Here is a 51,635-nt window from a genome sequence, read left to right on the forward strand (position 1 = left end):
TATGGTCAATACTGTACTGCGTATTTGAAAGTTGCTAAAAGAGTAGATCATAAAAGTTCTCATCACAGGAAAAGATTTTAACCATGTGGTGATGGATGTTGACTAGACTTGGCAATATATATAAATATTGTGCCCCTAAAACAGGTCAATTATACCTTAGTTAAGAACTTTTTAAAATATTTATTTATATTTTGGGGGAGGGGGGGAGAGAATCCCAAGCAGGCTCCACACTGTCAGCACAGAGCCCCACTCCGGGCTCAATCTCATGAATCATGAGGTCCTGACCTAGGCCAGGACAAGAGTCAGACACTTAACTGACTGAACCACACAGGTGCCTCTGAAAGTTTTTTCAGGTGAAAAGCTGGTGCTTTTAGAAAATGAGTTCAGAAGGGCCTGGGTGGCTCAGGCAGTTGGGCATCCAATTCTTGGTTTCGGCTCAGGTGATGATCTCACAGTTCACGAGTTCCAGCCCCATGGCAGGCTCTGGGCTGACAGTACGGAGCCTGCTTGGGATTCTCTGTCCCTCTCTCTGCCCCTCCCCAACTCATGGAAGCTCTCTCTCAAAATACACTTAAAAAGGAAAGGAGTTCAGAAGCACAAGGCTAAAGCCCTAGGAACCTCAGAGCTCACAGAAGGGAAGGCTGGCAATAGATACATAATGATCCCAGAGGTACCACCCGAACTACTAAAATATTTCTTCTATCTTTAGTGAAATTTCACTTTAATTTCCAAATTTCTAGAAATTATACCTAGGTATTAGCAAACTTTTTCTGTTAAGAATGTAAATACTTCTGAGAAGAGAATGTGGGTTAGCAATCATTAACTTCTTAGAAATAGCGTGGATTTTTTTTTCTTCCTACATCTTAAGTTCAGCTACTCTGAGAGTTAATTTCTGATGGAGAAAGTAAACATTAATTTGGGAATTGGAAGCACTTGTAGGGAAGAGGCCAGAGGCTTAGGTAATACGGTAGCACTGGCAGAATGTAAATAGAGGGGAAATCAAGGTTGGCAGACACCTTTCTCTCCGTAGCAAGATTGCTAGGGTCAGGGAAAACCTTTTTTTTTTGCACCAAACACTCCTTTAAAAAAAACCTTGTCACTCATCGTCAGAGAAATACAAATCAAAACTACAATTAGCTATCACCTCGCACCTGTCAGAATAGTTAAAATTAACAACTCAGGAAACAGCAGGTGCTGGTGAGGCTGTGGAGAAAGGAGTCCTCTTACACTGCTGGTGGGAATGCAGACCAGCACAGCCGCTCTGGAGAACAGGATGGAGGGTGCTCAACAAGAAAACAGAACTACCCACGACCTAGCAATTACACTACTAGGTATTTACCCAAAAGATAACAAAAATACGGATGTGAAGGGGCACATGCACCCTGATGTTTATAGCAGCACTATCAACAATAGCCAAATGTCAACTGTAGAACAGACAAAAATGGAAGGAGTGCCTGTGTGGTTAAGTGACTCTTGATTTCCACTCAGGTCATGATCTCATGGTTCATGAGATTGAGCCCAAGGTTGGACTCTGTACTGACAGTGCGGAGCCTGCTTGGGATTCCCTCCCTTTTCACCTCTCCCAGCTTGTGCCTGCACTCGTTCCAAGAAAGGAAAAAAAAGTTAGGGCACCTGGGTGGCTCAGTCAGTTGACAATCCGACTCCGTTTCAGCTCAGGTCAAGATCTCATATTTCGGGAGTTTGAGCCCCACATCAGACTCTAAGAGGATAGCACGGAGCCCCCCACCCCTACCCCCGCCCCAATCCCATTCGTGCCCTCTCAAAATGATAAACCTAAAAACGAAATGTAAAAAGTGTGTGTACACACAATTAACCATAAAAAAGAATAAAATCTTGCCATTTGCAACATGGATGGAGCCAAAGAGTATTATGCTGAAATATGTCAAAGGCAAATACCATACGTGGACTTTAAGAAACCAAACAAATGAACATAGGGGATAAAAAAAAAAAAAGGAAAACCAAGAAAGAGTCTTAACTATAGAGAATTAATGGATTACCTAGAGGGGAAGTGGGCGGGGGAGACAGGTTAAATAGGTGATGGGGATTAAGGAGTGGGCTTGATAAAAGTTTATTTTTGAGAGAGACAGAGCGTGAGGGAGGGGCAGAATTGGAAGCAGGCTCCAGGCTCTAATCTGTCAGCACAGAACCAAACACAAGGCTTGAACTCATGAACCATGAGATCATGACCTGAGCCGAAGTCAGACACAACCAGCTGAGCCACCCAGGCGCCCCTAAGGACTGCACTTGTGATGAGCATTAAGTATTGTTCAGTGTTGAGTCTAAATTCTATACCTGAAACTGTATTACACTGCATGGTAACAGGAATTTAAATAAAAGCTTGGGAGGAAAAAACACCCTTGTCACATAGAGTATAGTTCACCTATTTTATGGGGGTACATTTATTGCATCAGAAACATAAGCATTAATTGATGCAGTGATCCTATGGTAAAATTTCAGCTTTCTTAAATTTCTATTCAAATTTAGGAACGTAAGCCTTGTTACGCTGGCCAGTGCCACCTGTGAATGTCAAGAACCCAGCCTGGTTTTGCTGTTTGTCATACGAGAAAATTCCATGTGTTCTGTTTGATATACAGACAACTCAAATCTTAGTGTAACGCACTTATAAAATGGCAATACTTTTGACATAAATACCAACTTGTATCTGAATAGTCAATTATGGATTCTACAACAAAAAAGATTTCTACCTGGCCGTTCTTGTTACTTACTGTATATTAAGTAGCATTTACTATGTAGTTTCTTCCTCTTTAACGTTTTAGAGCGAGCGCCAGTGCAGACACTGGGGAGGGACAGACAGAAGGGGGGCCAGAGGATCCAGAGCCAGCGCGGCTGCCAGTGGAGCCTGATGCGGGCTCAAACACGTGAAGGATGCGATCAGGACCGCGTGGCCCGAGCCAAAGCTGGAACCTTAACCGAGCGAGCCACCCAGGCACCCCGACGTGTAGTTTCTAACATGACAACAGGCAACAGTGAGAAAAAACACCCACAGGCAAACAAAAACTATCATGTTAACCAACCAGTTACGGCCTGGGAATTTCTGCAGAGGCTTCTTCCCAACGTGTTTTCCAATCAAATCATTCTTTTGCTCCAATAAAGATGAACACAAATATAAATTGCTTAATAACCTTAATTCTCAAAGGCTGGGTGAAGTTTATTTACTTACTTCATTTGATATGGAAACTGATGCTAGACAATTTTAAGACTCCTCACGATTTGGTATTAAAAATTAATCGTCAGGCATCAGAATTCCTAGTTCTACATTTGTGACTTTCCACCTAGACTTTAATCTTAAATGAAGTGTGTATGTGCTCTTATCAAGCAACCTGTCATGACCGACAAACTGGGCGCCTTTCCATGAATGCTACCTCTCCCACTTACATCACCCAGGAGACAAAACACAATTCTTAAAATTTAATGAAATTCCAACAGTAAACATTTCCTATGGGTTTTGGTTTCCAATACCTGCCTATTTATGAGTTAATAATACTTATTACCTGTTCAACAATTACAGAAAAAACTTTTAAAGTTAAGAAAAGTTCTGAATTTGAGGTATATAAAGAATATTCATTAAGAATAAAGTAGTCAAGATTTCCTTTTACTCAAAAAAATCACTTCAAAGAGTTGACCTCCATGTACAAAAGACAGGATCAATCACATTTATCACTGGACACAAAGAATATTCCAAAGCTCTTTAAAAATGGAAATTAGTCTCAAAAAGAAAAATTAACCTTAACTTGTAGAGTTCATTCATTATCAAGACCATACTTGCTTAACAAGGTACTTATGCTACTGATACAAAACATACAGTATTTACACTTAACTGTACAAAATAATTTAATGTTTACAAAAATATTAGAATGTTTGGAGTTGACTGACACAGTCTTAAGTAATCTCTTCTAGAGAAGTATACAGTAGGACCACTGATACCCGTTTCATTTCTTTTTTAATAAGTCAAAGAAAGGATGCTGCAAGGCTTCATCCAAGGTAATTCTTTTCACTGGATCATATTCTAACATTCTTCGTACCAGGTCAAACAGTTTCTCGTGTTCTTCGTCATGAGAAAGCATAAATTCCTGGGGAAAGAGATATTTTTGCTTAAGGAAGAGATTTAAAAATAGTTTTTAAAAACTTTTTTTGACCTTTATAATCTTTTTTCTTTTACCTTTAGTGGTTTGCAGCGTCTCCTAACATATCTACCAGCAGAACTATGTTCATCCCAATCTAGCTGGTTATGGTGAAAATACTTGCGTTTTCTGTAAGAAAAAGTCCGAATCAGTAACAACAAAAGAGCCACGTGTGTCCTCTGATCTCACCGGGACAGATGGAACCATGAACGTAATCTATATCGGCACACACACACACGCACACAAGTTTTTAAAATTCCAGCACTGACAAACCGGATCAGACTTATTTGTAACCCATCTTCCTTAACCTTGCACCCTCTGAGGTTCCTGTGGCCCCACCTAAGTGGTTCATAAATACCACACATGGAACAGCGACAGCTTAGGAATCCGCTTTCATAAATTTGGATTTCTCTAGATCTGGAATGGCGTGACGCTACATTTGCCAACCACTCTAGTATCCTGTGCAAAGCACACGGCTAGCCAGCGATAGTATGGAAATACAAACGTAGACTGCTAGGACTCCAAAATCAGGCTTCATACTACTCTAAGTATTATGTTTATACCAAGTTAGGAAAACATTTCTGCAAAGTTTAAGTCAAGTGTAAAAAGACACTTTATTAGTAGTTCACAAAGTAAATACTGCATTACTTTTTTAAAATCTGACTTCATGGAGGAAAAAAAGTTCTAAATCTGAAGTCCTGGCACAAGCAATAACAACAAGGTTGGGTTTTCTGTAATTTGAACCCAAAAGGTCTTTAATCGTAGAGCATACCTTGTTTTCTGAATCATGTGTGTTGGTATGGGTCCTAATATTCGTTCCATCATTGCCAGGTGCTCTTTACTATCATGAGTCTAAAACACAAAGGAAAAAGAAATTTAGCACTGTCCCTTCCCCTACACCCACAATAAAGGAAAACACAAGAAAACAACGCTGACAGAAAGGACCAGATTAGACAGCTGCGTAGTCTGTACCACCCTCTGACTTCAGAGATGGAACAATACTGAATGAGGTCTATTAGCTGGTTAAACCAATAAAACTAAAGTCCGATATCAAACAGTAAGGTTCCGTATAGTAAGTGGATAGACAATTTAATGTGAAACTGAACAACTTCCGTATTTCCATTTCTTGCACTGTTTACTGAAGAACGACCAGAAAAATTCTCATTTAGTCAGTTGCTGACCCCAAACTGACTTCCATTCACCAATGAAGAGCCGTATGTTAACGTTTACTCTTCCTGGGCAATAAAAATCCTCACAACAATCCTGAGCTTGCTATGCGGGACATGAGTTTCAAAGGAGTTAAGAGACTAGCTCAAGGTCATACAGCTCATAAATGAGAAACGGTAAGCTATGGATCTAAGCCCAAACTCCTCTTCCTCAGTCATACAGAGCAGAGCTTTGGCTCAAGTGGAAGAGAGGAAACCGGCACGCTTACAGCTGGAACAGCAGGCTCCTAGATTAGCAGTTGGCCAATGTTTGTAAAGGTCTAAACGGCAAATATTTTAGGCCTGGCTGGTTATAAATGGTCTCTCTCATGTTATTTTGTTTGTTTAAAAACAGGCACCAGGCAGAGAGTATCATCTGCCAACTCCTCAATCTGAAGACCAGAGGTTTTTAAAATATCTATCAAACTACTACTGTTCCTGGCACATTGGTTCCAAAATGTTAAGTCCCTAATTCATGACAGGAGTAAGTAATACTGGCTCCACACTTTTTATTATTTTATTTTCCACACCAATACAGCTTTTATTCCATCTTTACAATACCACACGTAAAGGGGCGCCTAGGTGGCACATTCCGTTAAGCATCCAACTTCAGCTCAGGTCAGTCTCACAGTTCACGAGTTCAAGTCCTGAGTTGGGCTCTGGGCTGTCAGTGCAGTGCAGTGGGAGTGCCCCGCCCCCGCCCCTACCCTATTTGTGCTATGTCAAAATAAATAAATTTTTTAAAATATGTATCACAAAGAAGCCTGTAAAACCATGTAGCATCTTGCTATTCTGCAGCTGGACAACTTAGATCTTCTTCATAAGCCTGCTCAATCGTTCCTTTTTCAGAAACACAGATACCACCCAGAACTGTCCTGACATCCTTGTTTTTAACTGCTGTGGCTTGCCCAACCAAAGCAGCTGAGTTTGATACAAGTTCAATGGCATTTCCTTCAAGAACTCGTCTTTCTGGGGTTGAGAGATACCGAAGAAGCAACACCTGGCCTCCTCTGAACCCTGCAGATCTATTTCTCACCTGAGAAATTTTGGATTTCAACGAGAAACCATTCTCCTGTGTAACAATGACGGGAGAATGAGCACACACAGACCTCATCTTCTAATGGAAGCCGGCGTAATGCCCTTGATCATGGTCTGTACAGACAGAAAAGAACTGGCTACTATTTGCACTGTTTCCACACCATTTGTCAACCTAGAGCCTCTTCCTTTTCTTTCCCAGGAGACGCAGTAGGTTGAGATGACAGATCCCCCTGCAGGGTTCCTCAGGCCGTTCACAGTAACAGTGCATCCCTCCAGAGCGATGTCGACATTTTCTGCAGTGTCAACGGTCTGACTGCCGAGAATGGCACTCATTCTCACAACAGATGCAGCCCAGAGCTAGCTCCACATTTTTAAGAAGTTCCTTAGTTGAGTATTTTGGAGGGCGGAATTCAAAACAGAAACCTTATCTCAAACCAATGTTAATAATCTGCACTCAAGACCTCAGAGTGATTTACAGTCACAGATCATGTGAGGTAACTATTTTGTGCGTCAGAATGAAGAAATCATGCACTCTGCTCAACTTTTTCTTGGCCCCCTGCTTACAACACCAGATGCCACCAAGCACTGAGTGGTCACCATGGTTCTAGGAATCAAACTTGTGTACGAACTCAAAGTACTTTTAACAGGATCCCTATGGATTAGAGCAGAAGTTTGGCGATGGGCCCCACAGGCAGTGAACATACATTCTACAACAGCCACCACCTACGTGACCCTCACTTGTCATAGCTTCCTCTCCACCCTGCACTGCCCCCAACTTCAAATCAGCCTCAAAAGCAGGAGCCAGAATCCACCACATTTGCACCCCTGACACCAGAACAAATCACAACTTTGACCACATTACAACCCTCCTTCAAGTTCTTTAATGGTCGCACAACTCAGATCTTCCAAGATGATTAGATGTCAGCTGTGAGGAGACTTATAAGGGAAAAAAGCAGAGACTTAAATAATGTTTCCTATTCTTTGTTTTGCCAAATAAAGACTTTAATTTTAAAAAGCTAACTACCAATAATTATTATCATCATTCCATAAAAAGGACATTTTAGGACCCAAAACAAAAAAGCTGAAGAGATCGTCTCTAAATAAAGGCCAGAATGACAAGCTTAGAAAACCATTTTCACTTTGGGTTAGTCCACATTCTGGAAATCATGAACTTTTGGGAAACAAGTGCCCTTCTATCCAAACAAGGCCATGATGAGTCAGTCCCTGCCTGCTGACCTCATTCCCCATTTACTCAAGACAGTCTGACAGCACTGTCTACTGTTCCCTGACTACAGAACGCTCTTCCATGCCTCTACACGCTTCCGGGTACACGACCTTCTTCCTGAGCTGGCCACCACACTCTCCAGTTTTCTGACAAACCTCTCATCTTCCTTCTGGCACTGGCTTAAATTCCATCCCTCCTCAGTGACCCCTTTTCTGAGGAAAGTTAACCGTCCATCTTTCCTGGGTTCCCACTACACTTTCTACATTGTTCCACGAGAGCAAAAACCGTATTACACTGTAAGCTTTCCTAAATCTGTCTCTTGCATGACTTCCTGGAGGACAGAGATGTTCTTTTTATCCTTATACACTTAGTGCCTTAAAATGTGCCTACAGTGTCACAGTAAAGTACAACTTATTGTTCCTAAATTATTTTACAAAAAGGACTGAGTGTTCATGGCTATGTTGATAGTCAATATAACTAGAACAGAATAATAACTGGCCACAGTAACACTAATATCAATTTATGTAAGAGCGCAACAAAAAAAATGAGAACACAAGACAATATAAGCCATGTGATAAAAACTCCAATCACATGCAGAATGGAATTATGACCCTTCACCAAGAGCAGTATTTCATCCAACTATGGTTTTAGAGAAGAATGACCATTCTGCATATAAAAGGGCTCCTTCTGTTTATTTCAGAGAGAACACGAGTGGGGGAGAGAAAGAGAGGGAGAATCCTAAACAGGTTCCACACTCAGCACAGAGCCCGACATGGGGCTCAATCCCACAACCCTGGGATCATGACCTAAGCCGAAATCAATAGTCAGATGCTCAACAAAGTGAGCCATTCAGCTGTCCCATTTTAAAGAAGTTTTAATCTTAACATTAGAGCAACTTTTCAAAACAGAGGCCCACATTTTAACATGCTTTTAATATTGAAAATTATTTATGAAATGGCATTTACTACATACCTGGAAGACTGTGAAACCAAGGTAATATTCGATAAGAATGCAGCCTATGCTCCAAACATCACAAGGTTGAGACCAACCTAAAGCTGTAAAGACAAAAACAAACACTTTTACATGCAACAATTCTTTACTGCCAACATACCGTATCCTTTCCCTACATGGGTGCTCTCTTTACACAAATAAGATGGTAAACTCAGGGTTTACATTTTAGTTTTATATAAAATGTTACTCAGCATGCTCTCACAATTCTCCATATTTTTATATCAAATTAGTGTTTTAATCCGGGGAAAGGGGATTTTATGTAAATAAAAGAAGGATTAAAAATATTTTCCAAGTATAACTACCAATTTGTTCAAATACTCCATATTCCCTGAGCTGTATGCAATGAAGAGCATTGTTATCCCCAGTTCATGATTGTTCTAGGAAAATTTACATTTTATTATAGCAAATACATGTTGACAATTAACCTCAGAATTTAATTACTAACCACTTCTCAATTTATCAGCTTAATGCCAGGGTTTACTTCTTGCATTAAAACAACAACAACTAAGGGGTGTGCCTGGGTGGCTCAGTGGGGTTAGGTATTAACTCGTAATTCTGGCTCAGGTCATGATCTCAGAGTGTGGTTCATGAGATCAAGCCCCACACTGGGCTCTGTGCTGACAGCATGGAGTCAGCTTAGGATTCTGTCTCCCTCTCTCTCAGCCACTCTCCCACTCATGCGCAGAAGTGCTCTCTCTCAAAAATGAAAAAAATAAAAATAAAGAAGAAGAAAAGGGTCATGATCTCATAGTCATGAGTTCAACCTTTCCTTTGGGCTCTGTGCTGGGCGTGGTGCCTGCTTAAGGTTCTCTCTCTCTCTCTCTCTCTCTCTCTCTGCCCCTCTCCAGCTCTCTCAAAAACACCCCAAAAAACCTATGGTTTTATATAAACTATATATAAGGATTATAAATGGGTATTATAAGCAAAATGAGCCATTAAGCTGAAAGAGAGGGATCTCCTTTTATCTGTACTTTTCAGGCTGTCTGTACAAGATTATATACAGTCTTAAGCCTGTACTCAATTGGAAAGGTGAAGAGTAAATCATAGTTGTTTTAATTTTTTAAAGGTCAAATATTTAGTAAAGGATAATACATAAATAAAATCTACTTTATCATAGTTTAAGAATTTATTTTGAGAGACAGAGACACACACGCACGTGCACGTGCAGGGCAGAGAGAGGGAGAATCCCAAGCAGCCTCTGTGCTGTCAGCAGGGAGCCAGACTCCGGGCTAGATTTTATGAACCGTGAGATAATGACCTGAAATTGAGAGTTGGGCTGCTGAACCAACAGAGCCGGCCACCCAAATGCCCCAATAAAACCTACTTTAAAAGACATTTTAATTACTTTCAGTAACATTGTGGAATTTAAAGAAAAAGGAATAAACAAAAATAAACAAAAGCCTTGACTATGATTTGGTTGTTTTATCTATTCACCTTATATTTTCCCCAGTCATGTTTGTTAACCCTCACAAGTGCCATCATGTGAACAAATGGGTAACTGAGCAGGAGTCTGCCTACAGTGACACAGGACCATATCGGTAACTGATAGATCCTGGACCTGAAATGAACATCTCTCTTCTCTAGCCATGCCTATCCAGCTTCCTCCCAGGTGACTGTCACCCTCTGCCACACATCATTCTACATCATCCCGTTCTCTGGTCCTCGTACTCTTTGGAATTCCCCATCGTTCACTTCTACCAACTCTCCCAACCTCATGTCTGTGCTACCAATACCCACGACATGAGACCCACCGCATGACCACATCTCCCTGTCCAACACAATTCTGCCTTGATCCTCAGGATGAGCACCCCACAAAAACACAAAGGACCCTTCCTAATCTCCCAATCTCTTTTCCTCAAGGCCAATAACCCCAGTTTTGGATTTATATGATTGATCTATCTAGCCTGGCCATACTTGGAACTGTGTTATTGTCATTACTAAGAAGTGCTATATTTTATCCAATCTAGGAAGCCAGTAAGATGCATGACTATTTTATGTGCCAATAACAAAGAAAAAATGTCAATTATTTTATGTTGTGCCCCATGTTAAAATGTGGGGGGAATCTACCTCTTAAAACTGACAACACACAAAGTTATGTCTTTTTAAACTCTGAAAATGCTTCTGTCCACAAACTCTTCCCACATTCCGTTCCTAAACTACTGAAACACAACAGCTCCTTTTGGCCCATACTAAGCAGAAATGCTATAATCCTTCATTTCAGAGACAAGCTCAAAACCTGTGCTGTCCAACATGGTAGCCACTGGCCACACATGAGGCTGTTTTACATCTAACATTTAAATTCACATCAAATTTAGAACTCAGTTCTCCTCAGTCACACTGGCCACACTGTAAGTACACAGAAGCCCACATGTGGCTAGTGGCTACCATACCAGACACTGCAGATATAGAAGGTTTCCATCATATGGAAAGTTCTACTGACAAGCATTGCCTAATCTCAATTTCCTTATGCCTTTACCAATCCTCCACCCTAGGTAAAAACTGTTAGTGTGCTCTCCTACTCTTATTCTGAACTACCAACTCCTATCGGCACATAAAAAGGTGAAAACTGGAAACTGATTCTATAAAATTTCGACTAGCCAACCTCAGCTGAACCTTACTTTTGGCTAATAAGCTTATTCCACGTACGTGTCTCCCAAGAGCACCTGATCTGAACTTCTCCCACTGTCTGCGAGCCCTAACCTCCTCTCCTCCACTCTATAAACAAGACCTAGTCTCTGACATTTTAAGACTTAAGATACACACTCCCTTACTGTGTTTCCTCTTATTTCCAAACTCTGCACCTTAAGTCATTTTCTTCTTTAGCTTTTCTCATCTCAGATTATTAAAGCTCTCCTCTTAAGCCCCTCTCCTTGACCCCCGCATAGCTCTTTACTCAGACGTCTGCAAACCATACCCTGAGCATTTCTGTAGTACCATGCATCTGTGACATGAAAATAGGTACTCACATCGCTTCAAAATCACATTGCTGTGACACACTTAGCCAACAGAACTTGCCCTTTTATTTCTTGTAAGATTAGTGTGTTTAAAAAATAACCGCCTGGGAATATCTTTACAAACAATATCACATTTTTCCCACTCAGGAAGAATATTTATAGCAATGTCCAATTTTTCTTATGATAGGTAATATTTTCTGTACACTGCGAAGATAATCCCAGCCATCACCTAAATAAAAGATGTGGGGGGGCGGAAATCTCATCTCTAATTACAGCATCAGGAAGGGTGGTGTCTACTGACCCAAAATAACCTCTGGAGCTCTGTAATGCCGGGTAGATACCAAAGTACTATGATGCTCATCATCGTATGTTGCACTTCCAAAGTCAACAACTTTGATATCTGTGTTTTTCAGTGTGCGTTCATCCCGTTTCTAGAGAAATGGAAGTCAGTCAAAATGAAGATCAGTAAAGACATGAAAAACTTTACACACTTCAAAAGGCTTACATATGAATAATCTTTTTGGTTTTTGATATTCAATACAACTCCAGGAGAAAGGTAAAGAAGGATGATCCTTTTAGGTTAAACTTCAGGATATAACCAGTCTTAGAAGTCAAAATTACTCATCCAAGGGTCACCAAGCTCGGTTCATGTTTAAAACCACCACCAAAATTAAAACAAGTCTTTAACTTACCATTTTAGAATTATATTTGACTACATAGTCAGACTTCACAAATAAAATATTTTCAGGCTTCAGATCTGTATGGGTTAATTTATTATGATGCAAAACTACAAGAGAACAAAAAGAAATTATTAGTCTCACGTACATATTTCATCTGTATCGGGAACAAGGAGGATCAGTAGTGGATACAGGGGTTTCATCTTTACCTGTAACGTGCACTTTTAGTGACAATGTTTTGAAATGTTGCTTGTATAATAAAAACTTTTAATTTTCTGGTGTTTAAAAATTTATCAAGTATACTTACAATTTATTGACTGGCAGATCTGATATGCCATCTGCCTGATGTGGTCAATTTGAAATGGCAGAAAGCTATTCTCTTTAATAAAATCATAGGTACTGAGTCCCAGCAGTTCAAACACAATACAAACATGACCGTGATGATCAAACCATTCTAGCATCTGGACACATCGGCTAAAACAAATCAAATAAAAACGTGTCAGTTCACAGAATCCTGATTATTTTAGGCAAGATGCTGGATCACAATTCAAGTTCATACTTACAAGACACTATTGGGATCAGTACTATTTAAATGCTCCAATACTTGGATTTCTGAACGAGCTGCTTCACGGTATCGACCTACATTTTTTACAATTTTCACTGCTACATGCATGCCATCCCTTAAAAACAAAATTAAGATGAAAAGATAGATGTAGAGGAGCAGGTTGAAAATATGTGTCCCCTTAAGCATCATCTGAGTATTAACTACTTTATGCTATTTTTCTAAAATAATCTTTCAGAGCATCTTATACCAGACTCCATGTAACATTTTTTCAAAATAGTCTGGCAAAACACACTTTCTATGGAGCAATAATTCCCTTAATATTGACAATTTTTAATGTTTGTTTCCAGAATTTTACATTTACCTAGCTTTTATGCCAAAAAAATAAATAAATAAGATAGGGTGCCTGGATGGCCCAGTTAAGCATCCGACTTCCTTGCAGTGTGAACCCCGCACTGGGCTGTGTTGACTGCTCAGAGCCTGGAGCCTGCTTCAGATTCTCTGTCTCCTCCACTCCGCTAACACTCAGGCTCTCTCTCTCAAAACTAAAGATTAAAATAAAACCTCAAACAGAACATGCTACTGCTGAAAGCATTTGCTCATTCACCAGGACAGACCTGTCTGGTGCCAGGTAGAGCACAGGTGTTAGTCAGGACGGGGACTGTTGCTAGGTACCCCACAGCCTAATGGGAAAGACAGACATGTGAACAACTTAGAAGGTCAGAAGTGCTTGGTATGAGCTACTACAAAGAGTTAGGAGGGCCTAACAATTAGGAGTTTGGGAGAAGCTTTAACTTAGCTGACACACTACTGTGCCCTGAAAGATAGCTCTCCGTCTATAAGATCTGGGAGGAAAAGAAAAATGTTCAGGTAAAGGAGACACCATCAGTAAGTCATGTAGTCAAGAAACTGATTATTAGCACATTCACGGATGCAAGTTGGTAGAAATAGCTAGTTTATAAGCTTTAGATTAGTTACCTATAATACATCCTAAAAAGGATCAAGCCAGAATAATTTTGAGTAAATGGATTTCTGAATAATCAAATTTCTTTGATCCTCTTTTCTTGAATTTTTAATGTTTTATTCATTTTTGAGAGAGAGGGAGAGAGAAAGAGAGAGAAAACACAAGTAAGGGAGGGGCAGAGAGAGAGGGAGAGAGAGAATCTGAAGTAGCTCCAGGCTCTGTCAGCACATAGGCCAAAGCAGGGCTCAAAGCCACCAACAGCGAGATCACAACCTGAGCTGAAGCCAGATGCTTAACTGACTTGACCCACCCAGGTACCCCATCCTCTTTTCTAAAGCTGATCTTCCTGAAGATGAACCAGCATTCAAGTCTCCCCCCTCCCTTTTTTTTTTTTACTATGGCCCTTCCACTTGATGCAAGAAAACCTCATAGATCCCTAATTAGTATATTAAGATATGTGCCCTATGCTGTTAAAAAAAATTGTTGTTTTTTTTTTTTTGAGGCAAACTAACTTTTCTAGTGGGTACATAGCAAACTTTTCTCCAAGTCCGGTGGTTTCCAATTTTCTTCTTTCAACCTCCTCCGACTCGATGAAGGTGATTTCACAGCCCAATGAAGTTGTGGGCTAATAAATCATTAAAACTTATTTTGATGACAATCTCCCTATGACGTTTGGCATATATCTCAAGGTTGCTATGAAATCTGTGCCAAAACTCCCTTCTCATCTCATTTTATTATATGCCCAAGATTTCATGGTGCTTATGGCTCTAGAAATGAAATATTAATAAAGGTGTTCGCTAACACCACTACAGTAATTATGCTGCAATTAATAGTTGTATACCTTACACAATGTGTAAGTAACTTACACAATGTTACATGTTACAGTTAACTGTATCTCAAAAAAAAAAATGGAAACACATTTAATGCTAAAGCACTTAAGACTTTATGAATACCTGTTCTCCTTTTTTTTTTTTTAAAGTCCCAACCAACCCAATAAAAGACGTATTTCCAATTAAATGTTATAGTTGGGTTCAATAAGTATCAAAATTTGCAAAAGATTTATACCTGATCAAGTGAATACTGGAATATCTCAAATACTCACTCTTGGAATCTCAAATTTTAAGAGGACATTAATAGGTCAATTGGTAAAAATCTGAGTAAGATCTGTAGATCGGCTGGCAAAATTTGAAAATATAACACATGTATGTATAGAGAGAATGATTAAAAAACTACTGTAAATGTTAACATGAGGAATCTGGGTAAAGGATATGTGGGAATTTTTTGTTATTCCAGAAAATTCTAGGAGTCTGAAAATATTTCAAAATTTCACTCCACAGGACGCCTGGGTTTGCTGGTTAAGCAACTCTTGGTTTTGGCTCAGGTCAGGATCCTGGCTTATGGGATCGGGTCCTCCATCGGGCTCTATGCAGACAGCACAGAGCCTGCTTGGCATCCTCTCTCCGCCCCTACCCTTGTCCATGTGCTTGCACGCTCTCAAAATAAAAAGTGACTTCACATTTTCATTGAAAAGAAGTGATAATTAAAAGATACTTAAGACAATATAATTTATGGAAAATGGACTGAAAATATGTTCATGAATAAAACATGTTTAAGCATTCAAGAGTTGGTTCATAAATAACAGTAGCTATCAAATTGCTATAAAAGATTCCCTCAAATATGTAGAAGAAAAGTTTTTAAATAAGCTGTAAATTACATCCTTCCCCAACTTATTTTAGGATGAAAAATTTTAGATGTCAATTTAGAAATCTGCAGTTGAAATAAACTGTTCAAAAAGAGGTTTACTTACTAAAAATTTGCAAACTACAGAACAGAGGTCCTGGAGGAAAATGTTAAAATGAGAGACAAGGTCAAAACCCAATTTTTAGTGAGTCATTGAAGAATCTAGACTTTATTCTGCAGGCTTTAAGTAACAGAATTTCTTTGTAGTTTAAGAAACTAACCCTAATATGCAAATATTATTCTTTGGGAATGAAGGTTTTTGTTTTAATTTGTTCCCGTAGAAATGTTTATTTCATGAAGTCTGAAGAAAGTGTACAAAATCTGCAGATACGCAGCACAGCTGAAAAACTGATATAATAAAATTCTTCTAGTAATATGCTAGAATTTTATAGCAGACTTCTTTTCCAGTGATAATCAGGATTATTCCAAAATAAAGCTAGAAGGTTTTTAAACCTTTTAAATGGAAGATGCTCCCTTCTACTCCCTTAGCTACATTCCAAGACAGACTATTTTTTACTAGGCCATTTCTTCCACTGTGCAATTTTTAGATCAGGCATAAATGTTTCTGACCAAGATTAGACCTGTTCTATTGCCTCTGCTATTCAAAACTAAAGCAAAGTACTCTCAATCTCCTAGAAGGGCTGAGGCCTAGTTCTGGGAAACTCCTTTACTTGAAGACTCACTTTAATTTCAACAAAAACCATAGGATAGAATGTCTTTTTTTTTTTTTTTTTTTAAATTTTTAAGTAATCTCTACACCCAACATGGGGCTCAAACTCACATCCCTGAATTCAAGAGTCACATTCTCCACTGATGGAGCCACTCAGGAACCCTACAATCCGTCAGCATTCTTGATCAAAATCCACACCCATGATAAATAACCAGACATAGTTCAAGAAATTCTGGGTGTTTACCACCCAGGAAAACAAGTGGCTACCTCTTAAGATACCATTTCATTTAAAATTATAGATCCTTCCCCACCAAAAATTTCAGACTGTTCCAAAAAGCAAAAAACTTACATGCCATGATCAATGCACTCTACGACTTTGCCAAAGGCCCCTTCACCCAAAGTGTCCACAATTTCATCTAAAGTAAGGGAGGAGAAAAGGGAGTAAGTACTTGAGTATAAATTATCTAGTTATTCAAACAATGAATACTTAAGTGTGGAATATTTTCAAATGATGTCTATCAAAGCATAACTAAGGTTTCAGCACTCAAATTATTTTATTTTCAGCTGCTACAAAAACAATTAGATAGAGCTATCTTTCTTGCACTAAGCTCAAATTCCATTGATTATTTTGGAACTTTAGAGTAGAAATATTTAAATTCTATAGAAAAGAAGAAATACAAAAGAACAAACAAACCCACAAAAAACAAAACAAAAAAGCAATGAAGAGTTCTTTAGCCCCCCGCTGACAACTATTCTTAAAAAGATTATTCTGTCTGCAAAGTTAAAAAAGTGTTGAAAAATATTCTATACATCTTGCTCTTAGAACGTCTCCACTTTGACAGATCAGGTGACCCTCCTCATCATCCTCTATACTCCTGGATCTTTTCCTTCGGTGGCTCTTCTGGAACGGCAAGTGGGCAGCACCAAGATCGTCCAGCCAATCAATATATCAGAGTGAATTCAGGGCAGAATACGCAATTCATTCAGCGGGGAGATATTCAGGCATTCAGATAAGCACCAGGCCACGAACAGTTGGCAGGAGCAATTTCAAATTCAGTCCCCAGAAATTCACAGGGCACAGTTTATGTTACAGAAGAAAAACATGGCAAGGAACAGATTTTCAGATAAGATACTTAAAGTGGCAATAGAAAAAAAACAACACAATTGTCTCTTTAAAATACTGATCTAATTGAAGTCTGAAATTTAAAGAATGCAATGTCATGATCTACTAATCTCTTGCTATAAAATAGCATATGCTGTGAATTGAGAGGTCTAGTTTGTCAGGAAAAGGTTTTAAAATGTTAAGATCAGTTGAAATTGTTTATTTAGCAATATTTTAAAATATACATAATTAATAGGGGAAATAAATTAACTAGTTAATTTCCATGTTCAATCTAATCAAAGAAAACTTGGGGGAAGGAAACAATTCATTCAAAGTTTACTGATTAAGCAGGTGAAGAAGTCTGAGTGTAAAAAAAGGCCAGACTTTTTGGATAATGCAATTTCCATTCAGCACCCATTTCAGAATTTCAATGGAACTAGCTGCGGACAGTGATGCACTGTGCTCTGGGACTATGCCATAAACAGTTACGTATCCAGCAGTGCAACATTCTAGAGTTGTTTCCAATCATCAGGAAAAGGGCTTCTTTTAAATAAAGTAAAAAAAAAAAAACATGTTTACAATAAAACAAAGGATGGGTGCTTCATATTTTCACAAGATTACATTACCAAACAAAAATATTTTTAATATTAAAATTTAATATTACAATTGAGAACTCATGATCTGGACTGCAGAAAATGAGTAAATATGGGCAAATGAAGGCTACCTATTAGCTATGAAAATTTGGATGTTTAAGGATTTAAGTAATATAAACATTTATAATATATCCAAATAACATTACATATATATAAAAAACTTTCTCAAACTTACTGGCTCATTAAGAGCTTTTACACACAAATAAGCATCTACCCAAAATAAAAACAGAATCAATCATACCGAACGAGACTGATGACTTGAACAGTGTCTATTACGCTTCCTTTTAGGACTGCTTCTCCTGCTTCGGACCGAAGATTTACTGCAGTGGATTCGATAACTGCTTTCAACGTCTCTGTGATAGTGTCTAGGAACATAGCCTTCGCAGTAGTCATTCCTATATTCATCAACGTATCTCCGGTCCCGATAATCTCTCTCATTCAAGGACCTCGCTTCTAAATAATGACTGCAAACACATTAAAGGATTTCAAATCATTCTCTTCATCCTGGTACAACTATGGTTCAGACAAAACATTCTCTCAAGAATTCCTGGTTTAAACAGCTAACTTGATAAAAAGAAAAAACCTAAAATTGATAAATTAGAATTTATACTTATCTCACAAACTTAAGACATAATTTTACTTTAACCAACAAGCAAGTGAGTTCATATTCTCCATCAGATAGACTTATCAAATACCCATATCAAGGAACAAAGTTTGAGTCAACTATTTTATGTTCAGGGTTTACTCGACTGAGTGTCCCTGTACCTTCTGGAGAAAGTTAACACTGAAAATTCATCAGTCTTATGATATATTCAACTGTAATTAAGCTTTCTTTTCTCACAGAGCCACACACAGAGGCAGGCAAAACAGGATTCCTTTCTCTTTTAATGTTAAGGGAATTTTAGATCTCCCTGGCACACACAGAATTCTTTCATGAAAGGTGTACTGGAGCCAGAAGTGCTCTTCCATGTATTCCAGACCTTTCATTTAGTCACAGATGACTAAATCAAGATCCCAAGAAGGACAATGATTTGTCATGGCTGTAGAGCACTCGAATTCTATTATAAGGGCCAATTTTATTACGCATGATCACCTATGCCACCTCCTCTCAGTATTCCTAGCTTTCTGTTATTCCTCTTTTGAGAAACAGACAACATAGCTTTTGAAGGCTTCCTCATGTGCCAAAGATATTAAACTGCATCCCCCACAAATGAGAAAAGGATCTTCCAATTGCTTGCCCAGGATTAGAACAGACCCACCCCCACCACCCCACTTCCCTTTGCATTTCTAACTTCCTGTCATTCCTGCTTGCAAAGTACTCAAAAATTCTACATGGGAAACCGCATCATCTAGTGCCACAGTGCTTATTAACTTCTGAATCCACAGATCCCTCTAAAAATCTGATGAAAGCTATGGACCCTCTTGCTTAAGAAATGCACAAATGCATAAACGAAACTTGGCGAGGAATTTCAGAGGTCAGGAAGTCAATGGATCCCAGTTAAGTATCCTTGATCTGATGGAAAGAAAAGGACACAAATTCAATTGGCCCAGTTTCCCGTCCCCCTCTCTACCTGGGATGGTGTCCTCTTCAACAGAGTGCGAAGCTTCAAGAGGGATGCACATGGAGCACTGAGGGAGAGAGGGGACACCTGCCCAGTCAGACAAATCGGCTAAAAGAATCCTGACAAGCAATGGAGTGACAGATGTTGACTAGTCTGCCCTCAACAACTTCATTCTCTCCCCAGAATATGCTGCTGTTCATTTCCCCAGGGGCTGGCTTAGGCAGAAATAAAGGGAAAGCATCTCTAAACTACTACCCAACAGGACTGGAAAACTATCCAGGCTGAGGAAATGCAGAAACCCCCTTCTCCCTTTTCCCAGTGTCAATCTTAAGTTCTAACCACTGGAGAAACAACTTGGGATATCAGGGTTAAGACTCTAAGTCAGGGATCTACGACTTGGCTTGGCCCTGTCAAGGGGAGAGCTGTAACACATCAGCCTAGCAATTCTCATACTCTCAAGGGCACCCTTTTCAATTCTGTAAGGCGTCCTTTCTATAAAAGTCCAAAATCTATCAGAAAAAAACTAATACTAATCATCTTTAGCTGGAACAGTGCACAACATTAGAGTTGCAGATAATTCATAAACAATCTACAGACTAACAAACATGAGGTGAAGCAAAGCCAGGAGGGTAAACTAGAAAGATGAGGGACCTCTTCAATCTGTAACAACCAAGCCTTGGAGATTACATAAACAAAGTCTACAGAATTATAAAGGCCATGTATGGACAGAGTGGACAAGATGAACAGATTGATTTAAATTTCAAAATATTCACTGAATATCCAGTGAATATTTTACTGTAGTCCTTCAAAATAGCCAAGACTAATGAGGCTACGGGCATTCGTTTTTATTTCCACACAGGTCCTGTGGAAGATAAAAAAATATATATAAGGCAAAATCCCTCCCAACAAATAATGAACAATTTGAGACCACTCACATAAAAACAAAACTCGACAATGCAGGAAATGCTGAAAGCCTGCAAGGTGCTTAGAATCAGAGGGGGAAAAAACTCAAACTGCTTAAAATGGTAAGGGATGACTTCATTAAAAAGCAAAGAGTTACATCTTAAAAGGAAGTCAAGATTTGGACAGGATGGGAAGTAGAAGAAATGTGAGGGAAGAATAGCATATGATCATCTCACACTTACAGATCACCGGCAGCCACAATGGCTTGGAGATGGGTGGTCTACATATTACCTGGGAAACAGTGTGTGGACAAATACAGCAAGACCGATTTTCACACAGGGGAATGAACAGAAGCAAATAAATAAGCTGGGAACAGAGCATGTAAAATCTTGCATGGCAGGCTAAGGTGTTTAAAATAATGTTTCTCAAAGGGTGGTCTGTTTATCAATCATATCAAAATATGGAATTATTAAAAATGAAGATCCCTCAGCCCCAGGTCAGACTAACTCCATCTATATATGGCAATATGCATTTTAAACATACCTTGGAGGCAATTCTCTTCATACTAAAGTTTGAGAATCATGGGTTTAAGACTTGATACTCTATGTTACATAAGACACTTAAGAACTATTATTACAATATATAATGGTGTTGTTTGAAGCCACATCAGTCTTCCTGATACAGAACTAGAATTAGTACAGAATTAATTAAGTCTGTAGCAAGGGAGACCAATTCACAGGCTATTGCCATAAGACAAATCAGAAAAGACACTCTGCAATACATATTTTTAAAAAAGGTTGAAAAATTGATACATATTAAGACCTCTTCTAAATCACTAAAATACTCCATAAGAGGATAAAACAGGTACTGGACAAACTAACTAAAAATTTTAAAATTCAAATTAAAACACTATTCTTAGCATTTCAATATGCAAAGGTAATAAGAGCAAGAAAGAGCATACTATACAATCCAGTACAAACTTTCTAGAAAAAGATATCAATATGCAGTGAGAGCTTTATAAGAGTTCACACCCTTTAATTTAAAAACGCCCCTTCTTAGAACCTATTTTCAGGAAATAATCTGAGTCAAAGACTCTTATAGAAAGATTTTTTAAGAATAAATAGAATAATGGGCGTCTAGCATCCTACCAAGGTTACCTTCTTTACAGTTTACAGCAGTTTACGGTTTTCTTCAATAATTTTGTACAAACACTATTGTAAAGTTTTTCATCTCCAAAAAGACTATTAGATATTAGCATTAGATACCTCTGGTGTCAGTGTCAGAGAAGATGTTGGCCTACTGTTTAACTGGACTGACAGTATCACGTTTACGTAGTTAATTATGAACAAGAACTGTTCATCACTCAAATCACTTCCTTCCTACATAATAAACCTATCTATCATTAGTACTATGATGTAAGACTTCACAGGATATTCTGTATTTATTAATAAGAGGGTACAGCTGTTTCTCTACAGTGCATTAATTAGCTCAGGTAATTGCAATCCTGGCGCAAACCCTCCCTCTTCCCCATGTAATAGTGTGTGATGAACAAAGATTAGTCTGTGGTGACTACCCACAAGCTCACTATTCTGCAGAACAAGTCTGTTTTAGCATGGAGAAGGAAAAAAAAATTACATACTGTTTTCTAAAGTAAGCCCAGCTGGCTAATTTAGAAAGCAATCTGGCAAAGAGTCTCAATGGAACATCTGTACAAAACAAGGAGAAAACATAAAACCAACAAAACAAATGAGAAAGGGAAGTTAATGGAAGACAGACTGAAAGAAATGCTACTCACCTAGCCTTTCTTTAATCATTTAGGAACTTTAAAAGTCCTTTAATTCTCTGTGAATATATTATCTCCACATTTTATACAACAAGAGTATAATTAAACAGGACACATGCTATTGAAAACTTTTTATTGAGGCCTCTTCCCTAAATTACTGGTTCTTACAATAACCAAGCTTCTAAAACTCCTACACGCTGCCACTGGCCTTATCTCAGGTATAACTCACAGAACAGTGTAAGCGACGAATCCGCCATGCACTTTACCATTCCCAAAGAGTTACATGCTGTTTTTCTCATTTGGCTGAACTCTCCCTACCCCTCATTATCTCTCATTTGTGGATCCTAAACAAGCACCCCAAAATGTGTATCTCCTCCTACATACAAGTTAAAGGCACATACTGGGCATCCTATCATCACTATGACTTAACTGCTGATGTGTCTCTCCACCCCAACTACATCACTGGCAGCTGGGACTCAACTACCTGCCACCACTCCCGAGAGATGGAGATAAATAAGGGTGTGAACTGCTCAGCTCACAGCTGTAGCCCTGGCACCTACACAGTGCCTAGCCTGTAACAGGAACTCAGTATTAGCATTATCTGAATATTTGTTGACTTAATTATAAAACAATCTGACAGAGTAAAGCTACATAAGCTAACAAGAAATCATTAAAACTACCAATGGTAAAGCATTACTAATGTAAGAGTGATTTACCAATCAGAATCTTTAAACTGGTGATGTGGTTTACAATGTCTGTTCTCTTGTGTACTACTGTGGGACCTCCTCTTCCGTTTGTGACTTCCACCGTAGCTTTCATGTCCCCAGCTTTCTCTGCTATCCCAATCAGGGCAGTGAGTTCTTTTGGAATGCCGCATCTGTTAATGCAAACAAAAAGTTGTGGAGGTTACAGATGGCTATGTTTACTAAATAAAATATTACACATTATTTAGACATAAACACTCAACACATGGGGTCATACATATTCTAAAATCTTTGTAGGTTTCCCAAGGCATGAGACACCATTCCATGGTGTGTCAGGTGACCGTAAGTGGCATACAGACCTACTACTAAATGATGCATAACACTGTGAGACTTTAATAATACATTCTCATTCAATTCTTCTGGATTAATTATCAGCTTAGTGTTTATCTTCAACTAAATCTTGCTAACTGCCATTGTAAAAACAGTAAAAGAGCCAGGATTCAGACTCAGAACCTCCAGTAGACAAAATTCTAGCTAGAAATAATTTGGGGGGTTTTAGCTGATTTTTATTATCTTAAAAAAAAAAGATTTTAAGTAATCTCTACATCCAACAGAGAGGCTCGAACTCAAAATCCAAAGATCAAGAGTGCACACTCCATGGGGAGCCTGAGTGGCTCAGTTGGTTAAGTGTCCAACTTCAGCTCATGTCATGATCTTGCAGTTTGTTGAGTTCGAGCCCCACATCGGGCTCTGTACTCAAGAGCCTGGAGCCTGCGGTCTCTCCCTCTCGCTCTGCCCCTACCCCACTAATGCTCTGTCTCTCAAAAATAAATAAATGCTTAAAAAAAATTTTTTTTTCTAAAAGTCACACACTCCAATGAGCTAGCTAGGCACCCCTTCCCTTCTTTGTATAATCAATGATCTCCTTTTAAGTTACTGATATGATTTCTTTAAAAAAATGTTCATTTTTAAAATATTTATTTATTTATTTATTTATTTAAAGAGAGAGAGAATGAGCAGGGGAGGGACAGAGAGAGGAGAGAGAGAATCCCAAGTAGGCTCCATGCTGTCAGTGCAGAGCCCACCTTGGGGCTTCATCTCACCAACCGTGAGATAATGACCTGAGCTGATATCAAGAGTGGACACATAAGCCCCCCCAAATAATCTTTTTAAAATATGAGCTATTTTACATGAGCCTGGGAGGCTCAGTAGGCTAAGCCTCTGGCTCAGGTCATAATCCCAAAAAATTCATGAGTTCTAGTCCTGCCTGGAATTCTTTTTCTCTCTGCCCCTCCCACACATGCTCTCTCAAAATAAACAAAAACTTTAAAAGATTGAAAAAAATATGAGCTATTTTAAAGAAAATATCATGGGGTGCCTGGGTGGCTTAGCTTGTTAAGCACCCAACTCCGGTCACACTCTCAGAAGTCCTGAGATGGAGTCCCTGTGTCTACAGGCTGCTTGAGATCCTTTCTCCCCCTGCCCCTTCTCCCCTGAAGTGCACACGCTCACAAAATATCGTTAAGTGTCATGCAACTTTGGCAAAATTCTGTACCACAAACAACTGAAGTCAGATAAACACTTAGGGATACTAAACAAAGGGGATGACGTTGTTTTAAAGGTAAAGAGCCAATAATGAAGCTTCTTTTTCTCAAACACTAGAGAGAGTTCCTTTTTCTAAATTTGAGGATGACTCCAAGCTTTGGGGGAAAAAAACTAGGAGGTGAGTGGAACACAGTATTCAAACAGAGAAACTGAAAAGCAAAACAAAGCTTATTTTATAAACTCATTTTCTCTATCCAACATGTTTATTTTCAGATCATCATGCAATTAGTCTTAAAATGAAAATGTATTTGTTGTAAATCCGGGGTGACTGAAAAAAACCAACCAACAAGGATGCACATGGTCAGTGAAATCGAATGATGACAGTGTCATTCTCTGACTTCCTGCCTCCATCTACAACCTCTAAAGCATAGGTTCCCTCTAGGCTCAGGATCTGTGTTCTAAAAATGTAATCCCTATCTGCTGCTCCCCATCTTGATTCCTTTACAAAGCTGTTTTTATCAGTGATATCCAAGCTGCTGGAAAGGGTGAGTTTCACAGATCAAGGAAAGAGTTGAAAAAAGGTAAAATGGAGCAAATACGGCTTAGTTAACTGCCTTTAGCTTGCCCAAATGGCTTAACAACAAGGAAACAAATTCAAGTAAAAATTTAAATAAGTCAAACAGATTAAAAAAAGACTTGAAATGAGGCAGCTGTGATTCTCCTGGGAAGTATTCCCCAAGAAAATATTTGTATCATACCTTTTGCTTAAAAAAAGGGGATGAGGACGCGCTGGTCAGGTAAATAAAAGAATCCTAAAAATAGTTAGGATTCTCACTGGAGGGGCACCTGGGTGGCTCAGTCAGTTGAGTGTCTGACTCCTCATTTCAGCCTCAGTCATAATCCCAGGGCTGTGGGATCCAGCTCTGCATCCACCCCATTTCTGGCTTGGCACTGTTTGTGGAGTTGGCTTAAGATTCTCTTTCTCTGTCAACCCCCCCCCCCCCCCCCCCCCCCCCCCCCCCCCCCCCCCCCCCCCCCCCCCCCCCCCCCCCGCTCCTTCCCAGCTTGCACACATTCTCTAGCTCTCTAAGTCAAAATTTTTTTTATCAACAACAGCCAAAGTATGGAAAGAGGCCAAATGTCCATCTATGGATGGATGGATCAAAAAGACTGGGGTGTGTGTGTGTGTGTACCATATATATATACACAATGGAGTATTACTCAGCAATCAGAAAGAATGAAATCTTGCCATTTGCAACTACATGGGTGGAACTAGAGTTCCATTATATTATTCGCTATTATGCTAAGCGAAATTAGAGAAAGACAAATATCATATGACTTCACTCATATGAGGACTTTAAGATACAAAACAGATGACCATAAGGGAAGTGAAGCAAAAATAATATAAAAACAGGGAGGGGGACAAAAACATAAGAGACTCTTGAACATGGAGAACAAACAGGATCACTGGAGGGGTTGTGGGAGGGGATGGGATAAACGGGTAAGGGGCATTAAGGAATCTATTCCTGAGATCACTGTTGCACTTTATGCTAACTCACTTGGATGTTAAAAAAAAAAAAATTTTTTTAATTAATGACATTTAAAAATTTTTGTAAAAGGAAATTATTCACTGGACATTATTAAGTGAGCATTCTGCTTTGATAATCACTTCAAAATGGGAACTGAAATGAAGGACGCTACAAACTAACTTGAGGCGAAGGCCACCACAAAAGCCATCCAAAATTGTATTTCTAGTAGAATTCTTCCAACCCCTCCTTCAGTTACCCCAACTGTATTTTAACCACATTAGTACCTCTTTAAAATAGACTGGGTAAGCATTCTTAAATCACAGCCAGCAAAATTACAACATCTGATGACTGAGGATTATTATTGTAACTATCCATTAGGCAGTTTTTGCAAAACTTGTGTCTGCTTTAGCTCTTTTTTTTCCCTTTCTGTCGGTCGGCCACAACCAGCTCACTTCTAACAAACAAGGCAGAATTCTCAAATAACCAAACTTATCAATGCTAAAAACGTTAAAATAAGAATGAGCATCTTGGCAGGGCCAATGATTTTTTTTTCTCTAGGTCAGTTCACTGCTTTAAATCTAATTCGGCTGTTTTATAAAGCTTTTCTCCCTACTAAACATGTTCGGAAATACTGCCTCACGAGGCAAAGAGAAGAATCCCAGACCCACATGTCGTAGATAAAGTTCCTTCACACCCACAAGAAAGCCCATCTAGAATTACGACACTACCTTTAATTAGAGAATAATCCTCCGTATCAGAATCCCCACGTATCTTTCATTAAAACATCGGACACAATCGATCCGTCTGCGTATGTCCGTCTTAGAAATCGGATTCTCTCCCTGCCCTTTCCTACCCGACAATTGTATGGTATGTACATGGCTTTAAAACAAATCGAAACCAGAAATAAATAAATAAGTCGAAACCGGTTAAAGCCACGATTACAGAGACGGCTCCAGAAGGACCGCACTTGACGGGTCACGGTAACTAGAGGCCAGCGGGTAGCGGGTGTGCACGGAGCACCGTCTTAAAGGGGCAGCTATGAAGCAAGCGCAGGGGGGTGGCCGGGCCGTCGGGCAGGCTACTTAGACAAGACAGGAAAACGCGACGCGAAAGTACCAAACGGCAGACGAGCGCCACAATGGTACGTTCCACTTCAGGGGGAAGAAGTGTGGCGCAAGGGACGAACGTCCCCGTTATCTCTACCTCTCCGGAACGCGAGCTCCGGGCCGCCACCTGGACGCGAGGAGACCTGCGGGTCCGCGGACGCCCGGTCCCCACCCTCCCCCACCCCGCCCCGGGGCACCGGGCCAGGGCCTTTGGCGCACTCACAGGGAGGGCCAGATGTTTGGACTCTGGAACCCCCCCTCCCCAGTGCTACAATCGGCAGAGAGCAGGCGATCAGGGGAGAACCTGATCTCAGACAACACAACCCCCAAGGACGGCTCTCGAAGGGTCCCCCGGACAGGTCCTCCTCACTCTCGCCGGCGCCACGAACCGGGGCCTCGGGAGCCGCGACGCGAGCGCCCAGGCCCTCAGGGAAGACTCAGCGGTAGAATCGGAGCCTGTCCGCCCCGGGACTTTAAATCTACCAAGGCTTCTGAGCGACTTTAGGTTCTGAAGGCCACCAGGCGAGCTGTGCTCCGAAGAAACCCCTGTCGCCGAGGCCCCGATCCGGGTCGCTTCTCCGACACCTGGCTTTGAGACTTAAAAGACTGGAAGCGGCCCAGCCCAGCCGACCCAAAACCTTACCTCCGCAAAAGCAAAAGGCCCTCTGGCCGAGAAACGTCGCCAAACCGCCGTCTTTCCTCTCCACCCGCTGCGACAAACACCCTACAAAATGGCGGCCGCGCCGTCTCCTTACAACCCCCCAGGCGGCCTCTAGCACCACCTACGCCGCGCGAACGCGCCTGCGTGACAGAGGCTTGCGCGCTCCCGCCTCACCGCGTAAGGGGCGGGGCTCTGTGTGCCGTCCGGCGAGGGCCCGGTCCTCCACACTGCGGCTGCGCGAGTGGGCAGGCCCCCGCCCTCCGAGGAAGGAGGAAGGGGCCCTTAAAGATGGTTGTTTTCGCGGGACAGTCAGGATGAAATCCGGAGGAAATACCTGTGCCCTGCCCTCACCCTGTGGCATGCGTCTGCTCTTTCAGATGGAGTTAGGTGCGGCACCCTTCGGCAGAGTCAGCCGGGGCCCTGTTTCCTGCTCTCCCGCTGAAGTGCATAGCACCATGGCCCTTGGGCGGCCGTCCCTTGGGTCCCTATGGGGACCTCGCCTCTAGAGAGTGCCAGCAAGCAAGAGCAAAGACCCCAAACCCACCGTGTGGCAGGTCCCGGGCTGGTTCTGGGGGCAGTTCAGTGAACAGGACACGTATAGTCTAGCCTACGTGGAGTTTCCGGTCTAAAATGGAGTGCGATAAAGAGGATGTCTCAGAAAACAAACTCGGGGTTACTTATCTTTTTAAGGCCTGTGTTTCTAATCAGAAGAACACAACCAAAAATTACGATGTTTCAACCGAGACTCCTTAACTGAGTTCTCCTGTGAGGGTTCTTCCTGAGCAGAGGGTAGCTGGAGATTTCCCTAACAAAGCTCCGGTTTTTTTGTCCACTATAGGTGGGTTTTATTAAACCGAGGCAGAGTGATGTCTGAGAGCTAGTGAGCATCTATTAAGAGGCTTGCTGATCTCAACTAAGGTATTTTGCAGTACCAGGAATCCCTAGACAGTTCTCCATTGAGAGTGTGTAGAGTGAGAAAAAGAGAACCAGTCTGAGCCTTAGGAAACACTTTTAAGGGACAGAAGAAAAGAACCTGAGAAAGAATGATCATATGAGGAGAACCAAGAGTATGATGTCAGAGAAAGGAAAGGGGAGAAGGGCTTAAAAGAAAGAAGAGCTGACAGTGCCAAATTAAGGGAAGGGGTCACATATCCTTAGTAGTGCAAGGGGTTAAGGCACCTGTGTGGCTCCTTCCGTTAAGTGTGTGACTCTTGGTTTGGGCTCAGGTCATGATCTCACAGTTCCTGAGTTCAAGCTCAGCATCAAGGCTCTGCACTGACACAAGGAGCCTGCTTGGGATTCTCTATCTCCTCTCTCTGCCCCTGTTAAACTTAACAACAACAAAAACCCTTAAAAAATAAGTGTTAAGGGGATTCTATATCCTGACAAAGATTCCCTGGATAAAAGGGAAAGCCAGAAATCAAATTTGGGAGGACAGGGTTGGATGGTTATGAACATAAACCCAATAGCAGGGGGATGACCTGAACTCTTGTATACTGTTAGGTGAAAGGAAGTCACTATAGTTTAGTGATCTGACATCCCTGCAAACTTGTGCCACCTACTTTGGATAAATTGAATTGTCGTGAGGATTGCGCCACACTTCAAGAACCGAAGAAGTGAGGTCGAAAAGATAATTGGAAAATTGGAAGTGAAAATTCTTTATGCTATAGAATGAAATAGACAATATTCTCATGTGAAATAGCCAACATTTCTCTATCTACAAATTTAAATTGTGCCCATCCTACCAGGTCCATCTCTAAGATGCTGTTCCTCACTGTATCAGTTCCCAGCCATGACCCTGCTCTTGACTTCTCCCATTAGAGATGCAGTCCTGAAACAGGTGGCCAAGGCATACTGTTGTGCCTGGGGCCACCAAGATACATCAATCAGTTGTGCCCAATAAGTGAAGCTGATGGGGTCTGCAATGGATTACACACACTGTTTCGGGGACGTCCGATGGAATGTTGCACCGAGGGGATTGGGATCTCTTGCAACGTGAAGTGAGGCTCAGCTTGATACGGAGATAGAGGCATAAACAAGCCATGCGACGTTAAAAGGCAGCCAAGTGTAAAGGCCACCTACGGAGGCATTTGTAGCGGTTACAGAATAGTGTCACCCAATAGCAGGGTCTGCCTTGGAGTTCCCGCTGTTGTGTTTTAGTGGCATTTTGGGTATTATGCCTCTGTGTGCCACACTAAGGGGACCAATACTTGAAATTGTGTAGTGATCAGAAGAAGATTGAGACTATGACTCGTGTCTCTATTACATGTAGCATAGTACTTTGGTGTTCCCAATTGCTCTCTCTGGCTTACATGCTTTGACACTGGAGACAAGGACCTGATTTATATGGTCTTTGGTATCTCAGTGCCCCAAACCTAGAACTTATTTGTAGGTTTTTTTATTTTGGCTATTTTGCTCTGTTGCTTTAAGTAGGATTAAATAAAAGAAATTTATTCCCAGAATCTTTATACCAGTTAGTGTAACAATCTTACATGGCACCTCAACCCCTTCTATTAAGTAAGTTGCTATTAAGTCAGTTACATGGAAAATTAACACCTTTGGTCAGAAGATTTAATGAAGAAGTCTATCTAAATTTCTTTTTTTAAATGTTTATATATTTTTGAGAAAGAGAGAGAGTGAAGGGCAGCGAGAGAGACACACACACAGAGAATCCAAAGCAGGCTCCCAGACCTGAGCCGGACACGGGGCTTGAACTCACAAACTGTGACATCATGACCTGAGTGGAGTCTGGCACTTAACCTACTGAGCCACCCAGGTGCCCCAGGCTATCTAAATTTCTGAGAATCCACTCCCAGCACTGGAAGAACTGTCTAATCCAGTAGCTTCATTTCTACTCAAGAACATATATGTCAAAAAAAAAAAAAGACAAGTTAAACCATATTTAAAGAAAATCTTAGTTCTGAAGAGGAAGCAGAGGAATATTCTTATCATGGAGCTAGCACAGATATTCTACAGGCTTATCTTCAGTTATAGAAAACAGTCATCTGTGAGAGCAGAGTTTCAGAGAAAAAGCCTAAATTGTCCAGAAAATTATTTTTTAAGATTTAAATTTTTTTTTAGTACTTATTTATTTATTTTGAGAGGGGGAAGGAGCAGAGAGCGAGAGAGACAGAGAATCCCAAGCAGGCTCCATGCTGTCAGCACAGAGCTTAATGCGGGGCTTGAACCCACAAACTGAGATGACCTGAGCCAAAATCAAGAATCAGATGCTTAACTGACTGAGCCACCCAGCTGCCCCAGATTTATTTATTTTTAATGTTTATTTTTTTTACTTGTGAGAGAGAGACTACTAGCGGGTGAGGGGCATTGGATCTGAAGCAGGCTTGCCATCAGAGAGCGCAATGATGAGAGGCTCCAACCCACAAACTATGAGATCGTGACCTGAGCCAAAGTTGGAGGCTCAACCGACTGAGCCACCCAGGCGCCCCAGATTTTTTAAATTTTAAGTAATCTCTACATCCACCACGGGACTCAAACTCACAACTTCAAGATCAAGAGTTACATGCCAGACTGAGCCAGCAAGGCACCCCATCCAGTAAATTAATTTTTAACAAAAACTTAACCATCTATATAGAGAAAACTTTACAAAAGTGTAAACAAACCTTTACAGAGTTCTAACTTCTGTTGTCAGTTGCCTGTAACTGGGAATTACCAGTCTGTATTCAATTAGATTTGTCATTTGTTTTTTGCAATCAATTAAATATCCATTATGTGCTAACCACTGCCTATGCAGGATCTCCTCATTTAATAATTTAAACAACACTGTAAAGTGCTCTTTGGTTCCTTGCTCTAGGTCACAGTTATCAAGTACCAGAACCACGGTTCAGTCTTGGGCCTTACTGGCTCCGAAGTGCTTGCGTGTGACCATTCTACTGGCTGCTTCAACTCCTACAGCCAAGTTTCATAGCAACTTACTTTACTTAGGCATCAGGGAAAACAGGCTGAGTCCATCTTTCAGCAACCCTGAAAGGAGTTTGTCTTAAAACAACAACAGCAGCAATAACAACCACCCACTCTCCAAGGCGATGTGTCATCTGTGACTCCTCATGATGAAACAATGGGACAGCTTATCTTCAGCACATCAAGGTCATCAAGGATCCCAGTGGCTTCATACACTGTCCAACAGCAAGTCACAAAGGACTCCCATCATTTCACTCTGCCATCTATATATAGAAAACTTTATAGGTGAATAACACCCCAGGTCCCTCCCGTGTTTCTGGACACTGGTGGTGAAGAGAGGGACACACCACAGGATTATTATGTAGGTTCAGTCCCACCAAACAGCACGCTAGAAGGGCTCCCTGATACACAAAGCACTTTGCAGTGTGTAAACATGTATATGAGCAGTGGAGCAAAGGGGTGCTGGAAGTGATTTATTTAATTCAGAGGTTCTGGAGGGTATAGGACAGTCTGGTCTTTCTTCCGCTCTCCTTGTGAATTTCCACTGCCTCCATTGAAAAGGCTGAGGAGCCATGTTAGTAAATTAGTTTCTCAGGCCCCACTTACCAACACTGTCTCAACTATCAGACATCCAGTGAAACCATTGAAGGGAAAATAGATGTACCTAAATCCTTAATTTCTCGGGAGCATTGTAGAACCCTACTTATAAGCATTCAAGTATTGTAGTATATATCTGTCTTCAGATCTTGTGGGATTACCCTTTCTTTAATGGATCATTGTCGAGTTCCTATTTCATGGACTCAGGCCACGTTGTATCCTAGGTGCTGAGGATTCAGGACAAAGTAAACCCACACAAGTTCAGTGTTTTCAAGAGTCAACTGTAGACTACACATCCATTAAAAGCAATGAACTAAACTGACATACAGCAATACAGACCTGAAAACTTAACGTTGAGTGAAAGAGAAAATGTCATTTATAACAACATGTCATTTTTGTTGTTTTTTAAAAAAACCACAACTATGGTATGTGTTTTCAAGGAAATGTATATATTTAAGTAAGTGACTTATTTGATCACTTGGGGTAGACTGAAAAGACAACATTTTTTAAAATTTATTTTGAGAAAGAGCAAGAGAGCGAGAGCGCGCTAATGTGAGCAGGGGAGGAGCAGAGAGAGAGCTAGAGAGAGAAGAATCCCAAGTAGACTCCCTGCTCAGTGCAGAGTCCAACACAGGGCTCGATTTCACAAACCATGAGATCATGACCTGAGACAAGATCAAGAGTCAGATACTTAACCATCAGAGTCACGCAGGCGCCCCAGGACAGTGTTAAATACACTAGAGAAGTTGCTTCTCAGAGTTCTGAGCTTTAGCTTTGGGGAACATTGAGGCTGTGAGTTCAGTTTGCTTTGCAGCTTTGCTCCCCCTAAAATTAGATCCTGAGTCTTATTTTTTTTTAATGTTTATTTATTTTTGAGAGAGAGAGACAAAGAGCAAGCAAGGAAAGGGCACAGAGAGAGGGAGACACAGAATCTGAATCAGGCTCCAGGCTCTGAGCTGCCAGCATAGAATCCACACAGGGCTTGAACTCACGAACCGCAAGATCTTGACCTGAGTCAAAATCGGATTCTTAACTGACTGAGCCACCCGGGTGCCCCAAGTGAGTTTTCTTTTCAAGACACTCTTCCCTGTGGCTATTGGAGGACCCTGACTCTACAGTATGCCTTAAGTTGACAGTTGACTGACCTTGCCAAGTTCCTTCTTCAAGGCTTTTAAAACAGCCAGGGATGCTTGGGTGGCTCAGTCGGTTAGGCATCCAATTTTAGCCCAGGTTATGATCTCACAGTTCGTGAGTTTGAGGCTCCCATCAATGTCTGTGCTGACAGCCAGAGCCTGCTAGGGATTCTGTCTCTCCCCCAATCTGTCTTTGCCCCTCCCCCTTCAAAATAAATAAATGAGCTAAAAAAAATCAAAGCAGACACATCATCCCATTCAAATCAGAAATTTTGTAGGACTGTCCCAGGACATATTTCGGAAGCAGCATTAACAGCATCATGTGCTTGGAGCCACAGGGTCAGGGATCCGTTCTGGCTCTAGAAGTGAACCTGGTCCAGGCAGGTACCCTCCTGCACTGCTGAATGAGTATAGTAATACCTTCCATGAGACACACCTTGAGAACTGAATGAGTTTAATATTTGATTTTTTTATGTCTTTTATTTATTTTTGAGAGACAGACAGCGTGAGGAGGGGAGGGTCAGAGAGAGAGGGAGACACAATATGAAGCAGGCTCCAGGCTCTGAGCTAGCTGTCAGCACAGAGTCCGAAGCGGGGTTCGAATCCACGAACCATGAGATAATGACCTGAGCCGAAGCCGGACGCTTAACTGACTGAGCCACCCAGGCGCTCTGAGTTTAATATTTGAAAAGTTCAGAGAAACATGCAGGGCTCATATTTAATGGCTAAAAAATAAAACTCAAGTCTTGGTGACCATCCACCCCACGCTACTCGATCCTTCAGATTTATGACATTCATCTCACAATGGTGTCTGAGAAGGCAGGGAAGGAGGCTTTACACGGAGTGGTAACTTCAGTCAACTCAGGCTCAGCATCTGTGGGCTCAGGAGGAACCCTTTAAAAAAAATCACAGTCCTGAAGTGCCTGGCTGGCTCAGTCAGTTGAGCATCTGACTCTTTTTTTTTTTTAATTTTTTAAATTTATTTTTGAGAGACAGAGAGAGCAGGGGAGGGTCAGAGAGAGAGGGAGACACAGAATCTGAAGCAGGCTCCAGGCTCTGAGCTGCCACATCCACACCCAGAGTCACCGTCAACGTACTCCTGCCCAGGGTCCCTCCCTTTGCCTAAATGGTGGCTGCTTCCAGGCTGTTTCCGAAGTGGAAATGCAGAAGCAGTTCCTAGACTCTTTTTATCACCAGAACGAGAGCTCTTCTCAAGCAGAAACTATCACTGTCCTATCTTCTAAATATATGTGCCATTAACTGTTGTTTTTTTCCAATATGGGAATTAAAATAGTCCAGGCACTAGGGGATTTCCATGGACAGCAGACTAAAGGGCGATCCTGCTTATATTTCTTTAGTTTGCAGCCAGCGTGTTCTGTGGCTTCTCAGGACATGCTTCACTCCGTGTCCGCTTGACTGCTTCAGGTCAGGCTGAATTTCCTCCTGATATCCAGGCTCCAGCAACACATAACTTCAATGCTATTCTGTCCTTGACTGACACTCTGTACAATGTTTTTAAGTTAATTTATTTATTTTGGGGCAGATAGAGAAAATCCCAAGCAGGCTCTGCACTGTCAGCACAAAGGGAGACTCTGGGCTCGAAATCACGAATCACGAGATCATGACCTGAGGCAAAATCAAGATTCAGAGGCTCAACGGACTCAGCTGCCTAGGCGCCCCCACTCCGTACAGTTTAATGCAACTTCCTGGTCAAGTCTAGCTGCGCCGCTTGTCTATAAATTCAGCAAAATCATGGATCGTGACGGCAAGTGAATTCAGCTGCAAAACAGCTTCCCAGTCTTGGTTCTGCAATGGAATCGGCTGGAAGGCATTTAAAAGGTCAATTCCTGCGGGTAGAGCTTAATCGCCCTGGGCCGGGTCCCTGGCACGCGGTCTGCGGAGAGCCGTCTGGGAGAGTCTCAAGGCGCCACCCGGGCGGAGATCTGCTGCCCCCTAGAGGAACATGGTGCACTCGTCCCTGAGCTGCACCTGAGAGCCGGGCGTCCGTGGTCCTTCCCCACGTCTGCGTGCTCCGGGGAGGCAGAGACTTTAGGAAGTTTTCAGGTGGTTCTAATGCACAATCCGGGCAGAGAAGACCCTCTTTAAAAAGTCGGATGGCTGAGAGGCCCTGCTTCTTTTCGGAGGAGTGGATGGACGTTCATTAGAGCCTCTTTGGGGCAGAAGACTCGGGCTTGATCTAGGAAAGCCTTCCTGAGACTTCAGACTTACTCCAGAAGGTGATGTGGAAATTATGTCTCCCATTTTAGGCTGCTTGGCTTCCTACGGATGTGGAAACCTAGATATTGAGTTCTAAGCCTTGGGAGAAAAATCTTCTAATTTAGGGGAAACGGTTTCCAGATCTCATTGTTAAATATGTTTTTAGGGTGAATTTTTGAAACAAGCCAGGCATTTTCTTGTTGGGACAGAATATGGGAGTGAAGGTAGTTAAGGTGAGGCGAGTGTGTGTCTCCGGGAGGAGATGGTGTTTCTGCAGCATAGGATGCCTCATAGGGTGCTCATTGGTGGAGCATCTGACTTTTGATTTTGGCTCAGGTCATGAACTTGTGGTTTGTGGGATGGAACCCTGAGCCAGGTTCTGTGTTGACAGTGCAGAGCCTGCATGTGATTCTCTCTCCCTCTCTCTTTGCCCATTCTTTCTCTCAAAAATAACCATTGAGGGGCACCTGGGTGGCTCAGTCAGTTAAGCATCTGACTTTGGCACAGGTCATGATCTCACGGTCCATGAATTTAAGCCCCACGTCAGGGTCTGTGCTGACAGCTCAGAGCCTGGAGCCTGCTTCGGATTCTGTGTCTCCCTCTCTCTCTCTGCCCCTCCCCCACTCATGCTGTCTCATAAATGCTGAAAAAAACAAAAACATTGAAAAAAATCATCATGCAATAAGGGAACTTGAGCAAATAAGAAAAACATGGGAGAGAATCTATGGCCATTCTTACCTAATGGTGTCCTGAGAAGCTGAAGTAGGTAAGAGGGAGATCGGAGGTAAGAGGGACAAACACACTTTGGGATGCCCACTGGGTTGGGGAACCAAGCCTTCCAGGCTGAGACCAGTTGGGGTGGGGTGGAGAGAGAGCGAGCAGAGAGAGGAGATAAAGAACAGAGGGCATCCTGTCTCTGAGAAATTGGCCTTAATGAAGAGGCCATGCCCACTTTGAGGCCAAGACTGTGTCCCCCAAATCCACTGCTGCGTTTACCAGTTACTGAGGAGCAAATGGGAGGGGCTGTGCCCGAAAGACCATTACCTCCCCCTATGCAGAGGGAATGGCCCGGCTCCCGAATGCTCTGCTCAGCTCGGGGCACAATGGGCCAGGCTGACCTTGATGTGCCTCCCTTAACCACTAGGACCTTCAAAATCGAGAAAACCAGGACGAGCTGTGCACTTTCCATGAACAGCCCAGGATTCTCTGTGGGGCTTCCCCCTAAACCTGGGGCAAAGATTCCCACTTTTCCCCTTAAAGGTCAACAGGAGTCTTATAGAGGGAAGTGGATCTCATTCCGATCCACAGCTTATTTTTCTATCTTTAAGGAAAGGAGGGGGACTTGGAAGCTGATAGAAAGTCCCCATTAAAAAAATTTTTTTTGTTACTACCAACATGAAATACAACTGAGAAAAAATTCTCACAGCCAAAATTTGGGAGTTCTGGGTAACCTGGAAGGAATGGAGAGGGATGTGGGTAAAAGTGACTGGGTTTCAGCAGATGAGTAGTGATAGCCTGGTGGAGACGGTGACAATGCGGCTGGAGAGAAAAGGCCAGAAACCTTGGATCCGCCGGGTGTTTCTGCTGAGCTCTGGGAGGGAATGAGAAGGGCTGCGTCTGAAGGGGGTCGTGGAAGGGCGTTAGTAACGTTTAGGGAGGACATCAAGATATCCGGAAACGTAAGTCAGGAGCAGAGAGAAGGGAAAGTTTGACTCTCTTACCTAAACCGTTTAAGGAGCGGTGGATGGAGGGAGGGAAGAAGGGGAGAGTGGAGGGCAAAGGGTCATTGACATGGTGGTGGCGGGGACCCAGAGGCCTCGGGCAGGAGCTGGCCTCTGGCCACCATGACTACTAGGTACCAAGCCCCGGTTGTCCATGGAAGTAGGGAGTCGCAGCACTCCCACTGGCTCTGTGATCTTGGGTGCACCCTGTGTTCTCTGGGAGTCTCGGTGTCTTCCATTGAGAGGGGAGCGAGGGGACTTAAGTCTTCCCTGTGATTGAGACAGGCTCCTCCAGAGTTCAGCCCTGGTGACTCCCTGAAGTCTTGGGACCTTGACAACACCTGCTAAATCCCTTTGCACCTAACCTAGCATCTGCTTGGATAAGTGGGAGAGGGTGTGCTTGGCCTTGACTAGGACAGTGATTTGAAAGGATTCTGGGCCCCGGCCCCTCAACTGCAAACTAAGTTGTCTCTTCACAAATGCACACCCCTGCTTCCTGACAAATATTTCTTTTTTAACCTGAGGGTTTGCATATCCAGAAGCTGAGTTCCCTCTCTGCCTTTTGGTTCTTCCTGCTTTTTGGGGGCCCCTCCAAGCCCTGGCCATGTGGCCAAGCTGAAGGATCCTCCCAGTTCATTTCACATTTTACTTAAATTCCATTAGGCTTGAGGAAGAGAAGGACTCCTGACCTCTCTCATGTCTCAAATGGGCCTGGGAACCAGGTTAAATATAAGGTTCAGTATCTGGATCTGAGTCAGAGGTGGTCTTGGATTGCGTCTAGGTCCTGCCTGTTTTTCAGTCCTGAAGCTAGACAACTAGCATGGTCTATCTAAGTCCTTGGTCAAGTCTAGCTTTTCCATTAGTCTCTAAGGTCAGGGAAGGCCTGCTAAGGCCCACAGCTTTGTAAAGTGGTCTAGCCTATGCAAACGTACAGCCTGTGTGGAGCCCACCTCCCTCAGAGGAATATTGTGCACTTGACTATGAGCTACAACTGAGAGCCGGGCCTCCTAGGTGTTTTCCCACCTCTCTGTGCTCCAAGGAGGTGGAGACTTTGATAACTGAGTCACACCCTGGCTGCATATTAGAACTACCCAGAAGGGGAGCCTGGGTGGCTCAGTCAGTTGAGTATCAGAGTTCAGCTCAGGTCATGATCTCACCGGTAGTGGGTTTGAGCTCTGTGTCAGGCTCTGTGCTGACAGCTCAGAGCCTGGAACCTGCTTCAGATTCTGTCTCCCTCTCTCTGACCCTCCCCTGCTCATGCTGTCTCTCCCTCTCTCTCTCTCAAAAATAAATAAAACATTAAAAAAAAATTAAAGAACTACCCAGAGAGGCATTCAAAACATGGTGAGAGTCCTTTTTCTAGAGACGCTCATGTAATGATCCACGTGGGCCTGGATCTCAGGGGCTCAGAATGTTCCAGGTGACTCTGATGCACAGGGAGGGTGAAGAAGCTTAGCGTGAAGAGGGTCCGAATGGCCAGGTTTGGTTTCCTTATTTCTTGGGAAACTTGAGAGATTTATGGAAACCCCCAGCTTGGGGCAGAGGACCAGAGCCTGACCTAGAACCTCTCCTTGAGACTCTGGAGGACTGTGTGGATTCGAGAATCTATTTTTGAAATGTCTTTAGGGCTGTCTGTCTTCTAAAGGACATGTGAGGAAATGGTGTGTTCAGCTTCAAAGCTTAGAGAAAAATCCTCAACGTAAAGGAAATGGTTTTTATATTTCAATGTAAAGCAGGCTTATCAGTGAATTTCAATTAAATTGAAATCAGTGGAAATATTTAAAAACACTTCCTGGGTAAATTTGAAGTTTTTCAGCTGAATGTAAGAAATGGGGGACACTTGTGCTCATATCTTACAGGCAAAAGTCCTTGCAGTGAATGGACATACTAGGTTTTCCTGGAGGAAGATCTTCACAGGTCAGAACTTTGGGTGTCTGGGTGAGCCCAGGACAGTTTCTGAGGTGAGTCGGAAGCATTTGCAGAGGTAGAGTGTCTCTCTGAGTTCCTGGGTGGCATAAAGAAAATTATATTTTAAGAGAGGTTATGGAAGAAGAGACTGGAGCAGAGAGTAAACTAAAGAGATGTTAGACCATTTTAACCCGTGTGTGATGAGAGGCTGACAAGTCGCTAAGATGAAGACTGGAGCTAGGGACGCGGGTGGGGGAGGGGGTTAGACAGACAGAAACCGCCTCTGTGGTGAGGAGAGCCCCCCTCCCGCCCCTCCCACTAGAGGAGCCTTGTCTCCCCCACTACAGACCCTCTAGCCTTTTGGTGTCTCTGGTGCCCCCTGGTGGTCACTGGCACCTCCTGCAGGTCTCAGAGGGAAGAGTGGGGACCAGGTGGCCCTGACTGCTGAATCAGCTAGATCTGACGCTGGGTCAGATGATCATCACATTCAGTCCTGTCTCCTTGGATGCTCCCTGAAATCTGAGAAGGCCTCTGGGTGGCTGGGTTGGGGTGAACCCAGCCTACAGCCACATTACAAGACACCCTTTGTCAGCCAAGAGAGGGGAACATGGGCCCTAGTGGGCCTGGGGGTGTTGCTGCTTTTCTATGCCTTGAAGGAGAGTTTTTAGAAGGTGAGGACCTAGAACCCAGGCCCAATAGGGTTCAGGTACAAAGGCCTCCATCTGCATGAGAGGCTCCAGGAGGGAGAAGGGTCTCCAAGATGGGATGTCTGTGCCCACACACGTCTGTGACTAATCTATCGGTGGATTGCCCCCCCGCCCCACCTCATGCCCTGGTGGAGTCCCTCTCCCTGGGCTTTCATACACAAGTCAGAGGGTCTGTTCCCTGACGTTTATTTTTGGAAATGTGGCCACTCACAGACACCCTCTAGTGACCCATCTGGGCTCTCTTAAAGCTTCCATTCTTTCCATGAAAGGAAATAGTCATCAAAAGACTACCATCCTTGTTATTTTGATTACTCTTATTCATAACAGGAGAGCGATGAACTGTGTGTAATGACAAGGAAAGGTTTTCAGACAAAGACTAGACTAAGCTGGGATCTATACTGGGAGAGAAATTTCATGTGCTTCTAAGAAATGTGGAGAAAGATATGACTGAGTGACCCTGTATATGGGTACATATCTACATATACTACACAGAAAATATTCCCCCAAGTCTGACTATTAAGAATCTTCAGCTCAGTTTTATTTATTTATTAAAATTTTTTTTCATTTATTTATTATTGAGAGACAGAGCATGAATGGGGGTAGGTGCAGGGAGAGAAGGAGACACAGAATCTGAAGCAGGCTCCAGACTCTGAGCTGTCAGCACAGAGCCTGATGCGGGGCCTGAACCTGCAAACTGCGAGATCATGACCTGAGCCGAAGTCGGTCGCTCAACCAACTGAGCCACCCAGACACCCCTAGGTCAGTTTTAGTAGGATGAGATCTGGTACTGGTCAATGACTAGACAACCCTAGAAAATGCTGAAGACAGGATTAAACATCTGTCCTCTCTCAATGTACAGGTTTTCTCATGTTGGTCAATGGGCCTCTGGGCAATAAGAATGAACAAGAGAGCAGAGAGGGAGGGATGGCAGATCTCCAGACACCGAAAAGCTAAGCTCCCACCCAGCACCTTGACATCTGTCATTTTCTCTATATTTTCTGAGTCCCATCCACGCCACTGTCACCAGAATGAAAGAGAGGAGGACCATCTTCAATGTCCCATTTTATTTTACGGCATTGGGTTTGGGAAAGAGAAAGAGTTAGGAGTCTTTGGATCAGTGGTAGTCCACTCTCTAAAGTGCAAAAGGGATCATATTCAGATTCTTTAAGTTCAAGACCTGGTTCAGAGTCTACAGAGGTTCAATCCCACTGCTGAGGCCTGAGGTCTGCCAGCAGAAGTACAGGAAATGGGCACAGAGGTCACGAGACAGGACCCAAGGTTCCCAGAACCCATCCTAATACTTGGGTGTTCTCAATATCGTTCACCTGTGAGGGGGACCCAGAGCTTGGCCCTTGGAGACATGGATGGGCCAGGCCTGGGGCTGGTTCTGGGAAGTGGGAGGTGGCGATGTGCGTAGGCAGGGGAGAGCCAAGCGGAACCGATCACTTCAGGGGTGGGTTAGGCGGCCCAGACCGTCTCCTTGGGTGACTGCCTCTGCACTTGCCTTCCAGGGGGGCCATGACTGCTCTAAATAAGGCAGAGGCCTGTCTCCTAGTTCTCTACTATGCCAGGGTACAGTGTGATGGGCTGAGTCAGCCCATGTTGGTCACTTAAGGGCCATAAAGTAGAACATAGTAGAACCCCACCCGGGATTAGCTCCTCCCAGCTCCGGCCCACGGTGGCGCGACTTCTCCATAAGGGCAGGCCAGGGCTCCCAGGGCCCATTTGTTGGCCTCCTATACAGGCCAATACAAGTCCTGCAAACTCCTCAGCATCTGGGGACATTGTCACCAGCTCTTCTCTATGGCCCTGGGCCTGGGCACAAAGCAATTGTCTTTGTCAGAATGGGATTCATCTTTGGCTCAAGATGAAACTCCCTTCCAAGGATTCCCCATTCGTGTTGAGAACTCTCAATTTCCTGGTCTTTCCAAGGGCTGGCCTGGAAGGGACAGAGAAATGTGGGTGCACCTTGGCATGACTCTGTGTGTCTGAGTGGCTTTCAGGGACCTCCTTCTACACTGAGGGGGCCCACACATACCTTTATGTCGGCCGGTGGGAGATTCTAAATCCTTAAATGGGAAGGATCAGGAACCAGCATCACTGGCAAAAGTAACGTCCGGTCCCTGTACTGAGGCATGTTTGGGGAAGCATCTGTGGGCCTGGATATTGTCCAAGTTCAATAACGAATAATGAAATCTGAAAACTACCAGAAGGAAAGGATTTTAACTAAGCATTTCCTGGCCTGGGAGGGCTCTTTCTTGGTTTTGGGGAATGTGGTTTGTCTTCAGCAGGGGCCTTGCTCCCTTTCTGTCCCCAGGACTCTGGGCGAAGACAGAGTCATGGAGCCTAGGCCTGTCATCCTCGGAATTGCTCTGTGGGCTGAGAGGGGAACTTAGAAAGCTGATAACCCTTCTGTGCTGTCCAAAGAGCAAGAGCGCTTTCCCTAGGACCTACAAGTCATCTCTGTGACATGCAATCATGGGGGAAGGTGGATCTCCTAACTCCCAGTCTCTCTAGGAAGGTAGGAAGCAAAGGTGAGGGGCTCTAGGTTCCAAACCCACCTCTTGCAATCCTAGATTTTTCCTTTGGGTAAAGGCAACTAGGAAACAAGTAGCAACCCCAATGACCAGGTGAATTGGAGGTGAACTGTGTGTGACAAATGGTGCGGTCGAGCCTTCTCGAGGACTCGGTGTGGTGTATGTGGAGTGTGTGCTTCTCTGCATGGTCCCTGCCTGGCCGTGGGAAAGGGTGAGTCTCCTTCTGCCTCTGTGATCTCGCTAGTGGATAGTCTGTGATGGGTACCACAATCTGGTTTAATGCTTGTTCAATTTTTAAAAACTTGTTTAAGGGCACCTGGGTGGCTCGGTTGGTTGAACGTCCAACTCTTGATTTCAGCTCAGGTCTTAATCCCAGGGTCAAGGGATGGAGCCCTGCATTGGTCTCTGTGTTGAGCGTGAGCCTGCTTGAGATCCTCTCTCTCTCTCTCTCTCTCTCTCTCCCCCCCCTCCCTCCCCCTTTCTGCTCCCCTCACATGCATGTGTTCTCTGTCTAATAAACGAAGACAATAAAAAACTTGTTTAATTTCTACCTTTGTGGAGAGATGGTCTGATTGGCAGGAGATCTTGTTTTTGGCTGTATTTCCCAACACAGGAAGTGAATATCCCTGAGCTAGAGGGAGCCCAAGACCTTAGTGGCAGAAACCTTCCCCTTCATATGCCCCCCAGGAAAGGAGGCCACCACCTGCAGGGGACTCTCCACTGGAGTGGGGCCCCTGGAGTGCAGTCTGGAGGGGCCCCATCTCCTCCTTTCTTGGTTGTTCACCTTGTCCTGCTGCTCCACAGCAGGGCTCCGGGACCATCAGTGGGTCTCCTTGATTCCCCTATTTCTGTTGCTTGTAACTAAAATACTACTGGCAAGGGGGTCTGGGTGGTTCAGTTGGTTAAGCATCCGACTTCAGTTCAGGTCATGATCTCACGGTTTGTGGGTTCAAGTCCCCTGTTGGGCTGTGTGCTGACAGCTCAGAGCCTGGAGCCTGCTTCGGATTCTGTGTCTCCCTCTCTCTCTCTGCCCCTCCCCTGCTTGCACCCTGTCTCTCTCCAAAATAAATAAACATTAAAAACAAATAAAATAAAATACCACTGGTGAGTGTAAGGCACATCTCTCTGGTATTGATACTTTTTTTCCTTTGATGACTCTGTAATTACTGGGTTTGTGGAAGGGAGAACAAGTCATTAATATTTAGAACCATGACCTTCATTTTCTTTCAATTGGACTTGGGGACCAAAGTCAAAACAGTGCGATGGTCCTGTATCTGGTTCACTGCTCCAGGGTTCAACCACCGCTGCTGGGAAGAGAGGCCTGACTGGAGAGATGCAGGAAACAAGTGTGGAGGTGACCACAGGCCCTCTGGGGCCTGAGCGTCCTCGGCGTAGCTCCTCAGGGGGGAGGGCCCATCACAGCCCCTTGGGAAGGAGCACGGATGCTCCAATCTTGGAGCTGGTGCTTGGGAAGAGGGAGGTCCAGGCACCGCAGAAGGGAAAACAGAGAGGACAGAGGTGGCACAGGGAGATGCCTTAAGTTATCACGGACCCTCTGTCCAACTCAATGCCCCGATCTTCTCTTACTTAGAGGTCAGTTAACACTCTGGACACGGCCGGGAGCACAGACCCTGAGAGCCACTGTGTAGTGAGGGCATGTGGTAGGGAGCAAGTAGTGAAGAGAGGCCAGGAGAGATGTGGCTGTCTCCAGGACAGGGTGGCTCAGACAGGAAGGGGACAGATGGGCAGGGCCTGCCTCCAGATTCCTAGCTCAGCGCTGGGCTTGCTAAGTAAAGCCCCTTCTGTTAGGGCTGTTTTCTCTGGACCACAGATGTTTGGACCAGACACCTCCTTGCTGTGGGCGGCTCTCACATTAGAATGTCCACCGGCACCCCGCGTCTCTCCAGTAGGTCCCCCTCCGTTGTGACAACCGAATACATCTCTGGACACTGCTAAGTGTTTCCTGGGGTGCAAAATACCCAGTTGAGAACTGCTGCTTTGGGGCTACCTAGAAGGATGCTTTCCAGATGTGTCTGCGGAGAGGTGGCTGGGCCCTATTGCCTTTGGCTCCTCTCACCTGCTGGCTCAGGCCTCAAAGTGCACAGAGGAAGCACCTCAATTCCCCAGGTGTTGGGAGCCCTAAACACACACCAGCTGGAGCAGAACCCCAGAATCCCATTACAGCCTTCTTGGGGGCATTTGTGGGGATCTTCAGGTTTCCTCCTGGGGTTTGGGGGATAAGCCCAGGAGGCTTCCTCCAACTCTAGGCCCTTTGAGGGCATCTCTGACCAACAACCTGCCCCACTTTCAGCAGGGAGCTGAAGCAGCTGGAAGGTTCCAGAATCCTAAGCCGTCCCTGTCCTGTCCCGTCTCTCCTGATATTGCAGAGGCCGAAATCTCAGGGAAGCCCAACTCCACACTCCTGCCTGCCCCCCAGTCTTTGCCAGGTCTCCTTGAGCGAGTCAGGGACATTGAGAACAAGTCCCTATGCACACGGGGGACACACCCTGCTGGCTGGTATCACTTTCCTTGTAAAGCAAGGCACCAGCCAAGGATCACAGACTGTCCCAGACATTGACACTACTCAAGTCTGACCTTTCACCTAACTTTTCCTTATTTTAATGCTAAAGCCACGCCCGGAGGTGGAGACCTGCCCCAGTTTCCTGGAATTCCTTGCCCCCAACATGCTTAGAGGTTATTCCATTTTCCTCTTCGGCCCCTTTAAAGTGTTCTCTGGCCATTGCTAGGGAGCCGGGCTGACACCTTTGTCGGGACCGTGTCTCCCTTCAGCCGCACCTGTTGTGTTGGGACCTTGTGCGTGATATCGGACTTCTGTTCTCAGTGCGCTGGGAACAGGAGACTTGATGAGGTCGCAGAAAGATGTGCAGGACAGAGCCTTCCTGGTCATCGGCCAAGTGCGTCAGGAGACCAAGGAACCAGAGATAAACTCCCACACATTAACAAGCTGTTCCTGCTCTGTCCTTCCTCTATCTGTATCTATTGTTTGGGGAAGATGTTCACAGCTGACTAAACGTTTACTGAGAGAATAAAAGAGGAGCTCAGTTTGACCAGGTAGCGAATTCTGCTCAAGCTTCTTGTGTGTCTGTGTCTTTATTGTGTCTTTCCTATTTGTCATTCCTTGGTTCTGCTTACGTGTCATTCCTTGGCCAGAGGGAGTTGCGGAAAGCAACACTGTTGTCCCAATAATGTCTTACCTGTGCCTTTAAATTTTGGGTCCAGCCCTGTTCCCACCATTGCTGGGTCCAAGGACCCCAGCCTGGTGGCAACAGTGCTGTGCTGAGCCGAGCCCAGTGTCGTGTCGGGGGTCAGGCGCCCCTTTTAACAGCTCACCTAGGGGGAGCACTTGCTGCGCATTTTTGTAGATCGGTCTGATTAAATTTTCTTGTATTTGTGGTTTTCTAAGAAGTATTTTAAAATTAATCATGGGTGTTGAATATTAGTACATTATTTTATTAAGAGTTTTTTGGGGGGACACCTGGGTGACTCAATCACCGACTCTTGGTTTTGGCTCAGGTCATGATCTCTTGGTTAGTGGGTTCCAGCCCCATGTTGGGTTCCGTGCTGACTGTGCGAAGTCAGCTTGGGATTCCCTCTCTCTCCCTCTCTCTCCCTCTCTCTCCCTCTCTCTGCCCTTTCACTGCTCATGCTTACTCACTCTGTCACTCAAAATAAATAAACTTACATTTTTTTCTATTTCTGTTGTAAATTACTTCTTTTTTCACCCGATAAACCACCTTCATATTTATGGAATTCACTACATGTGGTTATGGCGTGTTATCCTTTGATACAGTGGTGGATTTGAATGCTGGTACTTTGGTGGGAATGTTTGCATGTTCACAAGAGGTATTGGTCTACAGTTTTCCTTTTTTTTTTTTTTTTAAGTTTATTTCTTTATGGAAACAGAGACCAAAGGGTTTAACACATGCTGGCCAGGAGTTTCAGAGAGTTCAGGTGACCAGGAAATGCAGGGATGAGGGAGGTGACCCTAGGGGGACAGCACGAATGCGGTTGATTTCTCTTGTCGCTTTGGTTCTTCAGTCCAGGGTCAATCTACCTCCTCTTCTATGGGCCTTAGGCTCCCTACCCCCTCTCCTCTGTGCTGTCACATTCCACCCTCATTCCACCTGTTCTCTTGGGTACCTTGGCCACCCCTGTACTTGACACTCTCTCCCACTCGGGACAAGGGAGAATGGTGACGTGGGTACCTGTGTGCAACAGAGCAACTGACACTGGGAAACTGAAGGGACCCCATGAAAAAAACTGTTTTCTCCTTTTCCTGCTTCTGTTACTTTTCTTTCTTTTTCTTCTTGAGAGAGAGATAAACTGAGCATGAATGGGGGAGGACAGAGAGAGAGGGAGACACAGAATCCAAGCAGGCTCTAAGCTCTGAGCTGTCAGCACAGAGCCTGACATGGGCTCAAACTCATAAACTGTGAAATAATGACCTGAGCCGAAGTCGGACGCTTAACTGACTGAGCCACCCAGGTGCCCCTCCTGATTCTATTCTTGTTAGGATCTGTATCCCCACCATACATGTGCTTTAATGTATGTCCTCCTTGTAAGAGACAAAGGGGTTAATACTTTCTTTGGAGCCTTCCAGCACAATAGGTAACATCTGAGGAGCAATGGGGCAGGAATGACTGGGCAAGGCCATCATGTGCATATTCCAGACCACTGGCACTAGACATCTTGATGCCTAGATGCCCTGGCTTCAGGGAATAAGTGACTTTGAAGGATACCTGGACCCTGCCCTTTTCCTAACCAGTTCCCAGATGCCTAAGAGGATGCAGGCACCCCAACACAATTGTCCGTAAAAACCCCAGACCCCAAACAAAGACAAGACTCACTCTTCTTTCTGAGTCTCCCAGATGCTCTCTCTGTACCTGAACTCTCTCTATACCTTAAATAAACTCTGCTCTTACTTCCTCTCAGTTTGTGTTTGATTTCTATCCTGTGGGAAGTCAAGGACTTTGTTGGCTGATCCCATGGGGCCACCGTTAGGTCCTCGGATCTCGCCTGCCTATTTCACTAGAGGTGTGAGTCATGCCTTTCCCCGACCTTCCCCAGTGTAGTATTTGGTTCGTTCCTTGTAGCGGCTGAGGTCAGGCACAGAGGAGGGAGCCTCAGGGAGGGATGAGAGCCGCTGCGTACCAGCAGGCAAGACCTTTGCGTTGACCCCATTTTGGTGCCATTTGCTTGGGCTCAACACTTGAACTTCCATATGCAATCTGCATGAAACTGTGGAATCTATATTGCTGAGACTACTTATTTCAACTCTGGCCAGCCACAGCCACGTTGCCTTTGGCTGAGCCCACCGACTTGCTACTCCATTTCCATGATAACTTTCCTTCCTCCTCCTGTTATGGAACGTTTGGCTCCCTGTTGAAAGATCATCACTCAAGAGATGAGTTTTGATTGGAAAGGAATTTGAGCATTATTTAGGAGGCTGGCCATCTGGAGACAAGGCAGATTCTTGTCCAAAAGCCAACTCCAGAGTTTGTGCCTGGCCCAGGGTTTTTTTTTTTTTTTTTTTTTTAAGTAGTTTAGGGTAATCGGTGAAGGGAGTACACTGGACTGAAACATTTCTGGACTATATGCAGACATAATGGTGCCAACTATAAAGGTCATCTTAGTGCTCAGGGGTTTTGCTTGGGGGTCTGGTTCTTGTTTCACTGTGTGCAGAAGTCCTCTGTTCCTTCTGCACAGGAGGCCAAGGTCTACAAATGCACAAAGTTCAGGTCTTATGTGACCTAAAATAGAAAAATCTTTTGCTAATAAAATTGCTAGGCTAATCCAAAAGCCTAAGTGGCTTTGGACAGACTAGGTGTCCTCTGTAGTTTGGGAAATTCTGGTCCTTCGCTCCTCAAGGCCAATTGTCTGTTATAGATCAAGAGACTTAGGTCAGCAAATATGGAGTGTGTTAACTTGTTTCAAGTTAAGTCCTGTTACACTGCCCCTAAGGAAGCACAACGAAAGCACCATTTGGCTGATTTGTGTCAATCCTACCTCTTGACACTCAGCCTCTACAGATTTTTTAAGAATCAAGACTTTGGGGGACCTTGACTCCTCCCATTGGCTTGGGGGGAGAGCATGCACTACTGGATCACAGGGAATCCCCGATGTCCCCTAAGGTGGTCCTCAGGGATCTTTTGTCCCTTGGCTTCTAGAAAGCCAGATCTCTGCCAGCATCTTGTCCTCGTTTGCCAATACTGTCGAAAACTAAGAGGGGTCTTGGATTTTAACCACTTGTAGGATAATGAGTTGGCCAATTGCTACTCATGGATGCTAGCAGGAAACACAAGACTCCTGGGTCAGAGACAAATGACTACATAGAAACCATAGTAGCTAGAGTGTCAGCATGGTACTTTTGGTGACTCCTCCATACACCCTGCCCCATCATCATGGGGTGATGCAGAGGGCTCATGACGAATAGTTGCACTCAGAGTGGATTATGTTACAAGAAGAACCCTGGATTTGAAGGATTCATTGCTTCTAGAGTGAGTGGAAGCAAGCCTTTTCTACCTGCAGGGGTAGATATTACCTTAGCCACCAAGTGCCCTGGCCCGCGGGGTCATTCAACAGGGAACCTGGAGGAGGGAACGGGTGAATGGATGGGACAAGAGACACAAAGAATGAGAGCAAGACAGGTCGTTCTCAGGGAGGCAATTGCCCCCTGGGGTGGTTTCGTTATCCACTGTTTTCACCAATCTTCCTGGCAGCCATCTGGCTGTTTTTTCTTTTTTGTCATAAATGCAGGCTGAGCCTCTCCCCCAGATAAGGACTGGATCTGGTCCATTCCATTTGTGGGTTAGGGGATCTTTCCACATAATTGTGGCAAAGTCTTTTTTAGTTTCTGGATGCCAGAGTCGATGGGTTGCGGATTTGCCGTGGGCATCCAAGCTGCGGAAATTGATGACAAATAGAGCATGGTGTAGGATGTTGTTGGGGGATCTTTTTTGTGGGTATAACTCCCCCTTCTTTAATTTGTGAAGGGTGTTTTTAATAGTTTGATGGGCACGCTCAACGATGCCCTGTCCTTGGGGCATACCAGGGACATGTTTGATTTGAAGCTGTCTACAAAAGGCTTGGAAATTTTGTCCAGTTCAGCAACTGAAACTGCGACAGTGCCTGTCTACAAGACAGGAATTTCAGGTTTAACTCATTCTAAATTGCCTGGCCCCCTCTCTGAAATTCATCATCTAGGCTCTAAAGCTCTGAGGCTACAATTTAAGGTCACTCGTGAACAGGTGCGACAGACAATAAAACCGTGCCCTTCTTGTGTTGTGCATCTACCTGTTCCTCATTTGGGAGTAAATCCTCGAGGACTAGTGCCCAATGCCATTTGGCAAATGAACGTGACACACATTTTAGAGTTTGGTAATCTAAAGTATGTCCATGTAAATGTTGATACCTACAGTGGCTTCCTATATGCTACCTTACAAACTGGGGAAGCAGGAAAGCAAGTCGTAGCACACATGCTTTCTGCCATATCAGTGTTAGGAATCCCAAAACAAATAAAAACTGACAATGGACCCGGATTTACTGGGACCATGTTCTCTAAATTCTGTCAACAGTTACACATTAAACACATCACTGGAATTCCTTATAACCCACAAGACAATGTATAGTAGAACGGGTGCATCTATCCTTAAAAAATACCCTTGATAAAATAAAGGGGGGAATGGCACCCCATCAAGGGATCTCCCAGAAATCTTTTACATCATTCACTCTTCATTTAAAATTTTTTAACTTTGGATAAAGAAGGACGCTCAGCTGCTGAACGTCTCTGGCAAAATGAGACACAAAAAACTCTTGCTACCGTGCTTTCGAAGGACCCCTTGGATAATAAATGGCATGGTCCGGACCCAGTTTTTGATCTGGGGATGAGGAGCAATTTACATCTACTCACGACAATCAGATGGGCCCGATGGTTGCCGGAGAGACTAGTAAAGCAAATTGATCAAAATACTCAGCCCTCCAGGGAGAAAAAATCTCCTTGAGAGAAATCTTTGTCTTTTCCTTTAGGACCATGCTGGGAAAAGAAGCTTCAAGAGGACCTGGAGAAGAGGAGGAAGGAACTTATCGACAGTCCTTTCCTCATGGATTTCATGGACTTTTACCCTATCTCCTCCCTGCTTCTATGTTAATGAATCTGGCCTTATTGAGACACAATCCAACAACTGCACAAACTCAACGTTGAACTACAGAGAAATAAATTTTCCACTGCTGCCGATGATTGGTGGAAATCCTCCATGTTCTCATTACTGATGCCCCTTGTGGGACCCTTAATTAGCCTCTTATTATTGGTCACTTTGGGACCCTTTGTATTTAACAGGATTATAAAATTCATAAAACAACAAATTGACTCCCTGGCATCAAAGCCTCTACAAATATACTATCATAGACTTGATTTGGCTGATAGAGGCTTGGCAGAACCTGAGGAGGAAAATATTCCTACGGGAACTGCATAGAGCTCAGAGATATGCACACCGGTGGGTGTTGGCACCAGACAAGGGGTGCAAGGCTGAGCACTGCAGGGGGAGACCCATTGGTCCATTTCTGAGTCCCCTGAGAGGTATACCTGAATTGCATAGAGGTTGGTGTCCTACCTAAAAAATTCCAGCCCTGCCTCTCCTCCCAAAAAGGCACCAAGGGCTTACAACTAAACCACGGAGGATTCAGGTCACTACCTCCCCCCTCTGGTTAAAGCCACTTGCCCCAGAGGCAAGAAATCAAGAAGTCTCCTCTTACTTTGCCATTCGCCTCATCTAAATATAAATAAAAAGGGAGGAGATGCCGGGAGCCAAAGAAAGTGTTAAAGATCTCTGGTGGAAAATTTAAGGCAGAATTAGCCAACTTTGGTGGAATGTTACAGCAAAATAAACAGCAGTAAATAGCTGTTAGTTCCTGAAGAGTCATAAATAACTATTGGCTCCAGGAACTGAGATTACCATCAGTTAATGTCTGACAGGTCCCTGATACCTTGTGTTTCCCACTGCATTCCTTCCTTCACCTGCATTTTTCTTCCCCCCTTGCTTGTGTATATAATCAGCCTCCTTGAATAAACGTTAGAGCTTGATCAGACCTCCTGTCTTGCTCTCATTCTTTTTTTTTTT

The 51,635-nt window shown here is 43.4% G+C and overlaps 1 protein-coding gene across 3 annotated transcripts; it reads right to left on the reverse strand.

Annotated features, from left to right (window-relative positions):
- Positions 1 to 3,435: 3,435 nt before the first annotated feature.
- Positions 3,436 to 31,752, reverse strand: CLK4 (CDC like kinase 4). 3 transcript variants are annotated; one of them, XM_029941613.1, is made up of 13 exons: positions 31,694 to 31,752; positions 22,929 to 23,089; positions 18,206 to 18,428; positions 17,020 to 17,110; positions 16,559 to 16,625; positions 12,837 to 12,953; positions 12,581 to 12,747; positions 12,289 to 12,383; positions 11,898 to 12,027; positions 8,604 to 8,686; positions 4,936 to 5,015; positions 4,202 to 4,292; positions 3,436 to 4,112 (listed from the first exon to the last, which is right to left on the reverse strand). In XM_029941613.1, the coding sequence occupies exons 2-13, from the start codon at positions 23,087 to 23,089 to the stop codon at positions 3,972 to 3,974; spliced, it is 1,446 nt and encodes a 481-aa protein (XP_029797473.1). In that variant the 5' UTR covers positions 31,694 to 31,752; the 3' UTR covers positions 3,436 to 3,971. The 3 variants fall into 3 exon arrangements, with proteins under 3 accessions (XP_029797473.1, XP_029797472.1, XP_029797475.1); XM_029941612.1 differs by lacking the exon at positions 31,694 to 31,752 and adding an exon at positions 27,740 to 27,874; XM_029941615.1 differs by lacking the exons at positions 17,020 to 17,110; positions 22,929 to 23,089; positions 31,694 to 31,752 and having other exon boundaries at positions 18,206 to 18,295.
- Positions 31,753 to 51,635: the final 19,883 nt, after the last annotated feature.

The sequence above is a fragment of the Suricata suricatta genome, chromosome 6, assembly GCF_006229205.1.
Source record: "Suricata suricatta isolate VVHF042 chromosome 6, meerkat_22Aug2017_6uvM2_HiC, whole genome shotgun sequence".
Classification (NCBI taxonomy): Eukaryota; Metazoa; Chordata; class Mammalia; order Carnivora; family Herpestidae; genus Suricata; species Suricata suricatta.

Bases quoted from the DNA above. Each gene is read 5' to 3' on its own strand.
- CLK4 (XM_029941613.1), bottom strand. From the start codon at position 23,089: ATGCGGCATTCCAAAAGAACTCACTGCCCTGATTGGGATAGCAGAGAA. The intron at 16,626-17,019 runs GTATAGAATATT...CCCTTACTTTAG, and splicing joins AGACGTTCTAAGAGCAAGAT to ATGAAATTGTGGACACTTTG. The intron at 12,384-12,580 runs GTAAGTATACTT...GTTCTCTTGTAG, and splicing joins GATCTGCCAGTCAATAAATT to TTTTGCATCATAATAAATTA.